Source organism: Oryctolagus cuniculus, chromosome 6, assembly GCF_051225735.1.
Source record: "Oryctolagus cuniculus isolate XC-2025 breed Fujian yellow rabbit chromosome 6, ASM5122573v1, whole genome shotgun sequence".
Taxonomy (NCBI): Eukaryota; Metazoa; Chordata; class Mammalia; order Lagomorpha; family Leporidae; genus Oryctolagus; species Oryctolagus cuniculus.
This window is the reverse complement of record NC_142872.1, coordinates 2,291,953-2,355,139: the sequence shown is the minus strand read 5'-3', so window position 1 is coordinate 2,355,139 and position 63,187 is coordinate 2,291,953. Positions and strand designations below refer to the sequence as shown.

The 63,187-nt window shown below is 48.3% G+C and overlaps 7 protein-coding genes across 7 annotated transcripts; 6 read left to right on the top strand and 1 right to left on the bottom strand.

Annotated features, from left to right (window-relative positions):
- The first annotated feature begins 3,988 nt into the window (after positions 1-3,988).
- On the top strand, positions 3,989-5,237 carry LOC100358849 (olfactory receptor 2W3). The gene is given in 1 exon segment (XM_089335684.1): positions 3,989-5,237. A coding segment is annotated over 1 exon segment (1,047 nt). The 5' UTR covers positions 3,989-4,190.
- A 5,996-nt stretch (positions 5,238-11,233) lies between these two features.
- Positions 11,234-12,323, top strand: LOC149125932 (olfactory receptor 2W3-like). Its single transcript, XM_089334627.1, has one exon. The coding sequence runs from the start codon at positions 11,246-11,248 to the stop codon at positions 12,191-12,193; it is 948 nt and encodes a 315-aa protein (XP_089190753.1). The 5' UTR covers positions 11,234-11,245; the 3' UTR covers positions 12,194-12,323.
- A 3,382-nt stretch (positions 12,324-15,705) lies between these two features.
- On the top strand, positions 15,706-16,683 carry LOC100340629 (olfactory receptor 2T8-like). The gene has a single exon (XM_002723423.3). The coding sequence runs from the start codon at positions 15,706-15,708 to the stop codon at positions 16,681-16,683; it is 978 nt and encodes a 325-aa protein (XP_002723469.3).
- A 9,652-nt stretch (positions 16,684-26,335) lies between these two features.
- On the top strand, positions 26,336-27,697 carry LOC127485458 (olfactory receptor 2AJ1-like). The gene has a single exon (XM_051828496.3). The coding sequence runs from the start codon at positions 26,362-26,364 to the stop codon at positions 27,442-27,444; it is 1,083 nt and encodes a 360-aa protein (XP_051684456.3). The 5' UTR covers positions 26,336-26,361; the 3' UTR covers positions 27,445-27,697.
- Positions 27,698-39,116: 11,419 nt separating this feature from the next.
- Positions 39,117-40,067, top strand: LOC149125931 (olfactory receptor 2AK2-like). Its single transcript, XM_089335679.1, has one exon. The coding sequence runs from the start codon at positions 39,117-39,119 to the stop codon at positions 40,065-40,067; it is 951 nt and encodes a 316-aa protein (XP_089191805.1).
- A 6,878-nt stretch (positions 40,068-46,945) lies between these two features.
- LOC127486270 (olfactory receptor 2L8-like) lies at positions 46,946-47,884 on the top strand. Its single transcript, XM_051830050.3, has one exon. The coding sequence runs from the start codon at positions 46,946-46,948 to the stop codon at positions 47,882-47,884; it is 939 nt and encodes a 312-aa protein (XP_051686010.3).
- A 3,647-nt stretch (positions 47,885-51,531) lies between these two features.
- Positions 51,532-52,470, bottom strand: LOC127486269 (olfactory receptor 2L13-like). Its single transcript, XM_051830049.3, has one exon. The coding sequence runs from the start codon at positions 52,468-52,470 to the stop codon at positions 51,532-51,534; it is 939 nt and encodes a 312-aa protein (XP_051686009.3).
- Positions 52,471-63,187: the final 10,717 nt, after the last annotated feature.

The window sequence follows — 63,187 nt, the reverse complement described above, 5'->3', positions numbered from 1 at the left end:
AGGTGAAACCTCATTGTGGTTTTGATTTGCATTTCCCTGATTGCTAATGACCTTGAACATTTTTTCATGTGCCTGTTGGCCATTTGGATTTCCTCTTTTGAAAAATGTCTATTGAGGTCCTTGGCCCATCTCTTAAGTGGGTTGTTGGTTTTGTTTTTGTGGAGTTTCTTGATCTCTTTGTAGATTCTGGTTATTAACCCTTTATCTGTCGCATAGTTTGCAAATATTTTTTCCCATTCTGTCGGTTGTCTCTTCACTCTCCTGACTGTTTCTTTTGCAGTACAGAAACTTCTCAATTTGATGCAATCCCAATAGTTGATTTTGGCTTTGACTGCCTGTGCCTCCCGGGTCTTTTCCAGAAATTCTTTGCCTGTGCCAATATCTTGAAGGGTTTCTCCAATGTTCTCTAGTAACTTGATGGTGTCAGGTCGTAGATTTAGGTCTTTAATCCATGTTGAGTGGATTTTTGTGTAAGGTGTAAGGTAGGGGTCTTGCTTCATGCTTCTGCACGTGGAAATCCAATTTTCCCAGCACCATTTATTGAATAGACTGTCCTTGCTCCAGGAATTAGTTTTAGATCCTTGATCAAATATAAGTTGGCTGTAGATGTTTGGGTTGATTTCTGGTGTTTCAATTCTGTTCCATTGGTCTATCCATCTGTTTCTGTACCAGTACCATGCTGTTTTAATTACAACTGCCCTGTAGTATGTCCTGAAATCTGGTATTGTGATGCCTCCGGCTTTGTTTTTGTTGTACAAGATTGCTTTAGCTATTTGAGGTCTCTTGTGCCTCCATATAAATTTCAGCACCATTTTTTCCAGATCTGAGAAGAAGGTCTTTGGTATCTTGATTGGTATTGCATTGAATCTGTAAATTGCTTTTGGGAGAATGGACATTTTGATGATATTGATTCTTCCAATCCATGAGCATGGAAGATTTTTCCATTTTTTGGTATCCTCTTCTATTTCTTTCTTTAAGGTTTTGTAATTTTCATCGTAGAGATCTTTAACGTCCTTGGTTAAGTTTATTCCAAGGTATTTGATTGTTTTTGTAGCTATTGTGAATGGGATTGATCTTAGAAGTTCTTCCTCAGCCATGGCATTGTCTGTGTATACAAAGAAACACATTTTTTAAACATTAGAGTTAGACTTTGTAGGGGGAAGGACTCTCTAGGATTCGTCAGGCAGAATCAAGGAAAGAGGATCTATGGTGTGAGTTTTACTTTGCCTGAGGGGACCCCTCAGCCTGCACCCCCTGCCCCGAGGGCACCTGCGTGTCTCTGCTTGCCAGCCATGCTTCTGCTTCCGTTGGTTTCAAGGTCTTTAATATTCCAGGTTTAAAGATTTATCTGTATTTTAAGATTTCAAAGCTACATTTTTATCTAAAAATGTGAGCATTTAAAAATGAACTGAAATCGTCCATCCTGTGAGTGCCCCAGTCTCCAGGAGCTGAGACAAGCATGGGTCCTGGCTATGGCTTGGGTGCAAACACATCTGAGATGGAGCAGGGGCACTGGGGGTGGTGACTGCTCTGCCAGCACCCTGGGCAGAAGGGCATTGCCCTGTGACTCTGGGCACACCCCTGGGCTCCCAGGCTCCCAGCTACACTGTCCCCCGAGTGGGTGGTCACCGTCTGAGCAACCCCCGGTCTGCAGTCCTTGGTCTGTTTGCTGGAGGATTCAGTTATTGCCCGTAGTGTGGCGTCACGGAGAGGCACTGTTTCCTGTGGTGGGGGGTAGGGAGGGTGAGATTTGAAGAGTGCAGTACTAGGTCTTCCAGGGGACCTTGTATGGTGCTTGGTCACCTGGTGGGTGGCCCAGCTTAGCAGAGCACCTGTGCTGTGCCAGGTGTGAGAGATGGCTTGGTCTGGTCGGCACCAGGAGGGGAACCTTGACAGTGGTGACAAATCCATGTGACGTGCAGGGCACTTTGCTATGTACAAGCAAAGGTGCCTAAGTAGGGCCAACAAGATCCAGTCTACGGTGGCTGCAGAGGGACTTGGGGAGGGTGGGAGGCCCAGAGAACTGTGCACCAGGACCCTTATGTTGAACAGGATCCGCCTTTCCCACCCAGTCAGGCTTGAACGTTCCTGAGAGGTGTGCGGCAGCCCCAGGGCACTGCAGGGACAAGTCCTCCCGCCCTGTGCTTGTGCTTTGGGCTTGGGGAGAGAAGCAGCATTCATTCCCCCATTTGAAAAACCTCATTTATTTATTCCCATTTATTTATTTATTGCCCATTTGAAAACTCATCTTTGCTGAGTCCACCCAGGTTTGGACGACAGCATGATATGCCCTCTGGGGGACTCTGGCGGGGGGCAGGGCCCAAAGGAGTGGGCATCAGCAGCTTTCTCTGAGAGGAGAGATGGCTGCACGGTGGCTAGGAAGCCTGAGTCCAGCGTCCCCTTTAAATCTGCGCAAGTCCCCAGGGGAGCCTGCCCACCAGCTCAGCCAGGAGACGATCCTGGCATCCAGAGTCAGCCCTGGCCACTACTCTGCTCTCCTGTCACAGCCGGCTTGAGACTGAGACCCTGAGGCTGCGCAGAGCTTTGCCAGGTGCGGTGGAATTACTGCAGTGACCTGTGCCTTTCTCCCTGCTGTTCACTGTTTTCATTTTAGGAAATTCTTGTTTAGTAAGGTGGCTGGGACGATGATCCCTGAGAGGGATGATGGAGTGAAGAGGATGCAGCAGTGAGTGCAGAGGGCAGGAAACAGTGCATAGGGAATCCTCTGACTCCAACGTTCTACCACACACACACGTGCTCTTCCCAACGCCATGAGCTCGTTGGGTATTAGGTGTTAAAGATGGGGTCATGGGAAATGAAAGTCGCCCCGAGCCGGAAGTGTGTGCTTGGAGATCCTGGTGCTGTTTAAGAGAAAACCCAGCCACACCTACACACACCCCTGTGTTCCACTGTATGCAGGATCTCCATCATACGATTCGTGATGTATCCCCAGAGAGAGAGCAGGTGAGAGGGCAATGCAGTGACACTACACACAACCTCTCTCTATACTCTATTTAACTTCCCACTTGTTTAGAGTATTATTCTTTTGGATAAACTTCCGGCTGATGTCACATACACATACTTCTGAGACGTTGCTAAAATTTGTCTCCAGCTCAAAGCGGTGTCGTCGTCTGTTGACTCATGCCTGGAACGTCACCCAGGTGCATTACTTCAAAGTATTTTCTACTTCAGGGCTACAAGAATGAAGAATCTAGCGGTGGCTGTATATCAGTTGGGAGTTAATAAATGCAGGATACATTACTAGACGTGGAATTAGTGAGGCCAAAGTAAAGGCGTGATTTTAAGTTCAATGGGAGACATTTGTTTCTTTTGTTAAAATGACACTTATGGGGCGGTGTTCCATATAGCAGATCAGACACTGACTGGGATACCTGTAACCCAATCAGAGTGCCTGGTTGCAGGAACCGCTCCATTCCCAGCGCCAGCTCCTTGCTCACACACACACTAAGAGCCAGCAGGTCATCCATGTGGGATGGCTGGATTGAGCGCCAGCCCGCAGATTCTGCCTGGTCCCGGCTCTCCTGTGAGGGCATGTGTGAAGCTGCTGAAGGGAGATGCATCCCCACCCCTCTCTCTCCACCTCCCCTCATCACTCCGTCTCACTGCCTTTCAACATATTAGATAAGTGAAGGTATAACACAGTGTCAAGATGTGTGTGTGTATGTTTAAAACAGTAATATTTTAGGGATCGCTGAGAGGTGCCATTCCGCATAAACCCAGGGTCCATGGGAGTGGCATTTCCCACTTCTGACCTCTGGGCAGGGCTGGGTTTCCAAGCACTCACCTGTGTGGAGAGGAATGCTGCATTTGTGTTTTAGCTTTCCTAGCACAAGCCTCTGTGAGGACACTCACAATGTTTAAAGTGACTTAGGTGCTTGTATGGCATTATTTTCTGTGAAATGCTTCTTCAAAGTAATTGGCTGCTTTCATTTTGTTACAGATCCTCCTAGCCTAATGCATTGAAAAAACAAAACATTAAACAAGGTAGACGTTCGATTGTCTTGAACAATCGTCCTAATTCTCCAGACTGTGTCGTTACGGCCGCCCACAGTGCACAGGAGTGCTTTAATACGCACCAACATTAACTCAAATCTTGCAACACAGCAAACAGTAAGTCTGATGATGCGGGGTGCTCCTGTCAGTGTGGGTAACTGTTCCTGGCAGGAGAGATGGACAGAACCAATGACAGCAGCCTTGGGGACTTCATCCTGGTGGGCTTCTCCCACCACCCCCTTCTGGAGAGGGTCCTGTTTGCGGTCATCCTGATCGCCTATGTGCTGACCCTGGTGGGCAACAGCGCCATCATCCTGGTGTCCCGGCTGGACCCGCACCTGCACACCCCCATGTACTTCTTCCTCACCCACCTGTCCTTCCTGGACCTGAGCTTCACCAGCAGTTCCATCCCCCAGCTGCTCTACAACCTGAGTGGGCAGGACAAGACCATCAGCTATGGGGGCTGCTCCATGCAGCTCTTCCTGTTCCTGGCGCTGGGGGGCGTGGAGTGCCTGCTCCTGGCCGTCATGGCCTACGACCGCTTCGTGGCCATCTGCAGGCCCCTGCACTACTTGGCGATGTTGAGTCCCAGGCTCTGCCTGGGGCTGGTGTCCATGGCCTGGGGCTGTGGGGTGGCCAACTCCCTGGCCATGTCTCCAGTGACCCTGAGCCTGCCACGCTGCGGGCACCGGCATGTGGACCACTACCTGTGTGAGATGCCGGCCCTCATCCGCATGGCCTGTGTGGACACGGCAGCCGTGGAAGGCAGCGTCTTTGTCCTGGCGGTGGGCATCGTGCTGTGCCCCCTGGCGTTCATCCTGGTCTCCTGTGGCTACATCCTGAGGGCAGTGTTAAGGATGCACTCCTCCTCGGGAAGGCACAAAGTCTTCAACACCTGCGGCTCGCACCTGACAGTGGTGTCGCTGTTCTACGGGAACATCGTCTACATGTACATGCAGCCGGGCCGTGGCAGCTCCCAGGAGCAGGGCAAGGTGCTCACCCTCTTCTACAACATCGTCACGCCCCTGCTCAACCCCCTCATCTACACCCTCAGGAACAAGGAGGTGAAGGGGGCGCTGAGCAAGCTGCTGCTGGGGAGCAGAGAGAGGGAGAAGGCGTGAGCGGGGAAGCTGCAGCAGCAGGGCAAGGTCCTCACCCTCTGCTACACCACCGTCACACCCCTGCTCAACCCCCTCCTCTACACCCTCAGGAACAGGAGGTGAAGGGGGTGTTGACAGGTGGCAGCCTGTGGTTACTCTGTCTGTCCAGGCACTGACGCCATCTGGCGGCATTGGGCCAGACCTGCTGTAAGCCACAACCTCAACTCCTCCCTGTGCCCTGACCCCAGGCCTCAGCCAGGAGTCCAGGCTCTTTTGGACAGAACTGCTCCATGCACCTGCCCACAGCTGACATGTAGGGCAGCTCCAAGGTCAGACAGAGCGGGGAAGAGAGAAGCTTCCAGAAAAGCACATGGGGGTGTGCGCTGCACTGTGGTCTGTTGCTCTCTCTGTTGGTGCCTTGCGGATTCCAGGTCTTTTCCCCAGGATGACCCAAATCTCCCACTGCACTCGCCATGGTCCCAGGGCTTCTCTTGTCTCACTGCCACCCAAGGTGGACTTCAGCAAGGGCGCAGTGTCACAGTACAGATTTACAGAGTCACCGTTTCTCTATGCGTCCACCCAACCTGTGGCATTACCCCGAGGTCTGAGCTCCTGGATGGACCCTGATGGGAGCTGGCTGACCAGGCACGCAGTCACCCCCATGGCCTCAGCGCCTCTCAGGTTGGCTTTGGGCAGTGGCAGGACCTGACTGCGGTCCTCTCTGCCATGAGCCAGGAGCTCAGGTCTGAGGTCCGTTCTGGTGTCCGGTCCCCGGGTGACCGCCTGCTCAGCGAGCCTGCAGGTGAAGCTGCTGCTCAGACCAGGGATGCTGACTTTGACTCCCAGTCCCCACAGGCTCCTGTTGACAAGGAGCAGGGTGCCTGCCTGTTTGTCGAGCTGCGTCCAGGACTCCCAGGCTAAAGAGCACGGTCCCTGCCCCTTCACACAGCTGCAGAGCAGGCAGCTTCCTGGGGCTCGCGACAGTGCCGATTATGTCCGTGCTGTGCAGGGACCTGAGGCTCTGCATTTCTGCACCACCCAGGTGATGGCCTCGCTCCTGGGACCCAGACCACCTTTCCATGGCCTGGAACTCAATCCTCTGTGAGCTCTTTGCAGGGGGCGGGGTGCAGGCTCCTCTGAGAATGGGGTATCGGGGGATTGGGGACAAGGGGAATTGCAGGGGAGGTTGTGAGGGGAGAGGAAGCTGAGGGCTGGGGCTGCTTTCTTTGAGGCAACTCTGCCCTCTGTGCCCTGGCCTCTCAGCCTCCACTCCACTGAGGGCCAAGGGGATGCCTGCTCTCAGCCCACACCTCCTCCCTGCACTGAGCCCAGCCTCTGGGACTGAGGGCTGCACTCCCAGCGCACCCAGGAGAGGGCACTGCCTGCTTCGGGGGCCCTGTCCTAGTGCTCAAAGCTCTGGTCTCAGGGAGGAAGAGGTGCATGGCTGCCAGGGGTCAGACCAGGCTGCCCCGGGGGTAGGGGGTTCTCTCTGAACAGTGTGCCCCCTTGCTTCCCTGGTCCTGCCCCAGCCAAGGGATTCCACACAGGATCTGCCTGGCTCTCAGGGCTGCTCCACACCCTTCGCTTGGGAAGAGCTCCCTGGTGCACTGAGTGTCCTCCACGGGACAGCCCCATTGCTGGGAATCCCAGGGTTCTGGGCTCTGCAGATAACATCCAGAGAGAAGGAGGTGGTTCGTGTGGTTCTACCACAGGGAAGCATCTGGGCAGGTGGCAGAACCTGCTCTGGTCATCAATGACAGGGGTCAGCTGTCCAACCCTGGCAGGGCAGCTCCTACCGGAGGTCTGTGCAGTACGAATCAGGTGCAGGTAAGCACCCCCGTACTTGGGGCTGGGGTGAACAGCGCAAGCAGACCCTCCCGCACGACCCTGAGAAGGCAGCCTCAGGACTCACAGATCCCGGGGTCACTGGGGCAGCTGCACTGTGCTGTGCTGGACGCCTCCACTACTGGAGTCTTCCTCACAGATGGTGTCCCTGCCACATCGCCTGCATCAGCTCAGCTCCTGTACCTGTGCGGGGCCTGGGTCCAAGCCAGTTTCCTCCTATTTACCAGGCAAAGTATCTGAACCCTAAGGACACCCACAGAAAGGGCTGGATCTGCTGTTCTGGGACAGGCAGGGAGCAAGTGGCCCACACTCATGCTTCTTTTCTGCTCACAGGACTCACACAGCTGAGGTCCTGCTGTGGCCCCGCTGCAGATTTACCCACTTATTCAAGCTGAATACTTGGTGCCCCAGCTTGTCCCACAGTGAGGACCGTGGGGCTCGGAGATGCCCCTGCAGTGAAGGGGAGGGGGAGCTGGGTCCTGAACTGGGCTTTGCTGGCTGCAGGGAGGGTTTCTGCTCCTGGCTGCTCAGCTGTGCTGCTTCTGCAGCCCTGAGCATGTGGAGCCCTGCACCCGCAGACTGCAGAGTGGGAGCCCTGCACCCAGGGGCTGCAGAGTGGGAGCCCTGCACCCACGGGCTACGGAGTGGGAGCCCTGCACCCAGGGGCTATAGAGTGGGAGCCCTGCACCCAGGGGCTATAGAGTGGGAGCCCTGCACCCACAGGCTACAGAGTGGGAGTCCTGCACCCAGGGGCTGCAGAGTGGGAGCCCTGCACCCAGGGGCTATAGAGTGGGAGTCCTGTACCCACGGGCTGCAGAGTGGGAGCCCTGAACCCACAGGCTACAGAGTGGGAGTCCTGTACCCAGGGGCTGCAGAGCGGGAGCCCTGAACCCACAGGATATAGAGTGGGAGCCGTGCACCCACGGGCTGCAGAGTGGGAGCCCTGCACCTGCAGGCTGCAGAGTGGGAGGAAGCTCAGTCTTCCTGTGGGGAATGAGGTCCTCACTAGTTCATTCTGGATTTTGCTTCCCAATGGCTGAGGCTCCAGCCTCAACCAGCAACCCCGGGCTCCTCCGCATGGGCAGTCTTGGAAGTTCATCGTCCTTGTCAGGTGCAAGGCTGAACCCTCCCCGCCCCCACCCTGAGGCCATCCTGGTTTCTCAACCTAATTTTATGAAACCACTCCCACCTCTTAATGGACTTTCCACACTTTCCCTTTCCTGTCCCTCCTGCCCCCATGCAGTGGAGCTCACAGAAATGATGGTTCCTGTTTTCAATTAAGCACTGTCCTAGCTGAGGCTACTTTGCTTCCCAAGTCCCGTTTCTTACCCCTTGTGCTGATGGCACCTCTGACACCACCAGATCTGGTAGGAATAGGCCTCCTGTCGATGAACAGAAGCCTGATCACCTTTCCAGGAGACTTGGAGCTCAGGCCTTGGGAGCTGACTGAGAGGCCAAGGCTCTTGATTGAGAAAATTTCTTGGGGAGAAACCCACACTTGAGGCTCTCCATTGTCTGCCGTCTACACAGTGAGGCCAACCTGGGGATGGAGCCCCTTGTACCCCTGATCTTGTCCAGATTCCTTCCCTGTGTGAGCCGGGGCTTCCTGGCTCCGAGGGGTCCCCCATCCCCACCCCTCTGCTGCAGACTATGCTCCTGATGAGCCTCCCATGGAGTATTCCCCTCGGTAGCAGCCGGGGGTGCTCACATTCTAAAACACACAGACAGCACATGTATGCATACATGACATGTGCACACGTGTATGTATTCACATTCGCATAGATTTGCACATGTGTGTGTGTGACTTAGATGAAGCAGTTCAGAGGAAGGGATTACTAGTCACACAGTGCAGGTGTGTGTGCTGCAGGCTGTGGGACGGCACAGGAGAGCAATTCCTGAATATCGTCTTATTTACAGTCAGCGTCGTGGGATTGTTTGCAGAACAAGGGATGCGCTGTGCTTTGCGCGCTGTTTTCGCACACAGTGAGGTGCTCAACAACCTTGAAACTGAGTCAGTCTCTGCTGGCCACATTTCTCTGTGATTTGAGTCCCAGGTTTGTCACTGGGTCCTGCCCAGTGGGAAAGTCCCCAGCACGGGACCCTTAATCCAAACCTGGGATTCTTCCTGGTGCTGCTTTCTCACTCCTCCCCCTTCCCGTTTGCTTCCTTCCAGTCCTGCCGAAGTCCTGGCCTTCCCACTGCCCCGGTGACAGTGCAGCTCCACCGCCATAGCTGCCACCTTCCCTGTGTCGTCAGCATGTGTAGCATTGCTCCTTGTTGGATGAGTGACAAGACCTTGTGCCAGGAGAGTCCAGGGGTGGGAGCTTTCTGTTTCTCTTTTAAATAAATTAAGAAAATTAACATGCAGATGTCAAGTTGTGTGTGTGTGAAACCGCAACCTCTTTAGCATCTCTCCAGATGCTGTTCCAACTGAAACTCCAGTCGCTGGTTCCTGAGAACCATTCCTTTCCCACTACAATCTAGGCTCTAGACAGTATCACATTCCTCCCTTCTACCTGTTGTAAAAGGATTAAAAGATTTATTTATTTACTTGAAAGAGTTACACACAGAGAGAATGAGAGGCAGAGAGAGAGAGAGAGAGAGAGGTCTTCCATCCTCTGGTTCACTCCCCAGGTGGCTGCAACAGCCGGAGATGTGCCGATCTAAAGCCAGGAGCCAGGAGTTTCTTCTAGGTCTCCCATGTGGGTGCAGGGGACCAAGGACTTGGGTCATTTTCCACTGCTTTCCCAGGTCATAGCAGAGAGCTGGATTGGAAGTGGAGCAGCCAGGACTCAAACCGGCACCCATGTGGGATGCTGGTACTGCAGGTGGTGGCTTTACCTGCTATGCCACAGCACTGGCCCCCTCACCAATTTTTTAAAATAAAAGTATTAACCATGCTAGGCATTCAACTGCCTTGAGCTTTTCTGCTTTTGTTTCACCTGTAGATCTCTCTGGTAGCCATCTTAGAGAGCGTGGCTTTGTTTAATATGCAGTTGGGTTGACTCCTGTTCTGCCTCATAGCTGGGCTGGCCAAGCCTATGAGATGTAGGATCATCAGAGAAAGACAAGAACAGAACTTTGGTTGCCTTCTTAGGGCAGCTGTGAGAGCTCAGAGTGAGGACATCTGTAATGTGTGATTTGTTTGGCGTGGGGATAGCAGTGGGGCTACACCTTGGCCACTCCTCCCTGCCCAGGCTCTGACTGCTGGGTCTGAATGTGTGTGAGGCACACAGGGGAGTTTCTCCCCCAGGTTTTCTGCCCAGGACCTGCCTGTTCATCCTATGGCACTCATGTTCCTGGCTCTGAATCCAGGACAGGTGGGCTTCGTCTGGCTCCTTTGTTTGTATTTGTCCTAGCTTAAGAACACCTGTCAACATGCACAGTGGGGCGGATAATCCTGATCCTAGATCAGGCAATGACCACAGGGCAAATGTGCTCTCCAGGGCCATGGGCACCGTTGAGGGGTCGAGTTGTGGCCAGGGAGTCTTCCATCTGCTGCCCTCTCTGCCTGCAAGACTTGTGGGGACCTCACCGAAGACTTTTCTTTGAGTGGGATTCATTTCTCCAGCTGGATTCTCAGAGAAGCTTTTACTCATTTTTTTTTATTGCATAAGAGTTTGTCCTTGTTGTTTACTTATTTTGCTCAGCCAAGTTCTCCCAAGTTCATTGGAATGACACATATATACTCTATCTCAAGAGCAGACACAACGGAGGAGGGAGCTGTACTTGAGTGCTGCTTTAGAATATTCATGCTGTCCTGCATTACTTGTCTATCAGGTCCTGATGATGACCTCATGAATCTTGGCCAAATGAGCAGCATGATCCTGGGTTCCCACTGATGAAGAATCTGCAGTAGGCAAAGTTCCTCAAACACCATCGACAGAAAACCCCCGAACAACACTTTGTGGCTTCCTAAGTAGTGGCAGAGGCTCACAGGCTGGGGCTCCAGGGGAGTTGGAGCTGGGGACACAGCAGGATTTGTTACTCTGATAGGAATCAGGGTGGCCACAGCCGTGGCTCAGATCAAGTGTCCAGGGCCCGAGGCCTGGGGTGTCTCTCAGCTCTGGCCCCTGTCTCCTCGGGAACTAGCATAACTCAGGTGCCTTGGCTTGCAGGCCAGCGCGCCAGGGAGAACAGTGGCAAGAGCGCTGACTGCGTATCACTGCTGCTGGGTGAGGTGAGAACACAGAAGTGAACTCCACAGAGGGATGGTGGGCTCCCAAGAGACCCTGCTTGCTGGAGGGTGCTCCTGTTGGTGTGGGTAACTGTCCCTGGCAGGAGAGATGGACAGAACCAATGACAGCAGCCTTGGGGACTTCATCCTGGTGGGCTTCTCCCACCACCCCCTTCTGGAGAGGGTCCTGTTTGCGGTCATCCTGATCGCCTATGTGCTGACCCTGGTGGGCAACAGCGCCATCATCCTGGTGTCCCGGCTGGACCCGCACCTGCACACCCCCATGTACTTCTTCCTCACCCACCTGTCCTTCCTGGACCTGAGCTTCACCAGCAGTTCCATCCCCCAGCTGCTCTACAACCTGAGTGGGCAGGACAAGACCATCAGCTATGGGGGCTGCTCCATGCAGCTCTTCCTGTTCCTGGCGCTGGGGGGCGTGGAGTGCCTGCTCCTGGCCGTCATGGCCTACGACCGCTTCGTGGCCATCTGCAGGCCCCTGCACTACTTGGCGATGTTGAGTCCCAGGCTCTGCCTGGGGCTGGTGTCCATGGCCTGGGGCTGTGGGGTGGCCAACTCCCTGGCCATGTCTCCAGTGACCCTGAGCCTGCCACGCTGCGGGCACCGGCATGTGGACCACTACCTGTGTGAGATGCCGGCCCTCATCCGCATGGCCTGTGTGGACACGGCAGCCGTGGAAGGCAGCGTCTTTGTCCTGGCGGTGGGCATCGTGCTGTGCCCCCTGGCGTTCATCCTGGTCTCCTATGGCTACATCCTGAGGGCAGTGTTAAGGATGCACTCCTCCTCGGGAAGGCACAAAGTCTTCAACACCTGCGGCTCGCACCTGACAGTGGTGTCGCTGTTCTACGGGAACATCGTCTACATGTACATGCAGCCGGGCCGTGGCAGCTCCCAGGAGCAGGGCAAGGTGCTCACCCTCTTCTACAACATCGTCACGCCCCTGCTCAACCCCCTCATCTACACCCTCAGGAACAAGGAGGTGAAGGGGGTGCTGAGCAGGCTGGTTTTGGCAAAACTAAGCTTCAGGAAGAAGTTGTAATAAGAGGCACAGAGATGAAGTGCTGTGTACAGAACATGGGAGCTTTCATTCTTTTACCGTGATTTCCATCAACAGCATCTGTGCGACTTTGGCAGAGTTCAACAGAGACATGTGGCCACTCTCAGCTTTCTTCTGCATGAATCACTCTGGGCCATGTGAATTCTGACATTCAAAGCCAGCACCCCTGGGTGTGAGCTCTAGGGCCCGTGCTGGTCTAAGGGGGGGGGGTTCCCCATAACCCCCAGGGCTGGGTGGGCTCTCATCAGTGTGCAAAGGAGAGAGAGGAATGTGGAAGTGGGGGTTCTCACCTGCACTTCCAGAGATGCTAAACCATCACTTGAGAAGTGAAAATTCCACTTCGATTGCCCAGTGTTTTCAATATTTAATTTGTAATTACTTGAAAGGTAGAGTTAGAGAGAGAGGAGCAAGTGTAGACTGTGCAGTGACGGGTCTCGTTCCAGATCAGAGACCATTTTGATGAGATTCAGCATAAAGGCAGCAGTGTCACTGAAATCTGTGGGGGACTGCCACACTCATGTCCCATTCCAGAGCGCCTGGGTCTGAGATCAGCTTCATTCGGGACTCCAGCTTCCTGCCCGGGCACAACCTGGGACACAGCCTGTGTGAGTGAGGGCGCAGCATGCCTGGGACTGAGTCCCACCTCCACGTTCATTCCAGCTTCCTGCTGAGGCAACCAGAAGGCAGCAGCTGATGCTCCCAACAGCCGTGTCGGAGACCCCACACATCCTGGGTGTCCTGGCTTCAGCCTGGCCCAGCCCTAGCTGGATCAGGCATCAGGGAGTGAACCAGTGGCTGGGGGATCTGCGTGTCTGTCTGTTTCTCTCTCTGCCTCTGTTTCTGCCTTTCAAATAAATACATAAAATATATATCAATAAATATTATAAGTCTATGATATACTTTCCTTCCCAACAAAGAAAATAGCAATTACATCTCACCTAGTTGAAGGGATTCTAGTATCTCACGGTTTTTACAGGGTAGCTTGCCCATCACCAGAGGTCACAGGAGATGGAGGATGTGGATGGGATTCCAAGGCACTCGGCAACAGAGATTATTAAGAAGGAAGAGCAGTGGCCCCTCAGGAAGTGCAGTACTGGATGGATGGGAGGCATCATGAGTGCAAGCTGTGTAGTGGGTCATTGCTGTCATCACTGGTTTTGTCAGGCAGACACGAGGAAGTCAACCTAAAAGTACAATTATATGCATACGTATAACCTAAGGACTTATGTATTTATTCCAAAGACAGAGTACTCCCACAGCAAGAATGCAGGCAGAGTTCTTCCTTCTTCTGTTTCACTCCCCAGGCCACCTCAACAGCAAGGTGGCAGCCTAGCCTGCTGTGCCACAATGCTTCCCTCCAAATGCAATTATACTATGTATATGCAAACAAGTTGCTATGTGCAATTCATCATTGATTCTGTCAGATTGAACATGAGACAGAACAACAAAGCTAAAATCCACTGAGGCTTCATATTTTAGTGGCTGTTTCTGTCCAGAGCTGTAGCATGCTGTTGAAGTTCAGAACAATGCCAGGGCCACATTTCTTCACACTGCAATGTGATTTTCAATAACCATCCCTTCCCAAGAACTTTGGCTTGTATCTTACTGTTCCCCTAACTTATTTGCTCTGTTTTGGTGAATCACAGCTTTCTGGGGCAGGTAGGAAGTACATCAAACTGGGAAACTTGAAAATCCTCCCAACCCCACTCAAGGTAGAATCTTTGGAGCAGGTCCTCAGCTGGGGCATGTTAATGAGACTGTGTTTGTAGCCAAGGCTGGCAAGAGGCCACACGCCTCCATGGAACACTCCAGGGGCTGATGCAAGATGCGGACATGGAGGAGTGGACGCTTGGGGGGGGGGGGGACAGGAACAGTGCCACTGTGGGATGCGCCCATGCATCATACCTGTGCGCACACCCTGCTGCCTTCCTAGGATTCAGTGATTGGCTCAGCGTCTTAGCTCCAGAAGCTACATTTCTGCCACTCACTCTCCACAGTGTGGCTGGTTGCTCTCGTCTAGCTGCAGTCAAGAAATAAAGCATCTCCCACTGACAGCCACCCATCAATCTGTCAAGTGACTTACCTCTTAACCACTTCATTTTTTCCCATGGAACATCAATTAATCACTTCAACATTTCTGGTAAGGAATTTAGTTTTCATACCCAATTTTGGCAATAAAATTGGAAAATGCAGAATGGGAAATGATAGAATCTGTGCTAAATTTTCTATGATTGATCCAAGGGTTTTGTTGGAAAAACAAAGGCATTCATCTGTGCCTTCCAGTAGCGTTGAAGGTCAGCGTGAGGTTTAAGGCAGATGTGGCGAAGTCAGCATCACCCGAGTGAAAGGCTCCAGAAACTGCACAAACAGCGCCAGCAAAGCCCCAGCTTCCCGCAGTCCCAGAGAGGAGGAAAAGGAAAACCTGGATTTTCCAGGGCAGACAAATTTCCTAGCCCAGCATCAGGCAGTTTTGAGCCTGTGTCTCCCCCCACCCCTTTTAATTTTTAGGTATTTTAATTGCAAAATAACTCAATTTTTCATTATGAACTTCAACCGCTTTTTTTTTTTTTTAATTTGTGGTTGATTTTTAGGAATTGTCACTCTTTGTGCTGACACACATTTAACTGGTGGCCAATGGTCTCACTTGTGTAATATCGACGGAAAGTGATTTATTAGTAAAATAAATACCGCTATGAAGTCTGACAGAAAGGTGCTGACACCTTACTCAGCTTAAATTGACACATTTATTTGACCTTTCCCTCCAATGACCTGAACATTATTCTATGGAGAATAGGCAATAATTTCATAATGATAGTCACTTTACACATTTATTGCTCATTTAAAAGTATTGATATATCACCTGTCACCATAAAAAATCATGTGCTAATGATTTCCAATTAAAAGTCTCTTGGCCGGCACCGAGGCTCACTTGGCTAATCCTCCGCCTGCAACACCGGCACCCCGGGGTTCTAGTCCTGGTTGGGGCGCCGGATTCTGTCCCGGTTACTCCTCTTCCAGTCCAGTTCTCTGCTGTGGCCCGGGAGTGCAATGGAGGATGGCTCAGGTTCTTGGGCCCTGCACCTGCATGAGAGACCAGGAGGAAGCACCTGGCTCCCAGCTTTGGATCCGTGCAGCGCACCAGCCATAGTGGCCATTTAGGGGGTGAACCAATGGAAAAGGAAGACCTTTCTCTCTGTCTCTCTCTCTCTCTCACTAACTCTGCCTTTCAAAAAAAAAGTCTCTTAAACTTCAGAATAAGAAAATGCTTTTGTGAACCAAAAGCCTTGGTGGATTTACAATTGTTCTCTAAAGCTCACAGATCTCCTTGACGATGTAGGCAGAGTAACTGAAAAGACTGTAGTTTACGTGACATCCTATTTCTTATTGAAATAAGGGTGCTTAGAGACTGCTGACCGCGTCCTCACGGCAGCCCTGTGGGTGCTGAGCGTCTGCTGGCCGGGTCCCCCAGGACAGTGCCTCCGCAGTCTGCCACCATGGACAACGCGAGCTCCACGGCAGACTTAGTTCTCCTGGGGCTCTTCAACCACACGCGAGCCCAGCAGCTTCTCTTTGCGCTGGTCCTGATCATTGCCTTCACCTCCGTGGTGGGCAATGCACTCATGCTGCTCCTGATTGCCCGGGACCGCCGGCTCCACACGCCCATGTACTTCCTCCTGAGCCAGCTCTCCCTCATGGACATCATGCTGGTTTCCACCACGGTGCCCAAAATGGCTGCCGACTACTTGACCGGAAGGAAGTCCATCTCCCGCACGGGGTGTGGGTCGCAGATTTTCTTCTTCCTGACCCTGGCCGGCGGGGAGAGCTTCCTCCTGGCGGCCATGTCCTACGACCGCTATGTGGCAATTTGCCACCCACTGCGCTACCTGGTTTTCATGAGCTGGCGCTTATGTCTGCAAGTGACCGCGGGGTCATGGATCCTGGGGGCTGCTGACGGCCTCCTGCAGGCTGCCGTCACCCTGAGCTTCCCGTTTTGCAGGTCACGTGAGATCAACCACTTCTTCTGCGAGGCTCCCGAACTGATGCGCCTGGCCTGTGCCCGCTCGTCTGTCTTTGAGTATGCCATGTACATCTGCTGCGTGTTGATGCTCCTGGTCCCCTTCTCCCTCATCCTGATCTCCTACAGCCTCATCCTGGCTGCTGTTCTCCACATGCACTCCACAAAAGCCTGCAAGAAGGCCTTGGCCACCTGCTCTTCCCACCTGGCTGTGGTGGGACTCTTCTATGGAGCCGCCATGTTTGTCTACATGAGACCCAGGTCCTCCAGGTCAGCCAGCCATGACAAAGCTGTGTCGGCCTTTTATGCCATCTTCACACCCATGCTGAACCCCCTCATCTACAGCCTGAGGAACAGTGAGGTCAGGGGTGCCCTGAGGAAGTGTGTGGCTCAGGGCGTCGCCCTGGCCGGCAGGATTCCATTCCTCTGCCTCTGCTTTTGTGTCTCGGCAAAGTGACTGCATGGGGCTTCCGTGGAATTCTCTGTACCCTCTCTCCATGGGTGTGCCTCGGCTGTCCCCCAGCAGATCCTGGATGCTCAGATGGTGCTGAAGCCTAAACCCGCACACCTTTTCCCTGTGCACATGCACAGGCTGTGCTGTGACGGTGGCAGCTTGTGGTCCTGCGGGGAAACGGACAAAAACTTCTGTTTCCTCCACAGTTTCATAGAAGAGTTTGTTCTATCACAGACCTTCCCAATGTCAGGGTCCATTTTTCTTCTTTCCCTCTTAAGTTGAGAATATTCACCTTTTCTTTGATAAGACTTATTTATTTATTTGAAAGAACAGCAGGGTGGGAGGAAAGAGAGAGAGAGAGAAAGGGAAATCTTCAATCCATTCCCCAAATGGCTGCAACAGCCGCAGCTGGGCCAGGTTGCAGCCAGCATCCTGGAGCTCCATCCTGGTCTCCCCCAGCTCCAGGAGCGCCCATACTTGGAGTATCATCAACTGCCTTCCCAGGTGCATTCATGGGGAGCTGGATCAGCAGCCGAGCACCTGGCGCTGGAATCAGCTCTCCAGGATAGGATGCTGGCATCGCTCAGTGGCTCACTTTCTTGCTGACACTTGCAGGAATCACTTCGTGGATTCTTTGCCGTATGCCAGTGGCCAGCATCTCTTCCCTTGCACCTTAGGGTGCTGACAAAGGCATGTATGGCTGCTTGATGAAAGCACGGCCACATTCCCACAGAGGGTACAAGAACCCAGACAGCCTCTGGGTGACCAACAATGGGAAGCATATACGGCGTGGATACCTGGTGGCAGGAGGGCTTCATGGCCAAGGCAGGGTGGCGTGGGGCCGAGTGAGACTGCACTTTGCTATCAGATCTACACACAGTTTAAACTTCACCATTATTTCTGAAAATTTCCTCTTAATACTTCAGAACCACACCTGAGGACAGGTGACTGACAACTCAAGAGCCAAAGCAACGTTATGTGGGCGGGGTCGAGGGGTGGGCTGCTGGGTGAGCTCGCACATCTGGGTCTGCTCGCTTTCCTTTGCATTGTAGGTGAATTTATGGCCACTCCTTTGCTGAGCTGTCAGACCAAGACAAACTGAATTGGTGTGAATCTAGGAACCACCATTCCTTTGTGAAATGGTCTCTTCCATACCCCAAAATTGATTCTTTGCTCAAGGACTGAGTTAACTCATTGTTCACACTGTTTTGAGGATCTGTGGCTGCCCTTTGTTTCTGAGGGAGGTCTGATTCTCAGGTGGTAGTGTGTCTGAACCTGTGGTGCTGGCAGTACCTGCCCTGGAACCCACTCCTACCCCCAGGAGAAGCAGCGTCCACTGGAACCTACTCCTACCCCTGGGAGAAGCAGCGTCCCCTGCCCCAGACAGATCCCGCTTGCCCTTTTCCAGTGCAGATGCTACCCCAGATGCAAACATTTGTCAGCTTTAGATCCCATCTTTCAGTGTGACCTTCGTGTCATCGGAAACCAACTATAGGTGTTTTTTTTTTTAATCCTGTTTTGTCTCTCAGCTTCACATCTGTTGGAAGATTTCTCCACATTTTTAGTTCATCACTATTTGCTGTTTTAATTCCACTGAGTACATCACTATTGGTTTTCCCATCACGTGTTTAATGTTTGAAAATTGCTATTTATTTGAAAGGAGGGAGAGATAGCAAAGAGCCAGAGAGAGAGAGATAGAGAGAGAGAAAGAGAGAGAGAAACATGTCCACCTGCTGTTTGCTCCCTAAATGCCCAGTGAGGCCAGAGCCGGGAGTCGGGATCACAGTCCAGGCCTGCCATGTGGTCGGCAGGTGCCATTTTTCTGTTTGGATCCATAGCCTAAAGCTGCTTCCTGGAATTGTGTTTTTATTTCCCTTACTAGACAGATGATGAAGATTTTTATAAAACTGTTTCAAGCCAGTTGTTGTTTTGCATTACTTGTAACCCACACAAGGTCCAAAAAGTCCCAGTGCTATAAACCTGTGCATCCTAGCAACTCCAGTGATGCAGTAGTTACTTGTTTGGCTTTTAGCTTGCATTTCTGGGAAGGCTAGTGATATTGAAGTCTAGATTAGATTGTTGCCGCATTGTGTGCCTTCTTTTGTTGACTGGCATTTAGTTTTGAAAAACAAAAGCCAAACAAAACACTGAGATATTTCACAGCCAACCTAGTGCTTCACTCATAGACAGTACGTGAAATTCATAAAGCTTGCTGGTATTTTTCAGAGCAAACTATATGTTGAGCTGTTACCTATGTGTTTCAATTCGAAGTCTGAAGACTAAATATGCTAATTAAATGTGTATTTATGTAACACTTCTTTCCCATTATCTCCATTTTTCCTTAAACTGTAAATTTATTTGTTTCTCTTAGTTGTGATTTGTAACAAAAGGTTAGGGACCTGCTGAAGGAACGGAACTGTTGTAAATATGAAAGGCAGGTGAAGAAGGACAAAACAGTGTCAATAAAGCTAAATTTCAGGTGTTCAGAGTCTATTTCTTATCTTCTGCTGGCAAAAGATTATCCATCCATAATAATTTTCGGGTAAAAATTTTGATATTTTGAAAGAGACTATTCATTTTGCTAAGGATATATATATGTATATATACACTTATACATATATATTTATATGTTCTCTAAAAAGAAGACAATTAAATGCAAAATTAGTTGTAAAAATAGTTTAGAACAACATTGCTAGATAATAATTGTTTGCTTCTCCTTTTGTTAATTTGCTTTAGTTTGAATTCCTCTTTCACAACTTTCCATGGTTCCACTTTGGTCCTTGACTTTCTGAGACGTGAATGGCAAGCAGAGGGGTCCACAGGCGTCAGGGGCGTGGGCTGGTGGCTCCGCAGGGCCCTGCATCTTGAGACTGGAGATCAAAGACCTGAAGACCGTGCCTGGGACAGACGTCATGGCTCTGCATCTTGGATGGGTCACAGCCACTTCACAGCCCCACGCCCGTGTGCTCCCATAGCACCTCTGTATGTTCACCAAAGCTGCTTCACTGGCTGTTTTGGTTCCACGTTTAAGTCCTGGCCGGTGGGCTGCTGTGCCTCTCACCCAGATGCGGTAAAACAGCTTAACTGGGGCCGGCCTTGTGGCACAGTGGCACCCCTTATTGGAGTACCCGTTCAAGTCCCAGCACCCTGCTCCTCATCCAGCTCCCCTCCAATGACCTAGGAAAGCAGTGGAAGTGGCCCACGGACTTGGGTCCCTGCTACCGCATGGGAGACCAGGATGGAGTTCCTGGCTCCTGGCTTCTGCTGTGGGCACTGGGGAGTGAACCAGCAAAATGAATTCTCTCTCTCTTCCTCTCTCTCTCTCTCTCTCTCCCTTTCTTTTGATGCTCTACTTTTCCAATAAATAAAGAAGTAAATCTTTTTGAAAAGCATTTTTATCAAAAAAACAAGATAGCGTAAAATAGTTTTCATTCTTCTCCACCCCCACCCCGTATTTCTACAGCTTGCTGATTGTTTCACCTTCATTTTCCATTTTTATTGATTAAGATTTCATCAGAGGCAGGTTCAGAGGTAAATCTCATTTTTGAAAAGTGGGGAGGTTATTGGGATGAAATCCGCTGTTCCTGTCCACACAGGTTTGAGCGCAGGGTCTGACCTGGGAAAGTTGCCTGTAGCCAGTGCCAGCTGGGGCGGTGGGACTGAACCCCCCACTAGCTCTTGAGGACAAAGGGATTTGTCACATGGGGTGAGTGAGACAGGCTTGTGGGGATCGGAGGGTGAGTGACAGCACTCATCCCGGCGAGTCAGCCGCATGTCTGCTGCCTTTACTGAAGCTGTGGGTTCCTTGGTGGGCGCTGACCGGCTCTCGAATCAGCTGTCAAAAATGAGCAGGAACAGAACACTGGGACGAGGTTGGCCGACTCTGCACAGGACAGCCAGAGTCCATCACGGGGTCTGGGCCAGCGCTCTGGGCCACTCAGGACAGGGGGATCTGACGTCAGGGCTCAGGAAAGCAGAGTTTTTGATACTATTCTTGACTTTAAAAATGTATTTGAAAGCCAGAATTACAGAGGGAGAAAGAGGCAGAGACACAGAGATCTTCCATTCTCTGGATGGAGCTAGAGCTGCCAGAACTCAAACCCATGCTCACATGTTGCCACGTTGCAGTGACAGCTTAACCTGCCGTGCCACCACGCAGGCCCCAACAAACACTGACTTTGAATCTTGCTTTGTGCAACCAATGCAGACCCAGGCTGTGTCTCCCCTCCCCCAGACGCTCTGCACTATCCCAGGGACTGGCCTTTCTGCCTGCCTCACTCTCGGTGGCCGCGTGCGCCCTGCTCTGTCCCCCGGGGCTCGGCTCCCCTTGATGCTGCCTGACATCACCAGCTCCAGTCAGGGAGCAGCGCAAGCATCTTCCAGGTCTCCTTGCTGCTCCCCACATCTGCCCCCGGGCCTGCACCCGCAGCCAGTCTGCAGCAGTCTGTTCTGCTGAGGGACACAGCGTCATGGCCATCTGGCTGTCTGTGTGGAAGAAGTAACGGGCTGACCAACAACCTGCTCACTACACAGCACAGCTGCCCAGGCTCTGGGACCCACAGGAACCTTCACTTTCAAATGCCTCCACTACAGTAAGAAAATGCTTTGTGCACCACTGCTTGGGGTGATGGCGTGTGTAGCCAGGAAGAATCAGGCTCTGCCATGAGTAAGAGATGGGGTAAACAGGACTCAATTATAGAAGCACGTGCGGCTTTTAACTCGCTCGCAAGGGGCCGTAGCCGGGTTTGGTGGCTACAGCAGCTGCTGGGTGTTGGCAGTGGCTCACAGCCCCTCGGGTCTGATTCTTGCAAAAAGATTGCAGGGACCTGCATCACCATGAAATCCAACAGGAAATAGGCAAGACGGGTGTGTGCCTGCAGTCCCCCAGCCAGCTGTCCTAAGTGCCCAGAGTTCAGCTGTTTGACCGCAGTCTACTGGCTCCGAGTGAGGAGAGCAGTGTGCCAGTGTAGGTGCTGCTCAGTGGAAGGACAAGCAGAGACCGGTGTGTGTGTGTGTGTGTGTGTGTGTGTGTGTGTTGGGGGAGCTGGGGTAGATGCCCCCATGTCCCCATGGCACTGGGGCCTCCCTCAGCCCTGCAAAGCCACCTGTAGGGAGTCCCAGGCAGCGAGCGCGTGTGCAGTCTGACATGCATGAGCCAGTGCGCTCTGCGATGCTCCACTGTGCTCTGACACCTCCAGCCCCTCACCTGCCTCAACCTCCCTGGTACCCTGCACTCTCTGCTTCGTACACATTGGCTTAGACCCATATTTAGAGAATATGGAAATAATAACAGTTATAGAAATCCTTGTATTATCAGAACAACAATGTTAACATTGCTTCTGAATATTTACTGTCAGGCTGTGTTCTCTCGCTCCCTCCCTCCTTCTCTTTCTCTCTCCACACCCCCATCTCTCAATGCTCGGTTTTTAAATTTTTCAATGAGAAAGTTAAAAAATTATTATCAGATAATAAAAGATATAGATGTGAAATCAGATGTAGTATTGCTAGGATTTTCATTAACAATTCTTTTCCAAGTAAACATTTTCCAGACAGGCTTGAGTTGGTGCTTTTTTTATATCTTGTGCTTGCCTTTTGCAGTCAAAAATGTAATGTAGGAAATGATGGGATATAATAATGATGACCTTATTAATGTGTAGGTCTAACAAGATTAGTGGATAAATAACCTCCAGTTCGTAAAAGCTTAAAGAGGTATTTTGTATCCTTTATCCGTTTAATGAAAGGTCTGGTAGAAGATGAAAATTCTGTTTGAGTCCAATTCAGCCGAAGTTAGTGAGTCGTGGTGTATTTTAAGACACTCCCTGAATACAAGGTGCACAGTGGATCTGAGGGCAGCACAGTTGGTGAGTAACGTCCCAGGGAGAGCAGGTGCAGCTGTGGGCTCAGCTAGAAATTGGACTTCAGGCAGGGAAGAAGCAGTAGAGCCTCGTACGCTGGCCAGCTAGGAAGAGTCTGATGCCCTCATTGAAACAAACATTAAGTTCCAAGGAGTTTCATCGACACCATCAGTTTGAATGTTTGTACTCAACTGGTTGGGCTGATTGGCTCGAGAACTTAGGGAGCCTAAGTTACTTTTGTGAATGAAGACCTTTTGCAGGTGTGGCGAGACATCCTTGTCACACCCGCAAACACATGTGTTGCATCACCCACGGTTGTTTGGAAGAAGGGTGGCATGTCTGGGAAGGTGACACATTGTGCGGCTGTCACTCTCTGCCCCTTCCTCTGTGCCACAGTCTGTGCTTGCTGAGGGAGAAGGGACTGAAGCTCTGAGTCTTTGAGAACAACAGCCTGAGGGTAAGTCTTGCACCAAGCTGACTCCTGCTTCTTCTGCACTAGAAAACTCACCGTAGAAAGCCAGGGGCAGACTCTCAGAAGATGCAATGGAAATTTCCTAGAACACAGACTCAGAGACTTTTCTGAAAAACTTGAATCCCAAAAACAGATGGAGCATGTATCCCCTGAAGCCCCTGAGCTCCTGGAAGAGACGGAAGAGGGAGGGTGGTCACGTCTCTTCTCCAACATCGGGTCTCAGAAACAGCATCTGGAGACAGAAAGAGGCCAGACTTGACCTCAGTAAGGGGCTGCCCTAGGCGGGGGAGGCTGCAGCAGGTGGGACCTTGACCTCAGGAGGAGCTGGCCTAGGTGGGGGAGGCTGCAGCAGGTGGGACCTTGACTTCAGTAAGGGACTGGCCTAGGCGGGGGAGGCTGCAGCAGGTGGGACCTTGACCTCAGGAGGAGCTGGCCGGGTGGGAGAGGCTGTAGCAGGTGGGACTCTTGTTTTCTCCACCTCGTGGCAGAATTGAGACACTCACTACAGGGCATTCCTCTGTGGATGCAAGTGTTGTTTTCATCCAAAATCCAAATACCCCCAGATGGTGTAGAAGGAACAACCTCATCCACAATTCCAGCATCATGGGAGAAGACTCCAGACTCTGATTAAAGAATTGGCAGGAAGTGGACACAAGCTTGAGAAAGGAAGATGGCAAGGAAAATAAACAAAGCATTGCAGCGATCCCAGCAGCTGAAGAGAGAAAACCGGTACTACCGTCGACAGCATGAACTCTGTAGAAGCATAAGGGCCAGTTGGGAATACAGGGAAGGACTGACTGATGAATACTCAAAAATATTCTCATATCCAAGACCATAAAATCAAGTCAATCATTTCTGTAGAAGCATTTGATGAGACCTATATAGGCCAGAAATCCTGCCAAACTGATGAGTCAGTAGTTAATGAGTTTACTGAAAAAGTAAAATGAGAAGGATAATATAATTCTAGAAACTTGGGAAAGTTCTGTTTAGGCCGGTGCCGCAGCTCAATAGGCTAATCCTCCGCCTGCGGCGCCAGCACACCGGATTCTAGTCCCAGTCGGGGTGCTGGATTCTGTCCTGGTTGCCCCTCTTCCAGGCCAGCTCTCTGCTGTGGCCAGGGAGTGCAGTGGAGGATGGCCCAAGTGCTTGGGCCCTGCACCCCATGGGAGACCAGAGAAGCACCTGGCTCCTGCCATCGGATCAGCGTGGTGCGCCGGCTGTAGTGCGCCAGCCATGGCGACCATTGGAGGGTGAACCAATGGCAAAAGGAAGACCTTTCTCTCTGTCTCTCTCTCTCATTGTCCACTCTGCCTGTCAAAAAATAAAAAAAAAGAAAATAAAAAAAAAGAAACTGGGGAAATGAACAGCTTTGGATACGGATATGCGGAATGTGAATTGCCAGTAGTATTTACTGATTTTGGAAACCCATTTGTGATTGGTTCACAGGGCATTGTCACCCTTCAGTCTTAATCTGTACCCATCACCAAACTGCTGAGCTGTGTGTCAGATCCGTCAAAACGGACAGCGCCATGCAGGTAGATACCTCCCTAGACGCTCCATAAATCTAGCAAATCTTCACTAATCCACAAGACAACTGAAAATGAAGGCTCAACATCTGCAACATCTGTGCAATGAAGGCAGACAAGGGTGAGCCATTTGTAGTGAGAGGGACATGACTTTTACACTAATTTCCATGGCAGTGGCAAATCTATGTTCATTTTGTTCAAACTGAGCACGGCTGTTCAGGTTGTGGTAGGCGTGTTTCTGGCTGCTTGTTTCCAGCGATCACATTAGGAATATAAACAGGGAGGCTGGCCCCACGGCTCACTAGGCTAATCCTCCGCCTAGCGGCGCCGGCACACCGGGTTCTAGTCCCGGTTGGGGTGCTGGATTCTGTCCTGGTTGCCCCTCTTCCAGGCCAGCTCTCTGCTGTGGCCAGGGAGTGCAGTGGAGGTTGGCCCAGGTGCTTGGGCCCTGCACCCCATAGGAGACCAGGAAAAGCACCTAGCTCCTGGCTCCTGCCATCGGATCAGCGCGGTGCGCCGGCCGCAGCGCGCCGGCCGCGGCTGCCATTGGAGGGTGAACCAACGGCAAAGGAAGACCTTTCTCTCTGTCTCTCTGTCTCTCTCTCACTGTCCACTCTGCCTGTCAAAAAAAAAAAAAAAAAAGGAATATGAAGAGGGAGTCTCGGTTGCTGTATTTGTGTTTCATAACCTTTATAGATATGTGTGTGCATGGATGTGTTTTTCATACTCAGAGAAGGAGCATGCACACGAAAGATGCTCAGCCCACCGTGGTATAAATGTTTAAGTAACAGTTATCCAAGCACCAACAGATAATAGTAATGACTGATTTCCCATGCATCAAATCCACAAGTTATAACTCAGTCTCTATATGTCAAAAATGCAGAAGTAAAATATATTCCTAAAGATGTATTGTTTATTTCTATATTTTTTAAGGATGTATTAATTTCAAAGGCAGAGTTACAGGGAGTTAGAGGCAGAGAGAGAGAGAGGTCTTTTATCTGCTGGTTCACTCCCCAAATGGTCCCAATGGTCGGAGCTGGGCCGATCCGAAGCCAGGAGCCAGGAGCTTCTTCCAGGTCTCCCGCACGGGTGCAGAGCCCAGGGTCTTGGGTCATCTTCCACTGCTTCCCCAGGCCATTAGCAGGGAGCTGGATCAGAAGTGGAGCTGCTGGGATTGCAACTGTCACCCATACAGGATGCTGGCACCGCAGGTGGAGGCTAAGCCTACCATGCCGCAGTGTCGGCCTGTATTGTTTATTTTGACTGAATAAAGCCTTCTTTTATTACTTTTCAAATATTGATGACGTTTCAAATTACAAACATACAAATAGTTTCTGATCCTGTATTTTATTCCTTTATTATTTCTGAGGAATTCTACATTTTATTCTTTAGACGTTTTTAAATAGATAAGTCCATTAAAACTCAAGTTGCACAGTTCACTTATTCCATTCACGTGTTCAGCAAATATCCCTGAGAAACTGCTGTGTGCAAACACTGTTGTGGGTGTGGTTTGGTCCCAACCAGCAGAGCAAGGAGCCCTCATGACAAGCCGAATTCCGGTGGCGAGAGTGGAAATAAGAACAGGTACGACCTTTGTCCTCACTATTCAGTATGACGGGAAGGGAAGGACAGTAGGAGGATGAGGGCCTCACTGTGGGTGGGAGCCTCGGGAACTGCAGGTTCGTGGTGGGAGGGACATGGGAGAGCACCCGGCCCCAGAGTGGTCTGAGCAGCCGAGGTCTGGAGGCTCAGGGAGGAGCCCGGGGCCCATGCAGTGCAGGAGCCTCGTCACTATTACACAGGCTCCGAGCACTGTGTGTGCAAGTGGATGCCCCCAACCCCAGCTGACAGCGCGTCAGCAGCCAGCTCTGATTATGCAGACGGGGATGACAGAACTGACAGGGCCCGGCTCCGGCCTTCTGTCTGTCCACTTACCTGTCTTCCCGCAGGTGGAGCAGCAGCCCCCATGCAGGGCGGCGAGAACCACAGTCTGGGGAGCGACTTCACTCTGCTGGGGCTCTTCTCCTCCCGCCAGGCCAGCCTGGTCTTCTTCCCATTCCTAGTCTCCATCTTTGTGCTGACGGTGACAGAAAACGTGCTCATGATCTCGCTCATCCACAGGGACCCGCGGCTCCGCACCCCGATGTACCTCTTGCTCAGCCACTTGTCCCTCATGGACATCTTGCACAGTTCCAACATCGTCCCCAAGATGATCGCTGACTTCCTGTCGGGCAGCAGGACCATTTCATTTGCAGGCTGTGGGCTGCAGGTGTTTCTGTCCCTCATCCTGCTGGGCGGTGAGTGCCTCCTCCTGGCGGCCATGTCCTGTGACCGCTACGTGGCCATCTGCCACCCACTGCGCTACCCCATGCTGATGAATGAGAAGACGGCCGTTTTCCTGGCTGGGGGTGCCTGGCTCGTGGGGCTCCTCAACTCCACGGTTCACACGGCTTCTGTTCTCCTTTTCCCCTTCTGTGGCCCCAGGGCCATTGACCACTTCTTCTGCGAGGTCCCCGCCATGCTGAAGTTGTCCTGTGCAGACACATCGCGCTATGAGCGTGGCATCTTCGTGAGTGGCGTCATCTTCTTGTTCGTTCCTTTCTGCATGATCTCTGCATCGTATGGCCGGATTCTTCACACCGTCCTCCAGATGAGATCCTCAGAGGCACGGAAGAAGGCCTTCTCCACCTGCTCCTTCCACATGGTCGTGGTGGGCATGTACTACGGGCCCTTCATCTTCACCTACATGCGACCCAGGTCCTACCACAGCCCCGGCCAGGACAAGCTCCTGGCCGTCTTCTACACCATCGTCACCCCCACACTCAACCCTGTCATCTACAGCTTCAGGAACAAGGACGTTCTGGCGGCAATGAAAACCATGCTTGGAAGTCACTTCCTGCCTGAGAAGTGAACCCTGTGTTCCCATGATTTCTCTATTAACGCAGCAGGATGTCCACTGCGGGTTTCTCCTGAAAGCAAGCAAAAGCTTTGAACGCCCCACGTGTGGAAAGAAGTGGATGCTTCCAAACCCTGATAGTTATTAAGTTGTGACGTGTCTTGGTTTTTAAACTCAGGTCAGTATAGTTGCGTTTGCTTCTGTGATACTAATCACCCAGGTGCTATAAACTCCACTTGAAGTCTCCATTTTTCATCACTGAGCTTGCTTTGACATCTCTGCCTTTTAAAGTGAGAAACATACATAAATACACACATACATACATGTAAAATGTATGTATACACGATTGCAGTGAAATCAAGTTACTTTCTGCTAGAATCAAAATTATCATGTTTTTAAGAATATCCTGAAGTCATCTTGTTTCATATGTATATATATATATATATACACACACACACACACACACACACACACATTCAGGCACAGTTGATCCACAACCAATATTTTAATGAAGGAAATAAATAAATGTTCCTATTTAGAATTCAATTAAATGACTATACCAAAAGCTAAAAAAAAAATCACAGTTTATTGTGGCAAATGCTTGATTTAATTTTATTATAGCATATTAGCTAAATATGTATTAAACAAACATCACAAAATGTTTAACTACATGTGAAGGGATCGTTTAAAGCTTTAATGGATGAAACATTATTTTGCCTTTAACAATGGGATAACTTAAAACATCAAGGATGTTAACTAAGTTTTGGTGAATTTGACTTTATACTATATTGTAGTTGGGCATGAAATATGGCACCAAAATATTAAAATGAATTGGTCCCAGCCAGCAGAGCAAGAAGCTCTCATGACGAAGCCGAATTCCGATGGTGAGAGTGGAAATAAGAACAGGTACGACCCTTGTCCTCGCTGAGAAAATCAAATGAGACTATTGAATACATCATTAAATTATCTCCTGAAATCATGTTTGCTGGTGTGGAGTATGTGAACATGTAATAAACGACTCTTGCCTAGCAGCAAAGACTTTCCAGTGATTCGGGGTTTTTCTGGCTTGCTTCTGTCCTGCAGCCTCCTCCTGTCCCTGGTGGGCTGCACTAGGAGAAGAAGGGAAAATTCTCTGCCACGATAGCATACGCAGCTATTTCTAGGAGTTGAAAGTTCACTATAGACACTGGTGTTAAAAGCACGTGCATCGTATGCTGTCCATTTTTAAAGCCTCTTTTTGCTTTCCCAAGAGTCCTGACTGGGATCTGATCAAGGTGGTGAAGCTGAGAGCCAAGTCATTGCTGTCATCAGCAGGAGAAAATCCTGCCTCGGCGGAACAGACCTGAGGAAGGTGGACACTGTGAGTCAGAACTCTGAGATCTTCAAGCTCCAGACGAATATGCAGCAGCAGCAGCAGTGGGAACTGCCAGGAGGCTAACAGAACACAGAAAGAGTTCCACTGAGGTTGAGGAGAGCATAAAACTTTCGGGCAGAAAATACATAGCGACTGACACAGAGCGGCAAGAAATTCGAGGCCGAGAGTAGGAATGGTAGCTCAAACACAGGGAGCCTTCCACTATGTAATCAGCAGTGCATTAGAAAATCAATGTCCCTCACACTCTGCAATGTGACGTTCCCTGCCAGCCTCTCCTCCCATACAGAAATACAGAGGCTTGGAAACTAGAGTCAGAAAAAGTCAGGTCACCCTGGGTGCGTTCAGATGGCCGGTCCACGCGAGCAGGGGCCTTGTCCCTTCCAAGACAGACCTTGGTGATTTCTCCCCACAGAACCACTTTCTTTCCCCTACTGCTAGGTTTCTCCATATATCAACAGATGTAAATAAATTCATTAAAATAATACAGTTACTCAAGTAATTATTTTGGCAAAATGCTATATTTCTTTGAATTTAGGTTGTCTAAGCCAGCTTTTCCAGCAAACTGTTCAATCAGTCATGTAACTCACATAAACACTCAGACTGGCTCCAGCGAAGACAGATAGGTAGTTGCCATTTTCTCTCTTTTAAAAAAATATTTAATGGGCCAGCACTGTGGCACAGCGGGTTAAAGCCCTGGCATGAAGCACCGGCATCCCATATGGGTGCCGGTTCGAGTCCCAGCTGCTCCTCTTCCAATCCAGCTCTCTGCTATGGTCTGGGAAAGCAGTGGAAGACGGCCCAAGTCCTTGGGCCCCTGCACCCACATGGGAGACCTGGAAGAAACTCCTGGTTCCTGCCTTTGGATCAGCACAGCTCCAGCCATTGTGGCTATCTGGGAAGTGAACCAGCGGATGGAAGACCTCTCTCTGTGTGTCTACCTCTCTCTGTAACTTTGTCCTTCAAATAAATAAATCTTTAAAAAATATTTATTTATCTGAAAGTAAGAGTTACAGAGAGAGAGGGAGAGACAGGGAGAGATCTTCCATCTTCTGGTTCACTCCCCAGATGGCTGCAATGGCCAGGGCTGGGCCAGGCTGAAGCCAAGAGCAAGGAGCTCCTCCAGGTTTCCCACGTGGATGGTAGGAGCCCATTCTTTGATGCTTTTCCCATTCTGCAAAGAAGAAAACAGTAAACACCAAATTAGCAGAATGATAAAAGTAATAAATATCTGAACAAAAAATTAAACAGAATAAAATACTAGAAAAAGTGTTGATCTGCGCAAGGTTCTTTTGTCAAAAATGAAGAGAAATTGAAAAGCTCTTAGCTGGTCTAAGAAAAAAAGATGACTGAAGTGAAATAAGAAAAAAAAACAGAGACGTTAACATAGATTTCTCCAAAATTAAAATGATTATAAGATGCTACTGTGCACACTTCGATATCAGCAAATTAGATCAGCTGAAGGAAACACTGAAATTCCTAGAAATGTACAGTCTACCCAGACTGAATCAAGCAGAAGTAGACAGTTGGCACACAGAGGAAGGTATTGGAGTAATAACTAAACATCATCTAGCAAGCGTGAAAAAGTCCAGGTACAGAGGGCTTCAGATTTGGATTCTAAAAAACAGTCAAATGAGAATTCGCACCATCCTTCTTAAACTCTTATGAGAAGCAGAAGTAGGAGGAATATTTCCAAACTTATTCTGTTAGGCTAACAGCACCCTGATACCAGCACTACCCAAAGATGTCACAAAAAAACTACAGGTCAATGTGCCAGGTAAACAAAGTTGTAAAAACCCTTAATAAAATACTGGCAAATCAAGTTCAACAACTCATTAAAGTGATCAGACACCAAGGCCAAATGGGACTGTTCTTGGAATGCAAGGTAGCCTCATCATGTACAAATCAACAGTGTGACCCACAGCATTAACAGAATGAATTCAAAGCCACGTGGTACTTTCCATACATGCAGAAAAGGCATTCAACACAGCGCAGCCTACTTTCATGATAAAAACCCTCACCAAAATGAATAGAAGAAATTTCTTCAACACAGTTGTTTGTGACAACTTAGAGGAAGCTGTGTGGTTGGTGTGCCATGTGTGAGAAGTTAGATGCAGAGAAAGTCACATGTGATCACTTACATGTGGAATCTACAAAATTCCAGTATATTGCAATAGATGTGGAGGATGGGGAGGTGTCGCTCAGAGTATAAAGCTTCAGTTGTGAAAGGTAAACACATCTAGATACTTAATGCACAGAATGATGACAACAGCTAGTCATATTTTAGTGTAATCTGGATATTTGTCAAGATTTGGTACTCTCACAAAAAAGGGATACATATTTGAACACAAGCACTTGTTCATTGTTTACCTCTAGCAGTCATTATGCTATATACACTACATACATGCATATCAAAGTATCTTATTTTATATGTGAATTATACACAATAAACTAAAAAAGTGAAAAATAAATTTAGTGTCTTATAGATAGAAACTATATGTTTGGATCTTGGTTTTCAATCCACTCAGACATTCCGTATCTTTTAAAAATGCATGTATTTATGTATTTGCATATTTTGAGAGAGAAAGCACAAGCGCAAGCACTGCCCTCTGCTTGTGCAGTCCCCAAATGTCCACCCCAACCAGGGCCAGGTCCGGCTGAAGCCCGGAGTGGAAAACTCAACCCCAGGATCCCAGGTGAGTGGCAGGGGCGCAAGTGTTTGAGCTGTCCCTGCATTGACCGGAACCTGGAATCACGAGTGGAGTCAGGCGTAGGGTTCAAGTGCTCCCATGTGGAATGTGGCTGTCTGTGTGAATCCACATTTCATTACCGTCACTAAAACGCGCGAGAGGAGTTTGTTAGGAAAGAAAACTTTATCTCAGCTTCCGATTTGGAGGATGTGGTTCAGAACTGGGCAGCCCACGCCTGGTGTCTGGTGGAGCCCAGTCTCGGTGTGTGTGGAGGGGAAAATAATCGCCTGGTGAGCCAGGAAGGGAGAGAAAGCAGTTAGGCAGAATTTGCACTCAAATAGTCTGCTGCCAGAACTGCGTTCCCAGTGACCTACGGCCTCCTGCTGGCGCCACCTCCTGGCCATCCTCAATCTTTCAATCATTAACATGAAGACGTCAGAGTTGAAGCATCTACTGAAATGTCACTTTAATAAAGAATTCATAGTTTTTGCTCAGGTATAAAACAAGTTGCTTTCCAGTCCTCTTTCTGAACTTCTCGCCTTGTCACTTGATAACACAGCATAATCTGATTATATGTACAACATATGGTCCTCAGCGTAAAGATGACAGGCCTTATGATTTTCAACTTTACATTAGTGCAAAAACAATGCACATTCACAAGGAACCAGACTTAAACTTTTGAGTTTTGCCCTTCTCCAGGGCACATGTGGTCCAAGGCCCTTTCACGATGCCAGGCAACATCCGTGAGCTTCAGCTCGGAGTTTGCCACACGATCATGCGTGTGGACAGTGAACATTATAGAAAGTTAAATGTTTCGATATTACATTTTGTGTTCTGGTATGCCATCATCTACAATGTGCACATCTATGTGTGTACTGAAGATATTCAGCCGCTTATTATGAAACGGACTTTGTGTTAACTGATTTTGCCCAACTGTAGATTAATGTAAGTGTTTTAATCACTTTTAAGGTGGGGTAGCTTAAGCGATGATGTTCAATAGGCTAAGTGCATTTTTAATTTACAATATTTTAAATTTATAATGGGTTTATCATGATGTAACCCCATCATAATTCAAGGAACCTCTCTCTCTCTCTCTCTCTGTGTGTGTGTGTGTGTGTGTGGTGCAGTGCTTTGAAATCCTGCTTTTATATTAGACACATAGTTGGCACTAGTGCTGTGGTGTAGCAGGTAAAGTCTCCAGCTGCAATGTTGGCATCCCATATGGGCCCTGGTTCAAGTCCCAGCAGCTCCACTTTCAATCTAACTCCCTGCTAATGTGCCTGGGAAAGCAGTGGAGGATGGCCCAAGTCTCTGGACCCAGGCACCCATGTGGGAAGAAACCCATGTGGAAGAAACTCCTGGCTCCTGGCTTCATACTGGCCCAGTTTGGCTGTTGTGGCCAATTGGAAGTTTATCTCTCTCTCTCTCTCTCTCTGTGTGTGTGTGTGTGTGTGTGTGTGTCTAACTCTGACTTTTAAATCAGTAAATAAATCCTTTACTTTTTTTAATAATGTATATGAAATTTTCGACAACACCACAGTTTATAGCCAATTTTGTAAGTGATTTCCTTCTTAAAGCTTCCCCTCCACCATGAAGGGTCCTTGCCTTGGGAAGCAGCTTCCTGAACTCAGATTTCTGTATGGCGTTTCATGCCCTCCAGTATGATCAGGCATTTGGAGGTGGGAGAGTCATTCTCACAGTTGTCTTGCTGGTGGCTTCTGCACGTTGCTCTGACAGTTATTGGAGTGCTGATTTGTGCACATAGTGAACTGCATGGATGAATCCTGGGGATGCTGCTTTTGTATCTTTGCAACCAAAGGGACTACACTTGCAGTGAAACTGAAGCTGTATATGAAAAAATCTATATATATATATACACACATAGTGTGTGTGTATGTGTGTAGAAACAGACACACACAAACACACATAGCAGGGATAGTACAGAGAAAAATAATTAATCACATTACTAACCCACAGTATAAAATAATCTACCACATCTGGGATAACAAAAATAAATCTGTAAGTATTGCACAAGTTTGAATTAAACATTTGGTGATTCACAACACATGCAAGTTCAACTGATTCAATAATAATGAGTTGAATGAGTCTGTTGCTGCTGCTGCTCATGTCAATGATAATCAATCATCTTTAATATACATTTGGAACAAACTATTAATTTGCAGCAGGTGTTCAGCCTCCCATTTAAGACATCCACCTCTACCATCAGAGTGCAAGGACTCAATTCTTAGCTCTGGCTCCAGCTGCTGAATCCAGTTTTTCCCCACTGCAGATCCTAGGAGACAACAGGTGATAGTTCAAGCACCCCCATGGGGACCTACACTGAGTTCCCAGCTCCCTGCTTTGGCCCTAGCCCTAGCCACTGTGGGCGACTGGGAAGTGAACCAATGGGCAGGATCATTCTCTCTCTCTCTCTCTAACCTCCAAATAAATGAAGATGAAATATCAATGCTGATATACATGTATATATACACATTTATTTGCTTTTCAAGTGATGACAATAGAGGAAATAGATATTTATACGTGTTTCCCATGAATAATTGGCATATTGGTCTTGATCAATCCTTCAAATATCTATTGTATATTTACATATATATAATATATTATATATATGTAATATATATAACTGGACCTTATAAATTATATTTTAAAGGAACAACAATATATTGAACACTTATTCTATTTTTTAACCATTTTAATTGAAGACATCATTATTTTGAGTGAACCATAGTCGGTACGAATTCCAATTTCAAATTTACTCTTTTGACTTAAAAATGTGTTTAATTTATTCAGCTGACAAAGAGAGAATGAGAGATCTTCCACCTTTTTTTTTTCTCTCTCAAATGCTCACAATAAATGAGGCCAGGCCAGGCAATACTGGGCATCAGGAATTCCATCCAGGCCTCCTCCGTTAGTGGGAGGAGGCAACATATTGGGCCATCACCTGCTGCCTGCCAGGGTTTGCTGGACGTGGGAGCAGAACTGTTACTCAAACTCAAGCAATCTGATTTGGAATGCAGGCAACCCAATGCAGTATCTTAATTACCACACCAGTTTCCAACCCCACCATTACTGGTGTTTTATCATAACATTTTAAATGATCCAACTAAATGGTCTTGATAACTTTTATGTAATGTTTCCATCAATTTAACTTCAGCATAACATTGAGAATTAGGAAACCCCACCCAATTTCTCACAAATGTCTTCTTGAGATCTAAAGATTTTTCAGATAATTGTGTTGATGCCTGTAAACATATCCAAGTTTCTTTTGATTTACTCAAATCTTATTTAATGCAGCATCCAGAAATGTTTCCTCTGCAAGCACCATGAAACGGCAGCCACTGTGTGCACAGAAAATGCTGTCAGCAGAAAGTAGGGTAAACGCTGTGTTTGTAACCCCACTCAGCCCACTGCGGGCTGATGATTTTATGCAAGTTTATGTTTGGGCCCTCACAACATAAGAGAATTCTTTCTCTTGGGAGAGTGAGGGTGGGGAGGTAATTAGCTTCCCATGGCTGCCCCCACTCGTGAGTTCCAATCACTGTGAAGAGGTTCCCCGTGAGATGAGCTGAGATGATGCAATCCCCAGAAGAATCAAGTCCCCACACTCACACACCTTTGGATTTAGATTGCTTTGGTTAGTATTTATTTCCTGGTGACACATGAGACAGTTATACCGGAAAATATTCCTACTGAAAGACCTATTTCTTTAGCTTAAGCATTCCATTTGTGATCCAGTACAAGGTGCTAAGTGTATCTGGCGGGTTTCCTGGTCTTTGTGAGACACCAATTAATCACCTTGAGGGTAAGTAAGTAGCTATAAAATGGATGTTTCTAAACACATAATTTAAAATATGTAACTATGGAAGATTTCATCACTTAAATTTCAGACACACATCCTTGGGTGGGCGTCAGAGGCTTGGGGCTGTTTTTGAGATCTTACGGGTGTGATGGTTCTGTTGTGTGAACAAAGATTCTTCCTCGTGTGGCTGCATCTACAAGGACTCCAGTGAACATCATTTTAATTGCATCACCACAGTGTCAGTGAGGGATCAAAACTTGTTTCTGGTTTTCTATTTAGCGTATTGTCTTTTTATGTCTTCATTAAAACTGGGCAATTTTCTCCAAGTAGTGATAAGGTAGTAGAATCTTATCAGCTTCAAAGTTAAGGTGGCTATGAAAGTCTAATTGTGAATCATAAAACAATCATTTGCAGAAAGTAAACTTTGTTTGAATTTCTCCGACCAAATGTACATTATTCTATTTTAAATAAACACTTTTATGAAAGCAAGCTGTTACAAAATTCTCTTCTCCTAATATATTTTGCATTTGTTGCTTGTTGCCTTTCTAGGTCCTTGTTGAGATCCAGTCCTATTGAAATACTCACTGCCACTCCACAGTTTCTCTGTTGTACTCTTACATTAATTAGATTCTATCTTCCATATTCATCATTCATCATTCAACATATGAAGCACAGTATAGTGCTTAGAAATCCAATGGGCACATGAATCAACCATTTCAAGTTTTCTGAATGGATTTTTTCATACTGTGTGAGGTATCACCTCCATTTTAAGTTAACAAAAATGAATATTTTTACTTAAAAGAAAATTCCCAGGTTATATAAACTTTGAAATTAAATCTAGTACTTTTAAAGACCCAATGAAATGCAAAGCGATAGGGAAGTACAAAGGAAAGAAGGAAGGAAGGGGGGTGGGAGGGATAGAGGGAGGAAGGAAGGAAGAAGAGAGGGAAGAAAAAGAGAGAGAGAGGAAGGGAGAGGAAGGGAGGAAAGAGAAGTGAAGGAGAGAGAGGGAGAGGAGGAAGGAAGCAAATAACCAGCCCTAAGGATTTGGGGTGCATAATGAGGATAAACAGGAAAAATGCAAATGCTGGCAGCCTTAACTGTGCTCCATCTACTACCCTGAAGAAGCTCAGAGGTCAACAGTGTTTTCTGAGGGTGGGCTCATCATCCGATCACCTGATCATCTCATCGTGCTGGGGTGGGGGTGACGTGAGGGCCCACAACATAAACTTGCATAAAATCAGCAGCCCACAGTGGGCTGAGTGGGGTTACAAACACAGCGTTTACCCTACTTTCCGCTGACAGCATCTTCTGTGCACACAGTGGCTGCCGTTTCGTGGTGCTTGCAGAGGAAACATTTCTGGGTGCTGCAGCACAGGCCGTCCATGTTCACACTCTTCTAGTGGCTACAGGAGGAGGATGACAGTGATGGCTCTGATACAGTAAACACCATAACGTGAACAGGCTCTGGCTCCTGGGAGTGAGAAGGGCTGTAAAGGAAAGATACGTCGATTACTCAGTCACCTGTTTGCCAAAAGGCACCATTCACTCTTGAGAATGTGCTTTGTGACGGTACCACAAAGACCATTTAATTTTCTCGGTTAGATCTGGAGCTAGTCAATTTGCCTGTTACCCTAAGAAAAATGCAATTTAATAGTATTGCTTCATTCATTTAAAACTTAACAATTTAAAAGTGCATATTGCCCTTTCACATATTTCATGTAAGGAAAATATGAAATAGATTGTCCATCATCTCAATTTTGTTAGTAACAAAGCAGAGGCTCAGAATGCGTAATTTCATCCAAAGACACAAGCTTAGCTGGTAAGTACAGGGAACGGAAGACAGATGTTTTGTGATTCTACACTCCAGCTCCCTCCACAAACATGTAATTACCTATGTATTTAATCATGTCTGATTTCTGTGAACGAATAAATAAGAATAGGATAAAAATTTGATGTTTGGAGTGCATACTAGTTACAGAGAGAAGACGTTTAGAAATAAGTGAGGCATTACCCACAGGAATGGAAGGGGCAAGGCAGCAGACATATCAAGGGCCATTGTAACCATGGTGACACACCACTATAGAATATGAAGGTTGGTGTTACAGGAACTGGAGTGGTCAGTTGGCGGTGGGTCTAGAAGCTTTGCTTACACCTTGGGAAGATTCTGGCAGATTTTGGGCAAATAATGAGTGGGAAAAGGTGGAAGATCCAGATGGAAAGACATGTGAGAAAAGGCATGTTTATGTCAAGATTTGTCATTCATCCCAAACATGAGATTTGTAGCACGAAATGTTAACATAAAAATAGTATTTGAATTACATGAACTATGGTTTATTTTAATTCTAGTTTATTAAAAATAGCAATATCCAGAAGAAAAACCTGTTGGATGTGAACTAAAAACCACCTCACTAATTTTTTTCTGATGTCCAGGTAATCAGCCATGTTGCATGATGTTGGTAAATCCTATAGCTGTTATTTTATTTTTGTTTTCTGGTTATACTATTTATCCTGATGATAGATAGTCATCAACTTACTCTGCTATTTAGCTTCTTTCTTTCTTTCTTTCTTTCTTTCTTTCTTTCTTTCTTTCTTTCTTTCTTTCTTTCTTTCTTTCTTTCTTTCTTTCTCTTTTTTGGTAGGAGGGTTGTCTGTGTTAATCATCCAGTGTATGGTGTTCCATATTTAAAAGCAAACACAGGTCATGGAATAAATTGTTGATGAAGATTTAACATGAAAATATGTATTTTAATTCTGCATTCCACACAAACTACTCTCCTCCCCACCTTGCAAACCATCAGAACATAATTTATAATGTGATACTTACAATGTATGAAATTCCAGAAAACAGAGGGCAACATTAAGTCAGAAAGTGAGCAAAATTATCTAGGAAACAGCAGTGTGCCTTACTGTGCTAAATGATGGGCTGACAAATGATAACACATCTTTGTCAAACTCTGACTTCCACAAAGTAAAGCTTTGCTTTACCACTAAGAGAAGGATTAAGAGTGTTTCTTAAAGCAATGTGAGATGGAGGAGTTTAGAGCTCGACCTGGGCAGTAGGGCTGCAGTGTGTCTGAGGAGCCTGGCCTGGGCAGCGGCACCAGACATGCTGGAGGAAGGCCTGTCTTGTTTTGCAGTGGGGCTCTAACTGTCCTCAGGTTGCAGCACATGGAGGACTTCCAATGGGAGCACCTCTTGTGGGGCCCATGCCTCCTTTCTTCATCACCAAGGGTAAAATTCCACAGGATTGTTCTTGAGGTGGGGTGAATGGCCCAAAGAATGAGTGACATCTGTGGAGAAACTGAGTGTGAAACACTCGTGATATAGAGAAACCTGTAATTATCTGAAGTCAGAGGAACATCTACAAAACACCAGCTCCACGGAGGAGAATCAGTTCTGCCTACCCACACATGTGTCCATAGCGAGGTCACCATGCCCAGTGCTAACAGAGCTCTGCTTTATTCTAGAGTCCGAGGTGTGAAGCCACGGAAGCCAATCTGATCAGGAGTGTTCCACCAGCAGCCATGGCCAACAGTGCTGGTGGGCATGAGTAAGAGACCCCTTCATTCAACCCCATCTTCAAAATACATTAAACATCAGTCTTTCACATTTTAGAGTATGAATCCAAACAAGACAAGCGACATTTGGTCAAGTCAAATCTGTAGTCACAACTTTTTCCAAATATTGTGGTATCAGCAATGCTGGTTTTAAAGGGTTAGCCTTCAAACAGTCCCATACGATTTGGAAAACAGTTTCCATACTGACGTGCTTTTTCTTTTGGAGCTGCGTGGCGTTCCCAAGGATGCCATGTTTGGAGAATTGCACCGGCACAGAATTCGTGCTCCTGGGCCTGCTGCAGTACAGCCCCGCCCACTTCTGTCTCCTTGCCCTCATCACTGTGATGTTCTTTGTCACACTGACTGGAAACGGCCTCCTGATTCTGCTGATCCTGGTGGACCCGCAGCTCCACACCCCCATGTACCTGTTCTGTTGGCAGCTCTCTCTCATCGACATCCTCTTCACACTCGCCATCATCCCCAAGACGGTGTCTGACTACCTGCTGCACAGGATGCTCATTTCTGCTGCTGGCTGTGGCACGCAAATCTTCCTGGGGTTGGCGTTAGGTGGAACTGAGTGTCTCCTCTTGGGCCTCATGGCCTACGACCGATACGTTGCCATCTGCAAACCTCTTCACTACCCGCTCCTCATGAACTGGGCCCTCTGCAGGCAGGTGACAGCCAGCTCATGGGCGAGTGGAGCTGTCAATGCCTTGATTCACACCGTTTACACCATGAGACTCCCCTTCTGTGGGCCCAGAGAGATCCATCATTTCTACTGCGAACTTCCTGGTGTCCTGCGTCTCTCCTGTGAGGACACCTCTGCCTACGAGATGGGTGTGTTGATCAGCACCACGGTTCTGCTCCTTATCCCTTTCTCAGCCATCCTCGCCTCCTACTCACTCATCCTGATCACCATCATCCAAATGACTTCTGCCGAGGGCCGGAAGAAAGCTTTCTCCACCTGCTCGTCCCACTTGATGGTGGTCAGCCTGTATTACAGTGCCATCATTTTCATGTATATGAGGCCAATCTCTTCCCACACTTCAGGCCAAGACAAGGTAGCATCTGTCTTCTACACCATTCTGACTCCCATGCTCAATCCCATGATCTACAGTCTTCGAAACAGGGATGTGATGGGGGCCCTGGGAAGAATCCTAGGGGAGTGCTTGTCATGTATGAAAGCGCAGATGTGAAGAGCCGGGGTGGGGGATCCCAAGGTTACCGAAGGTGTCCACCAGGTGTTTCTTTGTGACCTTTCTTGACCTAACCACGCACCCATATCTACCTCTCCATCCATGTTGAGTGATATCTTTTCACTTGGAAGCAAAGTGTGCTCTGTCTCAGGACAAAGGCACAAAATTAAAAAAAAAAGAGAGAGAGAGAAGAAAATTTACTTTCATTGCAACCCTTTTAAAACTACATACCAAGGGACTGATGCTGTGGCATAGTAGGTTAAGCCTCCACCTATGACTCTGGCATCCCATATGGGTGACAGTTGTAGTCCTGGCTGCTCCACTTCCAATCCAGCTCCCTGCTAATGGCCTGGGAGAGCAGTGGGAGGATGGTCCAGGTGCTTGGGCCCCCATGCCTACATGGAGGACCCAAAGGAGGCTCCTGGCTTCAGATCGGCCCAGATCCAGCCATTGTAGTCATTTGGGAGTACACCAGCAGATGGAGCGCCTCTCTCTCTCTCCCTCTCCCTGTCTGTAGCTGTCCCTCTCAAATAAATAATTTTTAAAAGAAAATTATAGGGGCCGGCACTGTGGCATAGCAGATAAAGAGCCGCCTGCAATGCTGGCATCCCATATGGGGACCTCCCAGCTCTCTGCTATGCCTGGGAAAGCATCAGAAGATGGCCCAAGTCCTTGGGCCCCTGCACCCATGTGGGAGACCCAGAAGAAGCTCCCAGCTCCTGGCTTCAGATTGGCCCAGCTCCAGCCATTGTGGCCAATTGGGGAGTGAACCAGAGGATGGAAGACCTCTCTCTCTCTCTCTCTGCTTCTCCTTCTCTCTTTCTCTCTGTAACTCTGACTTTCAAATACATAAATAAATCTTTTTAAAAAAGAAAGAAAACTACATACTCGATACCATTTTGTTAATAGTAACTACTTGCACTGACTTGGTGTTATATAAAGCATTTGTATCAAAGGCAAGGCTTCACAGACACTGGATTGCCCATATTTCCATGAGATTTTAGTAACAGCCATGTGATTAGCTCTGGGCAGTGAACGCTGGGACAGAGCAAGAGGCATCATTTCCTGTCTCCTCTGTCTTTTCAAACAGTGGAGCCCCTGGAACTCGTGGGGCAGAGGAGGGGCAGACCCAGTGGCATCAGAGTGTGGCTCTGTATGCCAACACCACCTATTGCCATGGTTAATGCCAGGTGCCCTCACTAGCATGGCCAAGTACACTAGCAGGCTTTTCCTGATGCTCCTTAGGCTCAAGGGGCCACACAGAGCCAAGTTCTGTGGCAAGCACACGCCCTTGTTAACGATTTTGATGATTCCTCTGTACATGTGGAAGCCAACGTTCATGTTTAGAAATATAAAAAACTAGACCAAATCAACACATTTCTAAACTTTCTGGGGCTTCCCAAGACAACAGGAATTTTCCCTGTAGTTAAATACTGGCAGATTATTTGTCTAGACTTCCCTTCATGCCTCGGAGCCGGTGTTTACCGGTGCTGCAAGATTGTCTGTGGTTTCATCTGCCACGGCTGTGTGTTGTGTTGAGGACGTCGCTGGCTTGGTGCCTGTGTTGGGATTTTCCAGGTCTTTGGATTCTGTTCACTTTTATTTCATTCACACTTTGCTTTCTGAAAGGGACCACTATGAATTAGTTTACTGTTTCTCAGTAATTGAATCATCTAATCTCAAAACACTCCACTTTGACTCACAGAATGAAAATGAAGTAGCAAGCTTGCCCCTGCCAGGTGTCTGAAGGCCATCTGGAGGTGTGGTGGGTCGGCACGGGGTGCACACTCGGCCTGTGAGAACTCCTCTGCCCTCCTCTTCTTCCTTCTCCCTGAGACCCAGCAAGGACACGCATGGCTGGAGCGTGCAGATCTCAGGATGGGGACTCTTTGTGGTCTCAGAGCCACCTGGGCAAAGTTATCTAAATAGGAGCATGGGGCCCACTACATGCATAAATTAATGGAAAGGCATCCTAAGTTCATGGATTGGAACACTCACTGTTGTTCAAATGACAACACTACTCAAAATCATTTACAAATTCGATACAATCTGTATAAAAATCCCAATGCTACTTTTTACAGAAATAGAAAATGATATCTTGAAATTAATTTTAAATCTCAATCAAAGCATTAAAGCAAGTTTACAATGATTAAAGTAGGACAGTTTATCCTCCCTGATTTCAAAACTAACTGCAAAGCAACAGTCAAAAATACTCATTGCACTGACTTTAGCAATGATTTCTTGGATTATATCAAAGTCACAGGTCATGAAAGACAAATAGTTAACTTGTAATCCATAAAAATTAAAAATGTTTGTACCTCAAAGAACGCTTTCTTTTTTTTTTTATTTTTTTATTTTTTTTTTTTTATTTTTTGACAGGCAGAGTGGACAGTGAGAGAGAGAGACAGAGAGAAAGGTCTTCCTTTGCCGTTGGTTCACCCTCCAATGGCCGCCGCGGCCGGCGCGCTGCGGCCGGCGCACCGCGCTGATCCGATGGCAGGAGCCAGGAGCCAGGTGCTTTTCCTGGTCTCCCATAGGGTGCAGGGCCCAAGCACCTGGGCCATCCTCCACTGCACTCCTGGGCCACAGCAGAGGGCTGGCCTGGAAGAGGGGCAACCGGGACAGAATCCGGCGCCCCAACCGGGACTAGAACCCGGTGTGCCGGCGCCGCTAGGCGGAGGATTAGCCTAGTGAGCCGCGGCGCCGGCCAAAGAACGCTTTCAACAGATTGAAAAGATGACACATGCAATTGGAGAAAATATTTGTAATTAATATGGACAACATACAAATATCCAAACTATATAAGTAACTCTACCTTAGTACCAACAATGGTCAAAAAGATTTAAATGGGCAGAGGATTTAATTACAGATTTTTCCAAAGAATATACACAGTGGGGCTGGCGCTGTGCTGCAGCAGGTTAATCCTCCGCCTGCATTGCCATCATCCCATATGGGCACTGGTTCTAGTCATGGCTGCTCCTCTTCCGACCAGCTCTCTGCTATGGTCTGGGAAAGCAGTGGAAGATGGCCCAAGTCCTTGGGCCCCTGAACTCTCACGGGAGACCCAGAAGAATCTTCTAACTCCTGGCTTTGGATCAGCACAGCTCCGGCCACCACAGCCTTTGTGGAGTGAACCACAGATGGAAGACCTTTTTATCTGTCTCTCTGTCTCTCACTGTCTGTAACTCTGCCTCTCAAATAAATAAAATCTTTTTAAAAATATACACAGTGGACAAGTTCATGATAAGATGGTCAATTTATGAGCAATTAGGGAAATGCAAATGAAAGCCACAATGAGATAAACCCTCATCCCTTTAGGAAACCTATTATCAAAAAAAAAAAAAAAAAAAAAAAAGAGGAGACAATGAGTGCTGGCACAGGTGACAGGACTTGGAGAAATCGGGGTCCTTGTGCATTGTTGATGGGGATTTTAAATGATAGCCACTGTGAAAAACAGCATGGTGTGTCCTCAAAGTGTTAAAACAGAACTAGTCTATGCCCAGAAATTCTACTTCTGGGTGTAAATGAGACTTGAAAGCCAGTGCTCAAACATACTGTAAACACAGTTCATAGCACTGTGACCCACGGGTAGCCCAAGTGTGGACAGGATCCAAGTGCCAGAGGACAACTGGCGAGCATGTGACGAGTCAGTGCTGTGGAGCATTCTGTGGCCGCGTGCTGCCACACAGGCCAGACTGGAGAGCACGTTCCCAAGTGAATGAGTCCTGTTTTGTGTGGAGGAGCGCTCAGAAGAGGTGGTTCCCACAGCTCGGACTGAGGAACAGGGAGCAGGACTGGGGCGGGGGCAGCAGGAGGCCCTGGTTCAGGGCGAGGGGGATGGTGCTGACCGGCACACAGAGGTATGCATCTAATGTCATGGAATAGAACAGCACACACAATTACTGTGCAAACTTATGTGATGTGTGTTTTACCACAGCAAAAAAGCTAGGGAATAGAAAGGTTAAACTGTACCAATAGGCACTTCTCCAAGAAAAACACACCAGTAATTCAATTACTGGAAACCATGGGAAAAATATAAGACCATTCAGGGCATTATCTGTAATAAAAAATGTATAATGTTTGATAGTTTCTAACTAGTATCTCCCAAAGTGATTAATGCTATCCTTTTATTACCTATTTTGAAACTTAAAAAATACTTTAATCGTTTACTAGTGATTTTTGACATAATGAGAATAGTACCTAATTCTTTAATTATTCCCCAACTCAATATTGTAAGAATTTCTGGGAATATATTTGTATTAAATTTATCACATTCACTTTAATGTACTAAACTGGCTAACCAATAAAATCACAGCTGACAAATAAATTAATATATGTAGACACATTCCTGCATGTAATTACTGAATTAAAATGTTACAATATATGACTCCATACAGTTTTGAGATATATTGGAAGACACAGAATAAATATATCAAATTCTCCATTGAGTTCACAGTTAATATGCCTAGGAAACATTTAAGGAAATTAGAAGAACTCAATCCGTGACCTTGGTCTTGTGTTATTACTGACTTATTCTCAGTGGACATTCCTGAGGGAACACACACACACACACACACACACACACTCATCTCCACCTGAAGAGTGCTGCAGCAGTGGCTGCTGCGAGTCTTCGTGGGGAAACCTAAGATGTCAAGTACAGGGGTGAGAGGTGAGGACACACATGGGGCTGAAAAAAATATCCAGAGAAATTCAGCGAGAAAAATGACTGTTCGTATGACAGCAGGATGACTTCAGCTATCCAATCCTGTGAGTCTGAAAGTGCAGAGGTACAAAGAAGCATAGGCTAAATGCATTTTTATTTATTACGTAAAAGTTGGGATTTTTTGAAAGAGGTTAAGAGAAGTTTTATTAGAATTAATTAAGTATTGTTATTTACAATTTATTAAGTAGTAGATTAAGCAATTAACTTAACAAGAGAACTTGGAAAGAAAATTATATTTGACTGAGATGAACATAAAAGATAAGTGGATAGATAGATACTTTTTCCATCAAAATTGAAAAAGAAAATGGGCTACTCAAATACTTATAAACCCTTTAAAAAACAGGACACTCATTTTAAACCTAAAGCAAAGATTACTACACAAAATTTGGTTCCTTAATGCCCAGGGTGATATAACAACAAAACTGAAAACACAGCAAATGACAGACATTATCTAGACAATTTTTGACTAGTTTTACAGTGAATAAGATCAATGTCTGCACCAAATTATACTACATTCATTTTTTTAAAAAACAGGCAGAGTGGATAGTGAGAGAGAGAGACAGAGAGAAAGGTCTTCTTTTTGCCATTGGTTCACCCTCCAATGGCCGCCACGGCTGGTGCGCTGCGGCCGGCGCACCGCGCTGATCCGATGGCAGGAGCCAGGAGCCAGGTGCTTCTCCTGGTCTCCCATGGGGTGCAGGGCCCTAGCACTTGGGCCATCCTCCACTGCCTTCCCGGGCCACAGCAGAGAGCTGGCCTGGAAGAGGGGCAACTGGGGAAGAATCTGGTGCCCCGACCGGGACTAGAACCCGGTGTGCCGGCGCCACTAGGTGGAGGATTAGCCTATTGAGCCACGGCACCAGCCAAATTATACTACATTCTTAAAACATCGTCCATTTACACATAATAATGAAAATGAGTGAGGATATGTGCTAAAATATTCATGAACTCTAATGGTATTTCAAAATGTGAAAGAATTTATTTGGCCTTAAATGCATGCAAAATACTGAAAGAAAGAATAAAGTTTGGGAGGCAGATGCTGTGCACCATGTCCAGACCTGAGACAGACCCCTGGGCAAGTCACAGTCACCTTCAGATGGGCCGGGGTCATGGATGATGTCCCCAGGAGTGGGCGCCTCCGTGTCAGTGCAGGGCATGGGAAGACAGGTGCCTGTATCTTTGGTGGATTGCCATCTGCACTAAAATCATTCCAAACCACAACGATCTGTGCAAGGAAATGCGTATATAACCTGTGTGGCTGCGGTGATGTTCAGAAGCAGATCCGAGCTGGAGTCTGGGTAGGAATGGCTGAGTTTGTACAACAGGAAGAGGTTCAGGAGCTAACCTGTAAAGACACTCCCTGATTAAATGGAGCTGGGTTCTGAGGCGGGTTGGGTCCTAGCAGATGAGGATTTCTATGGTTCCTGTGAAGAGGTTGGAAGCTAAGGTATGAGAGCCCAAATCCTTGGCAGTGGTTGTGGAGGCTGCGACTCCTGCTTCTTCCCTGGAGTTTTGTAGCTTTTTGCTCTGCAGTGAGGGCACAGAAGAGAACAACTTTACATATCTAGAAATTGGCAATCAGAATTCACCATATATTTTTAAAATTATGAGTGAAATAATGCCCCCTGATTTTAAGAGAGGTTGACCCTGCCCTGTTGTGCCAGGAACACCCAAGAAAGGGATTTTATTTTTCAATGTGAGTGATAGGTGGCTGCAGACTTGAGGTAAGCCTTGGCATAAAAACATGGAAGAAAGCTCACTCTTAGGGGTTATAAAAATATATTCAGATACGAGTCCATAATTTATTCATTTACATCAATTTCTATGCATATGCTTCTAGTATAAGATGTGATATTGATGACATTTCAATCTGCAGGGAAATAAAATACCCATATCATAATAAAGTCATTTGGAAATATATTATTCTCTAAATTCACAGAATACCATAAAGTCTTGTGGTCATGCACGTTTGCTTCCTCAAAGTTTATTTATGAGGTAGAAAATGGGATGCCTTTTTCAAACTATTCTGTTCTTTATAGAAAAGCTGAACTATTTCATGAATGAGGAAGTCAGCTAAAACAGTGAATTATAAATGGATTAGTGCTTCACGTGTAACTGTGGACTCTGCTTCCAGGGAAACCTGAACGAACGCTTCATGGAACACCACAATCACACGTGCGCTGATTTCATCCTCCTGGGCTTGTTCCCCCGCTCAGGGGCTGGGCTGCTCCTCTTCCTCCTGGCTGCTCTCGCTTTCCTCGTGGCCCTGCTGGGCAACCTGTGCATGGCCCTGCTTATCCTGCTGGATGCTCATCTCCACTCCCCCATGTATCTCCTCCTCAGTCAGCTCGCCCTCACCGACCTCAGTTACAGCTCCACCATCGTCCCCAAGATGGCTGCAGACTTCCTGTCTGGGAACACGGCTATCTCCTGCACTGGGTGTGGCCTTCAGAGTTTCTTCTTCTTGACTTTAGGCGGTGCAGAAGCCCTGCTCCTGACATGCATGGCCTACGATCGCTACGTGGCCATCTGCTGCCCTCTCCACTACGCCGTCCGCATGAACAGGAGAGTGTGTGCACTGATGGTGACAGCGTCCTGGATGATGGGCTCCCTCAACTCCTGTGCTCACACTGCCTATGCACTGCACATCCCCTACTGCCGGTCCCGGGCCATCGACCACTTCTTCTGCGACGTCCCAGCCATGCTGACCCTGGCCTGCGTGGACACCTGGGCCTACGAGTACACGGTGTTCGTGAGCACCGCCCTCTTCCTGGTGCTGCCTTTCCTCGGCATCGTGTGCTCCTACGGCCGGGTCCTCCTTGCCGTCTCCCGCATGCACGCAGGGGCAGGGCGGAAGAAGGCCTACTCGACCTGCAGCACCCACCTCACCGTGGTCACGTTCTACTATGCACCTTTTGCTTACACCTATCTACGCCCAAAGTCCTTTCGTTCCCCGGCAGAGGACAAGGCCCTGGCTGTCTTCTACACCATCCTCACCCCCATGCTCAACCCCATCATCTACAGCCTCAGGAACAAGGAAGTGACAGGGGCCTTGAGAAGGGCGACTCAGAGAATCTGCCCTGTGAACGTGTAGACCAGGTTCTCGTCCGAGGTTCCCAGGACTGAGTGCAGAGTCTTTCAGAAGTGTGTGTTTATGGAAGCTGTTATTTCCCACCTAGAGTGGAAGGACTAACAACCACATGGAGAAAAAAAATACCACTCACCTGGACAAAACAGCCCTATACATGCGTGTCTGCCTCCAGACTTAGCCTTCATCTTCATGGAGTTTTTGTCTGTTGATATCAAATGTATTTATTTACCACTGATACTCCTAAGTTGTCAATGAAGGTTATTTCTTGCCCTGCAGAAATGATAATAGAAATTGCCTAACAGAAGGGGTATTCAGCATCATTTCTGCCTTCCATTTCTTTTCTGATAATTTTCCATTTTGATTTTTAGTAAATCTAAAACAGACTGATGGCTGTTTTCTGAATGACTAAATCTAATTGAAATCATTAAATTCATTGTTTCTTTCCTTGTAGTCATTTAGCTTTCCTGGACCAGTTCCTCCTACCTTCAGTGTAGGCAACTTTTCCTTTTCGCAATTCAGTAGAGTTTGCCAAGATTCTGGAGTTCTTATGCTCTCATGGCTGGGAGAGGATGTGGCTTTGCTTTGTGTGGGGTCATGGATCCTAGTGCTTCGAAGTCTGGTCTGCTCTAGTCAACAACCCCTTCAAAAACATTGTGATAAATTCCTGATAAATTATTTCAAAATAAATATTTTAGTACATCTATAGCTGGTAATTCTCAAAAATGAAGCTTTTCTTAAGATATCTAACTTTATATAAATCAATTTCATGCATGCAAACTTGAATTCATTTGAATATAAACTTAATCACTACCATTTCAATGATTTTTTTCACTTTGGGAGTGACTTGGAGAAATCAGACAAAAAAATAGTAGTTGCACGCTTCAAATGCCTTTATGCATTCCATCACTGTATCTTCCATTGCAAGGTAAATTAGTTTACAAAATTTTCTTTGTCATTAACAATTAGTTCACCTGGATCTTAATATGAAAAGCATTATTTTCCATTAAGAAACCTTCAGTTTTAATTGTTTCTTTTGAAAAGGATACGGGCTCTGAGGGAGTTCCCATCTCCTGCCCCCCGCATGCCCACAGCATCCATGATGGGCTGGGCTGAAGCCAAGGGCTGAGAACCCGGTCCTGGCTTCCCATGCAGGTGGCAGGGGCCCAACTCCTTGAGCAACCACCTGCTGCCCCCTAGGCTTTGCATTAGCAGGAAGCTGGAATCCAGAGCACAGCTGGGACCCAAACCCAGGCACTCTGAGTGGAATGCAAGCCTCTTAAATGGGTCTTAACCACTAAGGTAACAATCCACCCTAGTTTTCTTTTGTTAATTTGTAAATATTTTAAAAATTTATTTCTATTTCAGAAGTTGTAGCTATTTCTTTGCAATGCAGTGGATTTTAAAGCCATGGACTTGCAATGAACTCTGAGAGCCTGCCATGCTTTACTACAGTGGTCATGTGCACACTTTCATTTTCTTCTAATTTACAAAATAAATGAAATAGTTATTTTTAATTTTTATTATTTTAATTTTTGATGAAGAAAGTCGAATATCTAAGCTCCCTGGTGTGCCCTGCCTTAGCATTCAGATCAGGGAGTTAATGTTAAAGCAACACTACAGGGATGGGCTCTGGGCAGAAGAGTCATCCTCCCGCCAGGGGTCAGTTTGCTGCCCACACGAGCCCTCTTGCATCCCAGCCAGTGCCTCTCCCACCCACTCTGCTACACCTGCTGCTGCCACCACCACTGATCTCACCACAGCCATTCCCTTGGGACCCATGGTGTCCAGAACTGTTTGTTCCGATGTGGATGTGTGTATGCGCATGTGTGTGCAGTTGGGGAGCCCAGGTGCAGGCACCACAGCTGGACTGCAGCCGTGTGCTGATGCTGCCCTTAAACTGCTCCCGTGCACGCTCAGACATGGAGTGAAGAATTCCAGTCTGGCAACAGCAGAGCCATCAGTCTCATCCGGGTCCCTTCTCACTGCACGTGCACATGTCCCACACTACGGGGACTGCCCCTCATTCTCTAATTGCATCGTGGCCTCAGACAACAAGGTGTGCCGCGTCAGTTTGGATGATTTTGTTGCTGAGTGCAGGTACATGTGTACATTGTGTAAAAAGCCATAACTCAAGGGCGAGGTGCTGAAACAGAGAAAGCAAGTTTATCAGAGTACTGGTAAACCTAGGAGCGGGGGACGAGCATCCTGCTGAGACTGTCTGTCTGTCCTTTATAGCTGGTTTTACATCCCAGTGGCTGGACAGAGAGGGACAAAGCCAAAAGGTGAGAATGGCTGCAGACCCTTAGCAATGGTATCACTGGAACTCTCTGTCCTTCTTGAATTGACTTCAAAGATGGGGTCAGGTGAAATTGCTTCTTCTCGAGGTTCTATGTTGGTGTTTGCTTGGTGTTACGCTAAAGTCACAAATAATTTTAATTAAATGAAACTGATTCATGCCCATGGTACAAATGTCATGTGATTGAAAGATTTTGAAAAAGACAGGAAAAATATTTTAAATCTTAGAACACATAAAACCTTTTAAAACCATGATTAAAAATTCATAATTTAAAACGATGAGGGCAAACACTTAGCACAGCAGTTAAAAAACTGATAACACTTGTGATCCAGCTTAATGCTAACACAAGAGGTAATGTCTCAAATTCTGTGGACCTGCGATCCCCACAAAGACCCGGACACCAGTATGCTTTCTGGAGGGCACCTGGTTTTGCCATGAGAGAAGGCCTGTATATGGTCTGTTCCCTCCAATCAGTTCTATGAGCCACCAGTGGCAGGTCCAGCTCCCTCTAAAGCTAATTCCCAAGCCCATTCTTCCACTCCATGTAGTCACTTGGATTGTCCTGCAGGGGCCCCCCGATTTATCTCTGTGTCCTGCTGGAGGCTTTACTCCCTGTGCAGATCGAGAGCTGTCCTTGGTAGAGCTCCAAACCTGTGACCTCTGTGTTACTGCAGATTGTATTTCTCCTGACATTTTTGACAAATTATCATTCAACAGTAATATAGAGTAGGTACGAATCACTTTAATTTAATTAAAAGTATTGGTTAAATTCAGATGCCAGTTGTACACCACTCTAAAACATGAGGAATGCAAACAGAGTGTCCCGGTACCTGTCCCAGAACACACTGTCTTTCAGGTCTGTTTCATTTCCACTTGGTATATTTCATGCTTCCACTGAAAAGCCAAGGGAGGGAAAATCAACAATTATGTGTGGATTTATGCTAGTGAGCAGTCGCTTCCATGAACTTGCTCCTGCATTAAACACAACGACCGTGGGTCAGATCAGGGAGCCCCTGAACAGCTGTCTCCATTCCAACCGTGGACAGGGTGTGGGATCAGGTGAGCCGCTGACAGGTCCTCCACAAAATCCAAAGACAGTGTTTCAGCTCAGATAAATCCTGAGAGATATCCCCATTCCGTCCAATAACACTGGGTCAGTTCACATGATGCCAATTGTGTAGCATTCAGAACTTGAGGAACACAAGCTGTTTCTAAAGTTGATTATGTCACATTAACACACTAGAAGCTATAAACTGCATACGTGGCTCATGCAATATTTGGGCTGGGAAGCAACAGTCTGGTCTGTTCAAACACCATGGAGAGGGGCACAGGGGATGGGAGTAGGCAGCCAGGACTACTGCTTCTGGGAAGGGAAAATCCCGAACACTGTGGTCATGGCCCCCAGGACCTCCTTGTTCCTGAGGCTATAGATGATGGGGTTGAGCATGGGAGTGAGGATGGTGTAGAAGACAGCCAGGGCCTTGTCCTCTGCTGGGGAGCACAGGTTCCTGGGACGCAGATAGGTGTAGACAAAGGGCGCGTAGTAACAGGTCACCACAGTTAGATGAGTGGAACACGTGGTGAAGGCTTTGGTTCTCCCCTGTTGTGAGCGCATTTGGAAGACAGCCAAGAGAACCCTACCATAGGAAGCAGTGATGCCCAGGAAAGGCAGGAGGAGAAAGAGACTGGTGCTCACAAAGACCATGTACTCGTACACCCAGGTGTCCATGCAGGCCAAAGGCAGCATGGCTGGGACGTCGCAGAAGAAGTGGTCAATGGCCCTGGACCTGCAGTAAGGAATGTGCAGGGCGTAGGCTGTGTGTGCCAAGGAGTTGAGAGAGCCCAGGGCCCAGGATCCTAGGATCATCTTAATGCACAGGCGCCTGCTCATGCGCACTGGGTAGTGCAGGGGGTGGCAGATGGCCACGCACCGGTCGTAGGCCATGGAGGCCAGGAGCAAGCCTTCTGAGCATGCCATGGTAAGGAAGAAGAAACTCTGCACCCCACAGCCCAGGAAGGAGATGGCTTTCTGTCCAGAGATGAAGTTGAAGGCCATCTTGGGCACAGTGCTGGAGATGTGCATCAGGTCCATGAGCGAGAGCTGGCTGAGCAGGATGTACATGGGCGTGTGCAGCCGGGTGTCCCTGTGGATTAGGTGGATCATGGTTGAGTTGCCCGCCATTGCGAGAAGGAACACCAAGATGATGAGTGACAGGAGCAGGGCACCGGTTGGGTTTTGGGGAAACAGCCCCAACAAAGTGAAGTCACTGGAAGTGTGGTTCCATCTCTCCATGAATGCCAACCCCCTGTCTGCCTGAAAGGAAGAAGAGAAACCAGCGGGAAGCACAGAGGGGTGAGGAGCCAGGGAACAGAGCCTTGGCTGTCTTTTCTTGGGGTGAACTTCCCTGTAGCTCTGCAGCCGACTGGGATCTAGTTCATTGTCAGAACCCTTGGCCCAGTCCAACCACCTCTAGCAAGTGCCTCAGCAAGTCAGGGAACCCAGGGGCTTCAAAGGGTTCATGGGAAATGGAGTTGAGAGACAGGTTCATTTTGCTGCAAAAACATGGCCTTCATGCATGGATTTCACAGCATGCATTCTCCATGGATCATTTGGTGACCTCTGCTCTGACCTGCCTCTGGGCTCTGTGTCTGACCCGCAGCACCAAGGCTGTCAAGATAAACAGAGAGAGCGTCCTCCTGAGCCTCCTGGCCACGCACAGCCCTCCCACATGGTCTCAGGCCACGGGCACTGAGTGAACCAGGATTGCCCACACTGCCCAACCTCTCCATGTATTCATTCACAGTAGAAGCTACCATGCGTGACACGGAAACTTGCTGAAGGTCTAGATCCTAGGTCCTCCATTACCCCACCCTCACCTACATCTGAATTCCTGATCTCCCTCTAAGGCCCCAGGGGCTCCTGCCCAATGACCCTATGGCTGGCCTCTGAGACTCATCCCTTCCCAAATCCTTTCTTTATGGTCAAGGCCCCATAGTCCAATAAGACTCGGTGGACTCCAGGCCGGTCTTCCATGTGGGTGGAAGGGACCCAGGCACTTAGACCCTCACCTGCTGCCTCCCAGGGGCATTGTCAGGAAGCTGGACATCGTCATACATTGACCTGGGTGCTGCTCGGGTTCTTTATTTCCCAGTTGCAAAGAATAGCGAAGTAACAGCTTGTGGCGATCATTTACTTTCAGAGCCTGAAGATCAACTGGACCCTCCTGTGGCTTTGCTAACTTTGACGGAAACGCTGAGTGAGGGTTTGCCAGAGCTAATGTGGAATTGATATTACAGATGAGTGACGGACAATGCCGTCAATAAAGAGTGCACAAGAAAGGACTGGACGGGGCAGATACCACCGGGCAAGGGTGCCTGCTTGGGTGACAGAGTCCTTGCTTCCTCTACCATTTAAAACTGAAAATGCATCCTCCCTGGGGACAGAGGTGTGATGAGCAGGTAAAGTCATTGGTTCAGCTCTCCAGGCCATATGGGAGCTACGCATTGAATTGAACCAAGTACTTGCCTCAAAACTACGTTTGTGTGAGAGTTCTCTCTTATAAAGTGAAAGCAGATCAGTTAAGATTATTCTTGCACATAGAAGCCCTGGAAATAAGCAGAGCAGAGCCTCCTCTGGCTGCTTTCTTCATTGCTTTTTAAACTCAGGTTTAGATTCAAGGGAAGAAAGAGTCCAGCAAGGCTCCCAGCAGGTGTGGGCTCCACAGCAAGCCCTGAGCACAAAGGACTGAAAGTTTCCCTGTTCTCAGGCTTCCTGTTCAAAGGGAGACACAGGTTCACATCTTGATGTCTGCTGTGCAGACTGGAGCCGGACGCCTGATGGCTGTCACTACAGCCCCTGTGTTTCCTAGGCTGAAACCACACACGATGCCGGACAATGGAAGCGTGGTTCTTTTCAGGATTCTGTGAATCCTGGACTTGCAGCCTCAAGGCATGGGTTCTGGAGCTGGGCTCAGGGTCTATTTCCATTGATACCTCACCACCCTATTGGGCAGGGGCCATGACGTGCTGCACCAGAGTCACAGGAAACACCACCTCCGCGGTCCTACTTGCACCTGGAGAATACTGTTCCTGTGACTGTGGAGTGGGCCCAAGCTTAGTACCTCCCTTGGACATCTAGAAAGTTTATCGCTGAAATTTATGTACATTTCAAAAGAAAGAGATGAAAAGATCCATGAGCTATTATATGTAAGCATAGAAAATGAAAGTCCTGAACTTATTTTCCAGAAGTGAAGAGTGATCCACTCTTTCAAAAAGACTTCCAGACCATCAGCCCAAGACCAACAAGCCACTCGCCCAAGGCTCTGCTCACTTCCTGCCGACAGCTTGGCAGACAGAACTGAGTGAGCTGTGCACACAGCTTGTCCCCAGCAAGGGTCACTCTCCTTGTCATTCCCTACTTAGCCTGAGAGGCCTCTTGCCTAGAGAATTCAGTTCTGAGCCTGGCTTCACAGGCAAGAGCAGGTGCACCTTAGACTCACTTTTGGCGTCGGCAGTTTTTCATGGAGCTGCCTGTTTCCTGGACAGCACAGCCATTTCCTTGTGCTAAAGAAACTGCATCTCCATCATAACTCCTTGGGTTAAAGCTAACCCAGGTGTCAGGATTCAGCAGTGTTACTGGGACCTGCTTTGTCTCAGGTCCAGAGCGTGTGTACTGGAAGAAGGAGCAGTTTTAGTGTGACACACTTCGTGCTGACAGCCCATTGAAATTTTACAATGTCCCAGTGCCACATGGTGCTCACACAGCATGTCACCAAGGCAAAGATGAACGGACGTGTCACTGATCGATGGGCCCCTCATCAAACCAAAATCTGCTACAGCTGTGAGAATCTCGTAATCTGAAAAAAAAATCCATGGGAGGGAAGTCCTGAGAAACGGTGTCATGCCTCCTTCCCCCACCCCAGCCCTTCTCCTTACATTAAAATCAGAAAACACCTCCGCCGCCCCTTGTGCACTCTTCCTCTTTCGCGTGTGCCATGCTGAGTGAACCCATCTCCCTCTCCTTCCACCTTGCTCCTAGAAAACAGACAGATGTTTCTCACGCAGCTTGCTCAGGTCCTGCGTGGAGCCCGGGGGTGTGAGGTGCTGTGCTTTACGTGCAGGGCCTCACCCCATCACCTCGACACATTCCTCCCTCTCCGCTAATTGATCCCCAATGTCCAAGTCCATGGGGACCCACGCCTCAGCCTTTCCACCTGCCCTGCTGGGCTGCAGATCAGCGCAGTCCTGGACTTGGATGGGTCAGCACCCCAGCTCCTCTGCTGCATTTGGCTGCTGCTCAGAGTGAGATGAAGAGAGGACACGGCTACCGCCTGAGCACGTGACCGCAGTGCTTGCGGGGCTTCGTCTGTCAGGGACTCAGGGTTACAGATGCAGAAAGTGTGTGTCCAAGTGCTCAACTGAGCGAAGTGGAGCTGGAACCATGGATAATTTCCTGTCCCCTCTCTGCCGGGTTTGCAGAGGAATTATTGGGAATGGCGACTAAATAAATGTTGTTATGACAGAAGTGCTTTCTCCCGTTTGTACTAGGGCAAATGGGGACCCATGAAAACAGGGATCAGCTGGTTCCGATATGTGGTGCCATCCAGCACGCTCCCACTCCAGATTGGCGCACCGTGGACAGGGAAGCAATGCAGGCAGGGAGACTGGAGACTTCACGTCTTTACAACGGGGGCTTCAGGGCACTGTAGGAACTAAGGGAGACAGCACAGTGTCTTCTTCCCAGGCAGGGATCAGCAGGCTCCATGAAGTCGAACCATCTCACACAGCCATCGAAAGGATATCCAGTGACACATACAAGTCTGTCTTCTGGATCGTGGCTTGTGCCCTAGGGTCTTGTAACATGTTCTCGGTAATATCAGTGCCTATTAAGACACAATGCCACACAGGACAAAACTGGCCAAAGGAGCTCTGCTGCTTGACACGTGGGATTGGAGGAGCTATGCACAGGCAGAGGTCTCATGGCCACTGTTGTCTTCTACTGGCACCCTCGGCAGTGCTGTCCCTGCATCTACCTGGAAGACTCCAGCTCAGTGAAGGCCACCTCAGCCTGGCAGTAGCCCTGTCCCACACAGGAAGTGAAACCCAGCTCAGGGAACCCCAAACCCCGACACAGGCTCTCTGCCAGGTCACAGTCACTAAAACTAGTAATCCAGGCCTCCCCCACGCCCCCCCAAACACCAGCCCATTTTCACAGTCCTTAGAATCAACCGGGAGAAGAAAATGCAGGGGCTGGTACTGTGGTGTAGTGGGTAAAGCTGCTGTCTGCAGTGCCGGCATCCCATATGGGCATGGGTTCAAGTCCCAGCTGCTCTACTTCTGATCCAGCTCTCCGCAATGTCCGAGGAAAGTTGCGGAACATGGCCCCAGTGCTTGGGCCCCTGCATCCGTGTGGGAGACCTGGAAGAAACTCCAAGCTCCTGGCTTTGGATGGGCTCAGCTCCAACCATTTCTACCATCTGGGAAGTAAACCAGCAGATGGAAGACCTCTCCTCTCTCTCCCTCTTTGCCTCTGCCTCTCTGTAATTCTACCTTTCAGGGGCTTGCACCATGGTGCAGTAGGTTAATCCTCCACCTGTGGCTCCAGCATCCCATATGGGCACTGGCTCTAGTCCCAGCCGCTCTTCTTCCAATCCAGCTCTCAGCAATGGCCTGGGAAACCAGTGAAGGATGTCCTAAGTGCTTGGGCCTCTGCACCTTCGTGGGAAACTCGGGAGAAGCTTCTGGTTCCTGGTTTCAGATCAGCTCAGTTCCGGCCACTGGGACCATTTGGGGAGTGAACCAGAGGATGGAAGGCCTTTCTCTCTACCTTTCCCTCTCTCTGTCTGAAAATCTACCTCTCAAATAAATGAATAAATTCTTTAAAAAAAAAAAAAGAGAGAAAGTGCATGCATCCAGAATTCAAATTCTCTTGGACTGAGCATCTGGCTGCCCTCCCTCCAGGCCTCACCCTTGGCCTTGCTTCCGTGGGTGAGCATGGAGGGACTTGCTCTGCCCACAGCTACCCTCTGTAGGGTCCACTCCTCCTGAGCCTCTCCTCACTCCACTCTGTGCTGCACCATCCTCATCCTCATCCACACAGGGACATGAATTCCCAGGAGAACTGTCTGTGCTGCTGAAACTGGTGTGAAGTCAGAGCCCCTGCCCAGAGGCTGAGACAGCCATAGCAGTGGGAGTTGTGGTCAGGAAGGGGGGCACTGGGGGGCAGGAAATGGGTTTCCAGAGTCTCAACTATGAGGAGCCCAAGGGTGAGTGAGTTGCTCCTGTGGCATCTCCATAAGCCCACTCCGTAAGGAATAACCACAGTTGGGTTAACCATGGTGAAGAGGCTTTCTGAGAAGAAAGGAAGGAAGGAGGGAAGGAAAGAAAGAAAAAAGAAGAGAGAAAGAGAGGGAGAGATGATGAGGGAAGTATCATTATATTCTTGGAATTGCATCTATGGACTGTATGGAATGTATTCTGTCTGTATTAATAGCATATTAACAAGAGAATTGGTGAGAACTGTGTTGTAGTAATTATCCCGCATTTTGTGTGACCCTGAGAATCTAATATATTAATAAATTTTTTTTTTTTGACAGGCAGAGTGGACAGTGAGAGAGAAAGAGAGACAGAGAGAAAGGTCTTCCTTTGCCGTTGGTTCACCCTGCAATTTCCGCCATGGCCGGCGCGCTGTGGCTGGTGCACCGCACTGATCCAATAGCAGGAGCCAGGTACTTATCCTGGTCTCCCATGGGGTGCAGGGCCCAAGCACTTGGGCCATCCTCCACTGCACTCCCTGGCCACAGCAGAGGGCTGGCCTGGAAGAGGGGCATCCGGGATAGAATCCAGCGCCCCGACCGGGACTAGAACCCGGTGTGCTGGCGCCGCAAGGCAGAGGATTAGCCTAGTGAGCCGGGGCGCCAGCCAATAGATTTCTTTTAAAAATAGAAGAAATCCAGGAAAAAAGGGAAATATCGTTCTGAGACTCTACTTTCAACCAAGAAGTACAGTGACTAGCTCAGAAGGTCATTGAATTTTTAACTTTTTGAACTGCACACTATTTTTCACAGTGGCTCTATCATTTTGCATTTCTTTTTTTTTTTATTTGTTTTTATTTTTTGACAGGCAGAGTGGACAGTGAGAGAGAGAGACAGAGAGAAAGGTCTTCCTTTTGCCGTTGGTTCACCCTCCAATGGCCGCCGCGGCCGGCGCGCTGCGGCCGGCGCACCGCGCTGATCCGATGGCAGGAGCCAGGAGCCAGGTGCTTTTCCTGGTCTCCCATGGGGTGCAGGGCCCAAGCACCTGGGCCATCCTCCACTGCACTCCCGGGCCACAGCAGAGAGCTGGCCTGGAAGAGGGGCAACCGGGACAGAATCCGGTGTGCCGGTGCCGCTAGGTGGAGGATTAGCCTAGTGAGCCACGGCGCCGGCCCTGCATTTCTTTCTTTGGGTCTTTTTTTGATAGGTAATGAGAGAGAGAGAGAGAGAGAGAGAGAGAGAGAGAGAAACTTCCATCTGCTGGTTCACTCTCCAAAAGCCTGCAACAGTCAAGTCTGGGTCAGGCCAAAGCCAGGAGCCTGAAGCTCCATTCTGGTCTCCCACATAGGTGTTAGGGGCCAAGCTCCCAGGCCATCTTCCATTGCCTTCCCATGGTGAATGAGCAGGAAGCTGCACTTGAACCAGCACTCTGATATGGGTATGAACACTGCAGTAGCCTGCTACTCCACATGCAGTCCTTCCACCCACTTTTACATTTCTACCTGAGGTCCCAGACCTCACCAGCACTTGCTCTGTCTCTTCTTCGCACAGTGGCATCCCTGACGCTTGTGAGATCTTGTGATGGCTGTGATTTGCATGTCCCCCATGACTCATGGTGCTCAGTGCTGTGGTTGGACGGAGTTTCCCTTCTGAGATTCCTTGAAGCCCTAAAGTTTGACATGAATGGTTAATGAATTAATATTAATTGCTGACAGACTAAGCATGGCGTCTGCAGGCACTGGACGAGACGCCAGCTTCTCTTGCTACTGCCTCCCATTCCACATGGAAGTCGGGAGACTGTGTTCCCTATCTCAGTTCTTCTGGGCTGACCACATGATCCTCTTCTGCTCCTGCCACACCTCAACGGGGGTTCAACACTGTAAATCTCCCTCCCTAGGAAGCTCCTCTCACACACTTAGGGGCGTAAAAAATCTGTCTAATGATCCCTATAGCCCGAGGTTTCTATCAGTTTGTAAATCTGTATATCTGATCTGGATACCAGCAGGCTCTGGTCTCTCAGACTCCTTCCCTTGCCTTGGGGTTTCTTTGTCCTGCTTGGGTGATTGCAAGTCAGCTTCCTGACCCAGCAGCCCACAGTGTCCCCACCACAGGGCTCATGAGGTCAGCTGTCTCCTCCACAGCTAACAACTCCATGTTAGCTCCTGGATTAAGGATTTTTTTTCTTTCCACAGGAATCCCAGGCCCTGAAAACAAAAGACAGCAGCCTACAGGTAGCCCCCAAGGAAACCAAAGCCTATTTGCCATTGCTGAAATTCCCAAACGAACGCAATGTCAATGTCACTGACCAGTCACAGGAGGGCCCCACACACAGCAGAGCAACCAGAGCCCCGCACAGGAGCGGAGCACGCGCCCATCCACGCCACTTTCCACATGCACAACCCCTCGCTCCTCAGGAAACCTAGGAACTCGGAGACAGCTGTCTGGTTTCTGACTCTGAGCTTTAGAAAATAAATACCTCCTTCCTTCCACCAGCTGCTCAGCTGTGATTAGCTCCACAGTGGGACAGGGGGCTCAGGAAGAGACATGAGACTCATTTAGAATGGCTATTCTGGGTCACGGAATGGGTAAGAGATGGAAGCAAGATTAAAAGCAAAGCAAAACGGAAGGAAAACTAATCACACAGATTTGAGACTTGATTATCAAAGCACTGAAAAGCAGCTCAGGATTGACTCAAAATTCACTTTTAGGTAGTTCATTTTTTACAAAAAGATTTTATTTGCTTATTTGAGACGTAGAGCTACTGATAGAGGGGGGGAGAGACATGCCTTCTACAGGCCTTTCATCTGCTAGTTCACTCCCCAAATGGCTGCAATGACCAGAGATGGGCCAATCCAAAGCCAAGAGCCAGGAACTTCTTCTGGGTCTCCCATGCGGGCGCAGGGGCCCAAGTGCTTGGGCCATCTTCTACTGCTTTTCCAGGCCACAGCAGAGAGCTGGATCAGAAGAGGAGCAGCCAGGACTAGAACTGGCACCCATAAGGCAGGCCAGCACCCCAGGCAATCAGCCTACTACACCACAGCACCAGCCCCTAGCTAGTTCATTTAAGGTGATGTTTCTCAGCATGCAAAGAACAAGGCTTCAAAGGGTTCCTGGTGTTCCCCTGAAGTTTGAGAACCAGAAAACTAAAGTGATCTGAGCACTGGATTCTTCTATGGTGCTGGTTCTGAGCACCACGGACCTGCTTGCATTGCTATAAGATGGAGACACTGACACGTACAAGGGCTGTTTCGAAAATCAAGTCAAGCGCATGCAAGTTCTAAAATGCCCGGTGTTCTCACTCGCACCTGGAAATGATTGACAGGTAAAACCTATCCCTGTCATCACGACACTTAAGAAGTTGAGCAGTGTCTATTTCAGGCAATCTGGTGACACCCACGGAGGGTCCAGGTCTGCACTTGCCTGCCCCTTGCTCTGCCATTCTCACCTGGCGGGCCTCTTCTGCTTCCCACACAATCTGGGAGCTAAATCAGCTCACCACATTAGTTTCTGCTAGACAACAATTAAATACCTGATCCCCTGACAATGCTGTTTGCCTTTTAAAGTGGCTTTGCTCCAGGGAAGTCGTTCTGGAGGTGCAGGGAGTTAGGAGCAGCCAGAGAGGATTTTAAATAAGGCCTGAGGCCAAGGGCATGAGCAGTGTGAACCGCAGCCACCCTGTGGGAAGATGCCAGGGGAATCCATGGCTCACCGACCTGGGCTGCTCACAGGTGGGTGTGATCAGAAAGCAGTTAGGGTCAGATGTGCTGCTCCATGAACAACACAAGTGTCTCCCTTTCTCTCTCTGAAGGATGCACATCTAGGTGGACAGCTGTCCATCTCCTATTCCTGGAAGAGGGCAGTTTCTCCCACTTCTGGGAAAACAGCGTGTGTGTGTGTGTGTGTGTGTACATGCCCATACATATACTCTAAACTGTTTCTAAAAAGTGTCTATATGGTTTTAACTTTTCCTCTCATTTGCAGGCATCTTAATGAATATCAGAATACAGCAGCATCCACATTCTCATGAATTTATTACACAGCCTTTTAGTTAAGGAATAAATATTTCTCTAAGAGCATGAGTGCAGCTGTTTATCCATAATGCCCCAAACCCTTCATTTAAAATAGACTTGAATGAATTTTAGCAAGATGATCAAGCTGCATTACATGAAAGAAAAATTAAGTAGTAAATTTAAATTGATTTTTGTATACAATTATTTGATTGCTCCAGCACCCTGAAAAGTCTAATTTATTACATATTACACACAGGGTTTTATCAGTGTAAGAGAACAGAGTCAGTTGTTTGTTATGTTACCTATGTTACCAGTGAATGGCAGGGTTCTTGTCTTCGCGCAAGAAAGAATTCAGGCATGAGACAGAGAGTAGTGGAAAGTAAAATAGCAAGGTTTATTAGGGCAGGGACATCCGTAAGAACGGATGGGCACCTCTCCAGACAGAGCCTGAGAGAGAGTGCCCAGTCGCTCAGATTAGGGGAGAGCGGGGTTACATGGTTGAGTGGAATACACCTGGCCAGGCCAGGCAGGAGGCTCAGCAGAGAGGCACAGTCCAGTTGAGGCCCGGTTTTTTTAAGGAGATGGGTCTTTGTCTTCACAGATCTCCTCCTGAAACAAAAGACTTTATGGATGTAAATACTAAAACTCCTATCTGAGTTTTCCCTTGAAGGTATCAGACAGGAGGAAACCTGGCTGGCACCACCCTGAGTTAGAAGAAGGGTGAGCAAGACCCCCTGGAGAATCAGGATCTGGAGCAGGGTATTTGAAATGCAGATGCTGCACTGCATCTGGAAGATTATCAGGCAGAAGGGGCGGGGACCCCCAGCTGGCAGGTTATTGGGTAGAAGGGGGCAGGGCAGGATGCAGATACTGGACTCCCCCCCCCCAAAAAAAAACATTATCAGGATGACTTTGAGATGCATAGATGTCTTCTCTTTAGGCCTTTATGTCACACACTCATATCTGACTTCCTACCTAACAGTTACATTTCTGCTTTACAGAGTCACAGTTCCAAATGAAAGTGATAGAGTTAGCTGGAGACACACTTGTGTCTCTCTGTATTGTGTCCGATGCTCCCCTCTCTCTCTCCTGTCCCACTTGTACCTCTAGTCTTGGAATATTTAATTCTGAAAAGGTTATAACCATCTGCAATGCAGAATTTATTCTTTTCAAATCTTTAGATCTTACCTTCTCATTGCAACAGCCTTAGAGCAAATCATCAAATTGCCATTGTGTGCTGTGACTTTTAAGCTTGTGGTATGTAAAAAATAAAAGGCAACATAGGATATAGACTTAAAAAAAGTTGAAATTAAAATAAACTGAGAATATGCTAAATGATTTTTTGCAACTATTAAAAAAATCTTCCATGTGCAAGACATTTATCTCTTCGAATAATCTGTTTAGAAGATTTATAATTTGAAACATACAAATCAACAAAGAAGTAAAAAATAACTTAAAGCAACTTGTTCTGCATTCCACAGAGAATGACAGCCATGATTCTTTGCTTTCCCATGATTTAATGTTTGAGTTCTAGCACACAATGTGTATTTCATATGCAGTACTCAGAAAATATCATTCCGTGTTCTTTGCAAGTCCTGTCACAAAGCACAGTTGTGAACCTGCTGTACTTGGAATGCCATGACTCCTAACCAAGCCCTGTCTTCCCAAGTCCCCTGTTCTTTTATAGCAATCAAAGGAGTGGGAAGGTGGCTTCATGTTATGGTGGAGGCAAAGGAAGCTACAGCCA

Bases quoted from the DNA above. Each gene is read 5' to 3' on its own strand.
- LOC149125932 (XM_089334627.1), top strand. From the start codon at position 11,246: ATGGACAGAACCAATGACAGCAGCCTTGGGGACTTCATCCTGGTGGGC.
- LOC100340629 (XM_002723423.3), top strand. From the start codon at position 15,706: ATGGACAACGCGAGCTCCACGGCAGACTTAGTTCTCCTGGGGCTCTTC.
- LOC127485458 (XM_051828496.3), top strand. From the start codon at position 26,362: ATGCCCCCAACCCCAGCTGACAGCGCGTCAGCAGCCAGCTCTGATTAT.
- LOC149125931 (XM_089335679.1), top strand. From the start codon at position 39,117: ATGCCATGTTTGGAGAATTGCACCGGCACAGAATTCGTGCTCCTGGGC.
- LOC127486270 (XM_051830050.3), top strand. From the start codon at position 46,946: ATGGAACACCACAATCACACGTGCGCTGATTTCATCCTCCTGGGCTTG.
- LOC127486269 (XM_051830049.3), bottom strand. From the start codon at position 52,470: ATGGAGAGATGGAACCACACTTCCAGTGACTTCACTTTGTTGGGGCTG.